Source organism: Eleutherodactylus coqui, chromosome 6 (assembly GCF_035609145.1).
Source record: "Eleutherodactylus coqui strain aEleCoq1 chromosome 6, aEleCoq1.hap1, whole genome shotgun sequence".
Classification (NCBI taxonomy): domain Eukaryota; kingdom Metazoa; phylum Chordata; class Amphibia; order Anura; family Eleutherodactylidae; genus Eleutherodactylus; species Eleutherodactylus coqui.
The window spans coordinates 192936453-193008541 of NC_089842.1; the positions used below are offsets into that span (position 1 = coordinate 192936453).

General features: G+C 46.6%; 1 protein-coding gene across 1 annotated transcript; it reads right to left on the bottom strand.

The window, feature by feature from the left end:
• Positions 1 to 7342: 7342 nt before the first annotated feature.
• Positions 7343 to 58992, bottom strand: BUB1B (BUB1 mitotic checkpoint serine/threonine kinase B). The gene is made up of 23 exons (XM_066608522.1): positions 58885 to 58992; positions 56791 to 56942; positions 55990 to 56049; positions 54540 to 54684; positions 52604 to 52800; positions 50624 to 50793; positions 50330 to 50529; positions 47835 to 47932; positions 47336 to 47553; positions 46584 to 46696; positions 43961 to 44100; positions 43229 to 43272; positions 42013 to 42085; positions 31042 to 31129; positions 29432 to 29688; positions 29198 to 29349; positions 26806 to 26946; positions 18515 to 18618; positions 17466 to 17627; positions 17055 to 17197; positions 15877 to 16045; positions 15209 to 15315; positions 7343 to 7727 (listed from the first exon to the last, which is right to left on the bottom strand). The coding sequence occupies exons 2-23, from the start codon at positions 56928 to 56930 to the stop codon at positions 7547 to 7549; spliced, it is 3102 nt and encodes a 1033-aa protein (XP_066464619.1). The 5' UTR covers positions 56931 to 56942; positions 58885 to 58992; the 3' UTR covers positions 7343 to 7546.
• Between the last annotated feature and the right edge of the window lie 13097 nt (positions 58993 to 72089).

The following is a 72089-nucleotide window of genomic DNA, read 5'->3' on the forward strand; positions in this document are numbered from 1 at the left end:
CAACAACTCCACAAATTTAATGTGTATGATTATGACATAGCTATGAGGAAAGTGAAATTGACAGGTTACTGGCAAGGTAATAAACTAGGAGCTCTTCTAGCGAAACAGGCAAAATCAAAAGCAAACAAATCTCGTATACCCTACATCTAGGACGCCAAGGAAAATAAAATCTTTAACCCCAAGAGCCTTGTCAATGGACTAGCAGATTACTATAAAGCCTTATATAATCTCAAACATGACTACTCCACCCCTCAACCCTCACATAGTGGCATATCCTCCTTTTTGGATATATAAATTTACCCTCATTGTCCCAAGTACTGTTTCTCCAACCCTCACAAGGTGGCTAGGGCTGTTCCTGCATAAAGAATTACCAATACGCTACACTTCTTGATCAACTGAGAAGTTGGTGGACAGATAACTCATCTAAACGCGGGGTCCAAATTGAATCCAGTGTTACTGGATATCCTAATGTGTCAAATCTTATGTGGGTCTCCAGATTACCTAGAACAGTTCCTACATTTACATCTACGACAGCTGCCACCCTATTTATATGGGAAAAAAACGTATCTAGCATTGAAGTTCTTTCCTGTACAGATCCCTAAAATACCTTTGGAAGCGATAGTTATAAAAACCCGACACAAATTTTGATGCCTGGCATGCCAGGGGTATCTCCAAACTAGAGGAATTACTTGAAGGTCAGAAACTAAAAAGTCTGTTATTGATCTACATAACTAAAGTCCCATTTACACACAACAATTATCGCTCAAATTTTGTTCAAACAATGGCTTTTGAGCAATAATCGTTGCGTGTAAAAGTTTCCATCTTTCACTCTTCGGCTGAATGATGTCTTTCAGGTGAGCATAAAATCCATCGTTCACCCAGAGAGAGATGATAGGGACAGCATGCTGTGTTCTCCAAGGGAGCAGCTGATTACATTGTATTCAGCTGATAGCTGCATTGTCTTCACAGGGCTGCCTGCGGACTGAGTGCAAAGTCCAGACCACATGCTGTGATTTGCAATCAGCTGCTGGAGGCTCATTTACATGCAAATAAAGCTGATAAAGAGCTAATGGGGCATTAGTATTTTACCCAAAATGATAGCTAGAACTGTCAATCTTTTGAAAAATTGTCTTTGCATGTAATTGAGCCTTCACTCCAAGTACCCCATAATGAATTCCATAGATACCTTCAATTGAGGCTCTTTATATCCTCACCGGGGCCCTTATGCTCCATTTACATGGGACGAATGTTGGGCAAACGATGCCCGACACTTGTCCCTGTGTGTTCTCGCTCCCGCGCTGTTGCATGGAAGCCATTAGCGCTGGCTCGCTTACACAGCGGCCAGCGGGAGGCTGCAGATTTCTCTCCTCAAGCTCCCCTCCATTGACTTAACATAGTGGCCGTTCAGTACTGACCAGCTGCCATTTACACCGAGCGATGGACGATGAGATCGCTGATCGCTCAGTGTAAATAGCAGCTGTACAGCACTGAACGACCATTATGTTATGGCAATGGAGAGGGGCAGGGGAGCCCGAGGAGAGAAATCTCCTTCAGCCTCCCCGCTGTGACCCAGCGATACCAGCTCCCATGCAGCAGCATGAGAGCTAGTATGTGCGGGGACGAGTGTCGGGCATCGTTGGCCCAATATTCGTCTTGTGCAAATGGGCCTTCAAACCACATCCCAGTACCAATTTTACCTTTCCAGTTGAGATGGGAGACTTTTAGTGAAGATCACTGGTTGAGGACATTCTAGCTTAATCTGAAGACCTCCCTCATTGCATAAATCTAGATCAAAGAGGAAGCTTCTACATAGCAGGGCGGTTAGGGGTCAAATACCATCTAAGATGTCAGCGCAAGACTCCAGTATCTGCTGGAGATGCCATAGACAAACTGGATCAATGATGCACATTTGGTCAGAAGCAATGCAAAATCCGTAACAGGCCCCCTAAGACTTCAGGGTGCAGTAGCAACTACTACCCCTGCATCCCCTATAGCTACGGCCCTACATCTGGTGGTCATATGATCTCATTAGGTTGGTGTGGGACCAAGTAAGGCAAGCATTATGCTCAATACTACAAGCTAATCTCATCTGAGGCATAGATATAGTGCTTTTATCATTGAGGATGGATGATTATAACACTGCTGATCTCATTATCTTGCATATCCTTATAGCAACCAGAACATCTATAGCTAAAAAATAGAGAACCTCTGTTTCCCCTTCTTTAACTGAGATATTCTTCATGGTTCAACATAATTGCTTGATGAAACATTTAATTGCAACCAGACTAGGCAATCTTGAAAAATTTCAACACCATTGGGCGAGATGGCTCAGATTTTCTGGCTACATGTGCTGATTTCAGTCTAATTGATAAGCATTAGGGATGTGAAGGGTTGAGCAGACTCTGATAGATGGTTCATAAACCATACGAATGAGCTAACAGCACAGCCGACCTGTGTTGGAATCTTCTCTTTTCTTCCTCTCTGGGAGGCTGGGGGAAAAAGCCCATTACTCACCAATATTCCTCTTCCACTTTATGTATTGTTTTGATGTTAGATTTTTTTTCTTTTCTCTCAGCAATTTTTTTTACACATACAAGTCTATACTTGTTGTGGATGACCGCAATACACACGTGGATTTCAACAACTAATTATCTCCAGCAACCTACTACAAGCTACATTGCAGATCGCAGTGGACATTTCTCTTAATTTTGGCTACCTGCATGACAGGACTATCAATATTAAATATTGATATAGCGGTCATCTGGTTTTCAATATATATCTATAGAGTGGGCTTAAATTTTCATGTCTATTGATACATTGATGCATGCATTTCTGTGCAAAGCCAGATAAAATATCGGTTAAAAGAAAAAAAAACGCTTCTGCCTTCTCCTCTGGGTCCTCAGCTATCGCTAAAAGCCAAGGACCCAACCTGCTCCATTGCAGGAGCTTTAGTCCCACGCCAATTTTTTTAAATTTACTATTGGCTGTGATTAAAGCCCAGGACCAAGTACTGTAAATTTACTGTGCTTGGTCCTAAATGGGTTAAAAGGTAGATACACATTAGATGATTTAAACCAAACCAAACAATGCAAACAGCATTTCATTAGCATTTACAATTAGACATAAAGCAAACAAAACAAGTATAGGCAAAATGTCATTTGTGTAATCTGTCGTCATGCCAGAGTCCTAGCATAATACTGATTGCAGCCTAATAATCCTGCGTAATTCATGAGTGCAGCAACCAACAATTCTATGTATCCTATCCACAGAGCATAGATGCCACAGGTAACACTTGTTGGTTACAGTATAGCAGACTTACCATTCTGTCAACCAGTGGTCTTCACCTGAATGGCCTGAAAGACAAGTGAAAGTTTCCCCAAGTACTCCAGAAAATAACACCAACTCTGATCAGAGTTCTGGCTCTATCAGATGGGTGTCTGCTGATTGTCTGGGTGTTTCTAGCTGTTTGGCATAACACAATGGAGCTGTAACCTTTTCCCTAATGTGCTTCCCAGCACAAATATTTAGTCTTACATGGTAACATCACATTTGTTCTGATAGAAGAAACCCAAAAGGTCAGAGGTTCTGAAAGCATTCCTAAAAACCATAATTGTCAGAACATTTAGAGGAACAGAAAGAAGGATCACATCCTGAGTGTCCCATATAACAAGGTGGCATCTCCCAGCCTAGCCCCTGGACGGGTCCTGGGAGTAGCAGATTTTAGAAAGCTCTCGGAATAAAATATCTTTAGTTGTAAGTGCTGGCGATGACCGTAGATTCTCTGGGATCACACAGCGCGTGTTTTGGGGTAATTTGGCTCCGATTCCACGACAATACACGCAAATGGAGATTTAACAAGCCCGATTCCCAAACTAAATCCCCAGTTGGATCCATCTAGACGCACAGAGGACTCATTGTAAAAAGTAGACGAGCCTGTTTATCACTTGAACAAGCAAGTGATGTCACCTTTAGCTCATTCGCTCAAGCCACCTGTTTAAATAGACATACATCGTTGCCTCGTTAAAATGAGAACCATTCAGTCTTTCACATTCTCTGTATGAGTAAATGAGAGGGAGTGAACGATTGCCTTTAAAAAGTGAATGATCGTTTACTACATGCATGCATAAAAACAGAGTACTAAAAGTTCAATTATCATTCACCGTTGGCTTGGGTTTAGACTAAACGATTTTCATTTCCGCTCATTTAAATGTTTTTTTTTAATCGTTAGACCTAAAAGCACCAAAAAGGAGCAGCAATCAGTTGAGGCCACTACCATAAATTGGCGCAGGGAATAGTTATATATATATATATGTTTTGTATACTGGCTCGGGTGTATCTAATGATACTACAGAGAGCAGAGATACCCTCCGAGTATCTAATATCTGTCCCCAATGTACTCAAATTTTCTGCATGGGATTGATACCAGTCTTATCCTTTGTACACTCTTGAGAAAGGGGGATTTTGAAAATGACCCCCAAGACACATTGCTTTTATCCTATGGTTATTTCACATATCTGAAAGCATTATTGTGCGGTTTTCTGAATCCAATAAAGCTGTGAAGGTAATCCCGGAAGAAACTGAAATCATTAACTCCCTTTCCCCAAGTCAGTGGATATGCATATATCTTAATTATTCCTATGATGGAGTATTATCATCACCCCACGTGTGTTCTGAAGATTTTCAGTTTGTGTTCACTATATACGTATACCTGTTTAGAAATCTTACGTTGGCCAACAGCGCCCTACTGTATAGGATTGGGACTGAGACGTTTAAGCATAACAATTGTCAAAGCTGTCCTGGCATGCATAAGGGGTTACCAACTTTTTATTTCCTTTGTGACACCAGGCCAGTGCAAGAATGATATACGCTTTTCTTTAGGAGATTCTATTTTTGTAGCCACATGAGATAAGCCGCTGCCAGAGGTTTATTCCCCTGTACCAATGAGACCACATGCACTCCCTGCCAAACTATGGATGAGTCGATAAGAATAGTTGTCAGACGAACACTCTTAAAGTACTATGGGCAGTGTAGAAAATATAGAACCAAAAAGGAAGTGAAAATATAACAAAAAAGTTAGGGAGATAATGCTGCAACCTGTAAAGGCTAAGAGCTGCTACTTTGCATCAGTTTCCTATTAGCAGGGTCCATTTTTCACATGGTCTACATTTCTCAACTCTACACATGTTGACAACAGTGTCATGGGTTTAGCAGAGAGTCCATATGACAAGTCTGTTTTGTAACAGATCCTAGTGGATTCCGTTGACTTTAAAGGGGTTGTCTCGCGCCGAAACGGTTTTTTTTTTTTTTCCATAGGCCCCCCGTTCGGCGCAGGACAACCCCAAAGGATGTGTTAAAAAAAAAAAAAAAAATTTATTACTTACCCGAATCCCCGCTCTGCGACGTCTTCCTTCTTCCTTCACCAAGATGGCCACCGGGATCTTCACCCACGATGCACCGCGGGTCTTCTCCCATGGTGCACCGTGGGCTCTGTGCGGTCCATTGCCGATTCCAGCCTCCTGATTGGAGGAGAACCACTGTGCCTCCACTCTTCTGACTGCTCCTTGGTTTCAGGGTCATACAAATAAATCCAGGTCTCATCCATAGTGACCAGTCGATCCAGGAAGTTCTTATCAGTCCAGAAACGCTGGCAAATGGACCGGGAAGTTTTCACTCGCATGCTTTTCTGATCTGCTGTCAAACATTTGTGGACCCACTTTGCAGATAGCTTCTTCGTGTTCAGATGTTCATGGAGAATGACACAAACCCGTTCACGAGAAATCCCCATGATGTCTGCTATTCCTTTAGCTGAAATTCACCAATTCTCCAGTATGAGGTTGTGCACAGCATCGATGATCTCAGGAACAACAACCTCTCTCGGTCATCCAGGACGTTCCTCATCATTGGTGCTGAAGTGGCCCGGTTTAAATTTGGCAATCCAGTTCTTAACTGTAGAATATGAAGGGCATTGATCCCCCAATGTCTGTGACATATCACCATGAATATCCTTTGCGGACTTTCCTTGCAGAAACAAGAATTTTATCACTCCTCTGCTCTCATTTGCTGTGAATATCGCCTTAGACTCAGCCATTTTGTTTTCCCGCGTGCCTAGATCACTGTTGCCATAAGCTACAAACACAAAATTTTGAAAACATTAGACACATAAGGCTTTCATTTGATGTAACATTCGTTACCATAGAAACAAAAAAAGAACACAGCGCCAAATACTTATCAGCACCCCCTCGTATTGCTGTGAATCTGCAGCAAAACCCACGTGTTCCAGTGCAAAAGATGAAATTGTTGAAATGTAGGGCACGTTGCAGATTTTAAAAATTGCACTCATGTCTTGAAATCTGTAGCGTTCATACACTTGGAAATAAAAAGACGTTTTTTTTTACATCGACAACCTGAATGCTGCCATCTTTACGCATCTGATGGAAAAGTCAAAATTTGGTGCAAGCAGCACGAATCGATGACTTCTTCCTTCTGCTGTTCAGGGCACGCCAGTACCTCCATCTAATTTGCAGTAACTACAAGAAACTTCCCGTCCGCATGGGACGATATTCCTGCAGAATGATTTCAACAACTAGTGGAATCTACGCTGCGGTTCTGAAGGCCAATGGAGGTTCAACGTGTTACTAGATGGGGGTCTAATAAAGTGGTGAGTGTGATAGTTGTGATACTAATTGCATCATATGATTACAATTGATGCTATTCCCCAATGGTTTCTCCAAAGCAGCTCCAAACTATACTTTTCCTTAAAATATCAACTCCAGAAGAACAGACTTAAAATGATTCACCTCTTCCAAACCTGTGTGCAAGTACATACTGCACTGTACTACAGGAATATACCGTGTTATCAAAGCCTCATTTACATGCAAAGATGATCGCTCAATATTTGTTCAAAAGATAGGATGATTGGCAGTTTGAGTGATCATTTTGCATAAGCTGCTAATGGGTACTAATGCCTATTAGTAGCTTATTAGCTTCATTTGCATGTAAATAAGCCTCCATTTGCTGTATGTAGAGAACAGTGGGTGGTCTGTTCTCTGCATACAGCTCCTTCGTTCTCCTGCGGGACTGCAGCTGAATACAACATTATCAGCGCTCCTGTGGAAAATTACAGTGCGCTATCCCTGCTATCAGCTCTCTGGCCAAACAATGGATTTTAAGCTCAACTAAAAATCATAGATCAGTCGAAAAGCAAAGGATGGGAGCATTTAACTACAACGATTATTGCTCAAAAGACATTGTTTAAGCGAATTTTGAGCGATAATAATTGCTTGTAAATGGGGCTTAAGTCATGAAAGAAAAGATAAAATTGAAGCAAATAAAATCAACGAGATGCGCAAAACAGTTTACTAGAAATACTTGTAGTAAATATACAGGGTCAATAACCACACAAGACAAAAACGTCTATTATTCTACAGAACATATAAACGTAGGACAGACAAATGCACAATGTTAATGAATATATCCGCGAATGGCCTGTACAGAAAAAGCAGGCGTAAGACGCTGGAACGTCCATGTGCCATGTTGATAACAAAAATTACAAAGAGTTGAGCTGCATTTCTAAGAGAAAAAAGTATTGACAAGCTTGATCCTCAAAATGGGCATCAAATAATTCAGCCATCTTGTTCTTCAGCTCCTTCAGTAGATCAGCAGTGGACCCACAACTTGAGTTCAGGATCTTTGAGAAGAACATGTTCCACAAACTTCCATCCCACAACCTGCAACCGAACAGAAAGCACTGACACCAGGAATAAAAGCATGTTTACAAACAGTCGTTTGGCCAGGGGGTTTCACAAAATCACAGACCCTACCCTAGCAAAAGACTCAGAATGAACCTCACTGAGGGCGCCGCCAAATGTAGTAAGTCACCACAGGCATATTTTGCTTTATTCACGAGGGGTCATTTTTTCATCTTGACGTGGTGCGACACGTTGGATTACCAATGTGTTGATGCAAGTTACATGCTGAAGTCCTTGCGAACGGATTTCATGACTGTCGGCAGCTTAGTGGCTATAAGCTGTATATAGTCTGTAACCGTGGTTATCATAGTGTCTGTGTTGGGACCAACATGATCATCTGTACCTTTGTTTGATCGGTGTATGAATGTGCTAGGGGGAGGGGTTGTTTAGGTGCGCTAGCTGACATTGCCCAATCTTGGTGGTGGGTCAAGTGTGAGCGTGCGTTTCTTCAGCCTTTTAGTCAATCGCTCCAATCCGTTCGGTACAGGTGGGTTGGGTTGGGTCTAGAATAGAGGCATGGTTATGAGCTATATAATTTGGCGTCCGGTGGGGCCTCGAGGAGTTACTATTGGACACCCGGATTACCATCAAGGCTCAGTGTGGTTATTTTATCTATCCTTAAATCTCCTCTCCATAGACTGATGTCCCTGAGTAGGAACTAGGGACAAGACTGTTAAAATGTGTAGGGGAATATTTTCTATGAGGATTTCTTTTTGCGAGCAAGGTTAGTTCAATAACTTCTAGTTTGATGGCTGGAATAGTGAAATATTTTAGGATCTTAGGAGGTCTGTACCTGCCTGGTGCAATGTGAGAGGAGGTCATTTTCAGCCTAGCAGAGAAGTTATTAGATATGTACTACTATTATGTCTTAAGGACGAGGTTAGACATCTAGGTGTTCCTCTCTCTCAATATGTGGCGACTCCATGCAATGAGCAATGGGGTCTCTTCATGTTAGGATCAAGCTAAAAACAAAGAGCAGATGAATATACTTGACAAATATGTAACAAGATATCCCAAAACTTCACTAATAGTCTAACTACAACTGTACTGTTCAGAACAGTGTAGTCTTAAGGCTTTTTATAGCTGAGCTGGGAAACCACCGCTTCAGTTACTGGCCACCTATCTGGTAACTACGAAAACAGCAGAGCGCTTTAGCACAGCGCTGTTTCCTTATCTCCCATTGAAGCGAATGGGAGCTATGGAAACAGCACAGTACAATATGCTTTTTCTTAACTTGGGAGTCACGCTGTGCTGCACCGTTTCCGTAGCTAAGTAAATGGCGCTGCGCTGAAGCACTCTGCTGTTTCTGACAAGTGTGGTGGATTTTCTCATCTCTGCCATGAAAACCTAAGATGTGAACACCCTTTTAAGCGCCGCTTACAACCCTTCCATCGCCGATCTACACATTCATTCTGCTGTGGTTTCCACAGGCTGCGCGAAGAGCGGCCATTTTATACCAATTCTGTACAACGCCACAGAATCTTTACCCCTTAACTCAACCCACCATACATGCACGGTGAATGGAGCGAGCTTCATAACCATTCAAATGCTGTTGTCAATGCTCCTTCGGTCTCCTGAATGGTCCCTGTGCAACGAGGTCATGGGGTACCATTTGTTTGCCTGAAACCTTGTGAAGGCTCCTATAGCTGACATGGATTTTTACCTATTAAGCCCAGTGGCAGGACTTAATAGGATGCTTGAAAAATACAATATACTGCATAGGTGAAGTATTGCCATATATTGTATTAATGATCACAAGTTCAAGTTTCCTGCTGCCACTAAGAGGCTAACAAACAGTTTGAGCTCATTAGTTCGTGTTTCAACAGCAGGAAAAGCATTGTCAAAGTTAATTAAACAGGAGCAAAAACATAAAAGAACAGGACTTTAACAATAAAACGAACAGTCATAAAACTCACAATGGTCGGGAGCTGTGTCCTCAACGAAGGCCAGGAGAAAGCTTTTATGGCAAATACAAACATTTTCTTTTCTCGGTTGCTTTATTAGGGGACAAAGTAACCATAAGACATCCTAAAACAGTTCCTGGGGTGGGAACCAGTGAGAACTTGAAGTCCGTAGCACCTTATGGCCGACACCAACATCTGCTGGAGCAAAGGTGTCCCTTATAAAATCTTAAAATAAAAAAAAAAAAAAGTGTGGCGCTGTAACTTCGAGAAGCGCAGAACTAATCCACAATTTACAGGGATATATTTGCCTTGAAGGCCAGCAACCCCTTGTGTCTGCTGATATTGAAGACAGAGTCCGAGTGCTTGAAGAAATGCGGTACCGAAGAGGGACAGGAGAATGGTCCTCACTACATCCAACTTGTGGAGGGCCTTCACCCTGAGGTACATTAGAGAGGGACAGAAGGAATGCAACACGACTCTTTAGAAGGTGGAACATGGAAACCACTGTTGGCAAAAAACGTGGTACCGGACATAGGGAAGCTATAGGAGGAAGCCCAAGAGACTCTACTGATGGAAGTCACCATGTCCAGGATAGCCTTCTTCCAGGAGATGAGGTGCAAAGATACATTCCTGAGAGGCTCGAAGTAAGGCAGGGAACAAGAGGTAACAAATAAGATAAATACAAAGCTAAAATACAAAAAGACCTATGCGGAGTGGATCTGAAGAGACCAGGGGGAGCAGGCAGTCAGCTGGGTGTCAGATAGAAGGAGGCGTAGAGGGAATAGATTCAGGGAGGCTGGTCCTGAACTGGCACAACCCAACATGTCTGCAACGTTGGCAGATGAGGGCAATGCCATTACAGAGCCAGCACCGCAGCAGCACGACACGCCCTCTGAACGCCAGGGGGATGACTGCTCCAGTGAGACGGGGAGTGCAGGGCAGGCTAGACAGGTTCTAGTGGTGGGGGACTCAATTATTAGGGGGACAGAGAGGGCAATCTGCCATAAAGACCGGGATCGTCGAACGGTGTGTTGTCTTCCTGGCGCTCGAGTTCGACACATCGCGGATCGGATTAACAGATTACTGGGAGGGGCTGGTGAGGATCCAGCAGTCATGGTGCACGTTGGCACCAATGAACAAGGTTAGAGGTCAATGGAGGGCCCTCAAAAATGATTTCAGGGACTTAGGGTCCAAGCTCAGGGCAAGGACCTCCAGGGTAGTTTTCTCGGAAATACTACCTGTACCTAAAGCCACACTAGAAAGGCAGCAGGATCTTAGGGAGGTAAACAAGTGGCTCCGGAGTTGGTGTAAGAAGGAGGGATTTGGGTTCCTGGAGAACTGGGCTGACTTTGCTGTCGGCTACAGGCTCTACCGTAGGGACGGGCTGCATCTTAATGGGGAGGGTGCAGCTGTGCTGGGGGAAAAGATGGCTAGAAGGCTGGAGGAGTGTTTAAACTAGGGACTGGGGGGGAGGGTAAAATGAGAAAATAGTGGGGTAGCCAGTGTAACTAGCGATCCGAGTCCAAGCAAAGGGAATGGGGGTCGAGCAGGGGGTGGGGTTAGTACAGTTAGAACTGATAGATCAGCCATAAGTACGAATAGCAACAAAACAAATTTAAAAAACAAAAAAAATGATATAAATTGTATGACCACGAATGCACGAAGTCTGATCAGTAAAGTAGGTGAGCTTGAAGCGAGAATGACTGATGAAAACTATGATATAGTCGGAATTACTGAAACATGGCTTGATGATAAGTGCGATTGGGCGGTGAATTTGCAGGGGTACAATCTCTTCAGAAGAGACCGAAGGAACCAGAAAGGGGGAGGGGTATGTCTGTACGTCAAATCAAACTTGAAGCCGAGGCTACGGGAGGATATAGGGGTAGGAGACGAACAGGTGGAATCTCTGTGGGTAGAAATACAGGGAGGAAAAAATAAAATCCTGATAGGGGTCTTCTATCGACCACCAAAAGCAACAGAAGAAACTGAAAACTTACTACTAAGGCAGATAGAAGAGGTGTCAAAGCGAAACGAAGTAATTATCATAGGGGACTTTAATTACCCAGATATAATATGGGAGAACGAAACCTGCAAATCTCACAGGGGTGATAAGTTCTTGAGAGTAATTAAAGACAATTACCTGAACCAACTTGTGCAGGAACCAACAAGAGGGAGGGCCATTCTGGACCTAGTACTAACCAACAAACCGGAACGTATAAAGGGGGTGCAGGTTGAGAGGCACTTGGGGAACAGCGACCACAATATAATCAACGTCCAGCTGTCAATCAATAGGAAGCCTTATCAGGGAGTGGCAAAGAAACTAAACTTTAGTAAAGCAAAATTTGATGAGCTTAGAACTACTATCGGTAACATTAATTGGGACAACATCCTCAAAAATATCAGTACGGAGGAAAAATGGGAAAGTTCAAAAGGATCCTAATCACCTCATGTGAGCAGTTCATTCCCTTTAAAATTAAAAGAAACTCAGCTAAAAGGAAACCAATGTGGTTCGACAAGACGGTACGAGGGGCAATAAACGAAAAGAAGAAAGCGTTCAAACTACTAAAGCAACAAGGCAGCGAAGAAGCGCTAAAAGCATACAGGGAAAAAAACAAAATATGCAAAGATACGATCAAAACTGCCAAGGAGGAAGCAGAAAGACGGATCGCAAAAGAGAGCAAAAACAACCCGAAGCTATTTTTCAACTACATTAACAGCAAAAGGCTTTGCAGGGAGAGCGCTGGCCCTTTAAAAAACAATGCAGGAGAAATCATTGATGATGACGAAGGGAAAGCAAATCTACTAAACAGTTTGTTCTCAAGTGTATTCACCAAAGAAAAGGAAATGCCACACGAGATGCAGGGGAATAAAACAAACCCCTCACAAAATATCTCATACCTAACGCAGGAGGAGGTGCGGAAGAGTCTAAAGAAAACTAAAATTGATAAATCGCCGGGCCCAGATGGATTACACCCAAGGATACTAAGGGAACTAAGTGACGAGATAGCTAGGCCGCTATACCTAATATTTCTAGACACTATCAAGACCGGAGTAGTACCATTGGACTGGCCGCATTGCCAACGTGGTTCCAATTTACAAAAAAGGGAGCAAAAGTGAGCCTGGTAACTACAGGCCAGTAAGTCTCACTTCAGTAACGGGAAAAATTTTCGAGGGGATTCTGAGAGACGCCATCGATGAGTACCTCAAGGAGATTAAGGGAATAACTCCTCACCAGCACGGATTCATGAAGGGTCGCTCATGTCAAACAAATCTGATCAGTTTCTACGATGAAGTAAGCTCTAAGCTGGACCAGGGAGAATCTATTGATCTCGTATATCTGGACTTCTCTAAAGCCTTTGACACCGTGCCACATAATAGGCTAATATTCAAAATGAGGCAGCTCGGACTGGGCGAAAACGTGTGTAAGTGGGTAAAAAATTGGCTCAATGATAGAAAGCAGAGGGTGGTAATAAATGGCTCCTACTCTGATTGGACCACAGTCGCTAGCGGGGTGCCACAGGGTTCAGTATTAGGCCCCACTCTGTTCAACATATTTATCAATGACCTGATAGAGGGGCTGCACAGCAAAATATCAATATTTGCAGATGACACAAAATTATACAATATAATTAATGCAACGGAGGACAATGTGCGGCTACAAACAGACCTGGATAAGCTGGGGGCTTGGGCAGGAAAATGGCAAATGAAGTTCAATGTTGAAAAATGTAAGACTATGCACATGGGCAGGAGGAACGGATGTCACAAATATTCACTTAATGGGGTACAACTAGGGAATAGTGATATGGAAAAGGATCTGGGGGTATTGGTGGATAATAGACTAAACTGGAGTAACCAATGCCAGTCAGCTGCTGCAAAGGCAAATAAAGTCTTGGGGTGCATTAAAAGAGGTATAGGGGCGAAGGACGAGAACGTTATCCTTCCATTATATAAGGCACTTGTCAGGCCTCACATGGAATACTGTGTACAATTCTGGACACCGGTGCTCAGGAAAGATGTCACAGTGCTTGAAGGGGTTCAAAGAAGGGCAACTAAACTAATACATGGAATGACGGGACTGGAATACCCAGAGAGGCTATCCAAATTGGAACTATTTACTCTAGAAAAAAGAAGGTTAAGAGGCGACCAAATAACCATGTATAAGTACATGAGGGGACAACACATGGATCTCTCCCGCGATCTGTTTACACCCAGGACCATGACGGTAACAAGAGCACATCCGCTACGATTAGAGGAAAGTAGGTTTCATCACCAACATAGAAGGGGATTCTTTACTGTAAGAGCAGTTAGACTGTGGAACTCTCTACTGGAGGAAGTGGTGATGGCAAAATCCATAGAGGAGTTTAAAAGGGGGACTTGATGTCTGTCTGGAGAAGAAGGATATTACAGGATATAAATCTTAGGTTAAGTGTCAATCCTGGTATATAGGCAGGTAGGAACTATTAGGGGTTGATCCAGGGAACAGTCTGATTGCCATTAGGGAGTCGGGAAGGAATTTTTCCCCCAAAAGGGCTAATTGGCTTCTGGCCTTGGGGTTTTTTGCCTTCCTCTGGATCAACACAGTAGGATAGACAGGCTGGACTAGATGGACATTGTCTTCATTCAGCCTTACATACTATGTTACTATATAGTGTCTGCCCCTTACTAGCATTGCTCAGTACCTGTATACTGAGTATAACCTCTACATAGGAGGAACCAACCTTTTGTGACTCTGCGTGTCAAAAGCCTACATCCATGGTTTCTATGTCCCTCAATGAAGCAACCAAGAAAGTCCGATTTGCGCACTTCTTACTTCTATGGCCGCTCTCACACAGGCGATAGTAGAAATGCAGTGTTTTTACGAGGGCAGAGCTACTTTGTACAGCGTTCAGTGTGAGCGCTTGCCTGCTTTTAATGCAGTAACAACGCAGGCAGAGAAAGCAGATGACGTCAGCACTTTAACTTTCCCTTCCGGTGGCATAAAGTGCTGCGTTCAAAAACGCGGTACACCGCATTCTACGGCATTTTTTACAGCGTTCAAAACGGTCTCCACTGACATCAATGGGGAACGCAACGCGTTTAAACATCTTTAAATGCTGAAAATAGAACAGAACAGACAGTGCTTGAAAAACGCGGCGTTTGAATGCTAGCCGGAGAAAGCCCATTGTAGAAAGCATTGTGTGCGAGAGTGGCCTAAATCTGGTGGCCGGGATCTCAGGCGCGCTTACGCAATACAATAGCTTTTGGCCCGGCCACGCGATACCGTTGTGCTCGGCTATTTCTTTCTATAGAAGAGGAGTAAACAAATCAGAGGAATCAACATCTGCAATATCTGGAGAACGGAGCATTTTGGATAACAGCATCTTCTGGGTGAGTGCATTGTTTTGTGATTTCAAAACACACTGAAATAGGAATCCCGAGATGTAGGCCCTAAAAACAACCACCCCCAAAAAATGGTGTAATTGGAGTAATTTCCACTACTGATGAGCAAGTTGGAAGGAACTGAAAATCACACACGCACACACCCTTTCCTATAAAAGAAAAATAATATAAATTCACCTTGGCACCTCCTCTGTGATTTTCCATGAAGAATCATGTTGCTGAATGTGAAGGGATTTCTTGAAGATCATCCAATGAACCACATTTGCAATACCAAGAAGATCCACCTGAGGGCAGCAAAACCAAATTGTACACTATGCTGCAAGTTCACAACACACACAAAAAAGTACATCAGCACCAGCAAAGCGTGCACACCAAAAAAAAAAAATAAAGTTATAGGGTACGTCTTTGTATGGACATGCACCAAAATTGCAAATTTGGGAGTTTTCCACTGGACCAGTCTCTTTTTAAATATGGGCAGGACCCAGGGTTAAGGGGCAGAAACTGGAATAAAGTTATAGCAGAAATCTACGCCAGCTCAGAGTTGGTGCAAGTTTCCATCCGGTCCATGCAGGTGCATGCGCCTCTTAAGCAATTTATTGCAGAAATGCTGCTGCACACTCAGTAAATGTGCTCCTGCGTGGCAGATTTACCAAAACTGTCTAAAAGACAAATTGACAATTTCTCTTCTATGAAAGAATCTAATAGACCGTAGGTGCGACCCTTAAAATATTATGCAAATGGAGTGTCTGCAAACCAACAGCATTGCTTCAACCGAACATTCAGCCTGAATCCACGAGACACCTTCTTTAGTATAAAAAAAGTGGAAATGGTTCTCTCCCGTTTACCTGGTAGGGAGAGGCTTGGGGACTTAAAACCTGCTGTCCAAATTTGGTGTGTGCTGTAGGAAAAGCTTTTGTGGTCAATGTCTGGCATAGCTGCATGTCCATGCTATGAGAGAAGTCCGTCAACTTGAAACAATTATTCATCTCTATGCAAGAGCAGATGCAAAACTGTCTGTGGAGAGAATGAACAGGACATATGATTAAGGCTGGGCTCACACGAACGGGTCTACGGTGGAAGACCTGTGGTCTTTTATGGAATATAACTGCAAATGCGTGTGGTTTCCCGCACGGATGTACGCGTATACACAGCATACCGTCCGCGTAGAAGAAAGCGCGCCCTCTCTCTCCTCCAGCCGGCATTTCTATCTATTCTCAAATCAAGTTGCGATCGTTTCCAACGCCCATGCGCAATATTAATTGCGTATGGGCTGCGAACCACTTGCATCCATAGACATCTATTGAGGCCATTCAGATTTAAAGAGCATGCTGCAATTTTTCTTCCGCTTGCGGAATCCGCAATTCGTACCAGTGGGTTTGAAGGTAAATTCTGAGGGGGCTGGCAGACAACAGAAGGATCACTCTACTTCTTTTTGCCCTCCTCGGTTGGGTTAAAAGGGAGAGTTAAACCACCCGTTAGCCCTGGCGCATCTGGAGAATTTTTTCAGCCCTTGCGGGCGAAACCATCCGCCTTCTATCGATACCAAGCTAAAACTGATCAGCCAGGTGTCGGCAGGGAGGAATATAGCCAGTGTGCGGAGGTAACACTTTGTGCTTAGTGTCGCCTCCTAGTGGCAGTAGCTATATCCCATGGTCTTCGCTGTGTCCCCCAATGACACGAGCGAGAAAAGTCATACGTTCAAGCGACTGCTGCAGCCAATCATTGGCCTTAGCAGTGACAATATGATGTACGCGACAAGACAGCTGAGCAGCAGTCTGGTGGATGTACAGCATATCATCTCTGCTGAAAAATCAAGACCAACAGGGACAACTGGAGCGTCGGAGGTTTAACATGAGTAATGGCTGGTTTTACTTGGTCACATTCCCTGCAGTTAGGTTTATAGCTTGAACTCCCAGACAAGCCTTACGCAGATGCTTCAGCAAAAAATTACTACTAAAAAGTGCAAATCTGTATGTTGTATCTCAGACACCCTGGGTATTGTGGGAAATTAAGGAATACTGACCCAATATCCAGTAGTAGAATCTCTGGCCTCAAGTCTCCGTGCACGATCTCTGCTGAGTGCAGTTTCTCCACAAGATCCAACAAGTGGTAGACAAGCAGGACAGCAGCTCTCTCCGCTGAAATTTCAGTAACCTGAAGTACATCCTAAGTGGGGAAGAAAGGTTCAAGATTATCATACAGTAAACGACTGCTCAAGAGTTGTGCAAGTGTTCTATCATTTTGAGAAGATAACCCAACATCCTCCTAATGACCCTCCATCATCTCTTACATTGAGCCAACTCTGAAATGACTGTTTTGCACACCAGGACTACAAAAGGGATTTAAGTCAAAATTTTTGCAACCGTTTTGTATCCACGATTATTTTGCAGCAGTCACCGAGAAGAGGTAGAAGAATGCCATGGCACCTACTCACTAGAACACTCAAGAAGCAGACATCTCTGTAGAGTGCAACGCTTCCATCCTGAAAGACATAGCAGTCACTCGGTTCAAAACAGTTGGTCCTAAAGGCTTCACCAAGTCGCTTTTTCAGCTGCTGTGTAACGTACAACTGCCATGGAAGAGGCGTCACATCCACCTGCCAGAAGACCACCAAGAGATCATGGGATAATTAGTCATCGGTAATAGTTTGACTCTGGTGCCCCCATCTCCGTTGTGACATTATGAAGGCCGCTTCACTTTTGCGGAGTCAAAGCACCGAATCAGAGGGCATGTACATTTTAAATTTACTATTTGTCGTATATCTTGCAGATTGAAGGGGAAAACATTTTTTTTTTTTAAATAAATAAATAAAAAAATCAGCAATTGTGGACTTAAAGGGGTTGTCCCGTGAAATCAAGTGGGGTTATACACTTCTGTATGGCCATATTAATGCACTTTGTAATATACATCTTGCATTAAATATGAGCCATACAGAAGTTATACACTTACCCATTCCGTTGCTGGCGTCCCCGTCTCCATGGCTCCGACTAATTTCTGCATCTTCTGGCTTCTTTAGACGCGCTTGCGCTGTCAGGTCTTCTGCTCTGTTGAATGGGGCCGCTCCGGCGTGCTCGCGCCGGAGAGCTGGTCTTCTCCGCGTCATCGTAGCTCCGCCTCCGTCACGTGGTGCCGATCAGCCAATTAGGTGGCTGTAATCGGCAGTGGAACGCAAGACATCCACGGTGCACCATGGGAGAAGACCCGCGGTGCACCATGGGAGAAAACCGCGGTGCACCATTGGGAAAGGACCGACGGCTATCTTTAAAAGAAGAAACTGCCTGAACGGGGATGCAGGTAAGCGATTTTTTTTTTTAAATAACAAAGGGATTGTTTTTAAACAGGGCACAATGTGGGGGTAAGTAGAAAAAAAAAATTTTTGATTTTGCCACAGGACAACCCCTTTAAACCTAATTTCAAATACAAAAACATATTACCGAGATCCAGAAATCACGGCAAAAATATTAAGCCAGAACAATCACAAACCTTTAATGCGACTCCTTTCAGATTTCCCAAACCACAATCCGCCATATAAAGTCTGCTGTTCTCCCCAATAATAATTTCACCTTTCAGATTGTAAGACTCACTGCCTGCAAGGTAGAATGGAGGAGGAGTACGCTGAGCAACTGAACTTGGACTTTTGGCGATTTTTCAATTAAGATTTCTAGATCTTACATTTTTTACATGTTTTACCACCAAAGCAAATAAGGAAGATGGAACGATACCTCTGCAGCGCCACCTATTGGATGGCAGCAGTCCTGCAAATCAATGTCAGACCATTTAAACAAGTCATTAAAACAATGATTGGGAATTGAAAACCAAGCCAGTCAATTCCCAATCATTGTTTTAAAGACTTGTTCAAAGAGTCTGACATTAATTTGAAGGAATGCTGCTATCCAATAGGTGACACTGCAGAGATATTGTTCTATCTTCCTTATCTGCATATATTACCCGGAGGAGCAGGAAGTCTCCTCACTCACCTTCTAGGTGCTCTCTTCAAGGAGAGATGACACACACACACACACACACACACTAATGTTATTAGTATTTTCTAGATAAGTTCCAGATACTTCTGAAATCAGGGCAAGGCTGCAGGAAAAACTCACGTGCGGAACACGCTATACCAACAAGGTTGTGTAAGCCTGGCCTTAGTGGTTCTCAGCTGGATCTCGGCTGCCCAGCAGCCACTCAGTATGGCCTTTTCCTTTGGTGTATTAGAACATAACTAGAGATGAGCGAACACCAAAATGTTCGGGTGTTCGTTATTCGTAACGAACTTCCCGTGATGCTCGAGGGTTCGTTTCGAACAACGAACCCCATTGAAGTCAATGGGCGACCAGAACATTTTTGTATTTCGCCGATGCTCGCTAAGGTTTTCATGTGTGAAAATCTGGGCAATTCAGGAAAGTGATGGGAATGACACAGTGACGGATAGGGCAGGCGAGGGGCTACATGTTGGGCTGCATCCTAAGTTCACAGGTCCCACTATTAAGCCACAATAGCGGCAAGAGTGGGCCCCCCCCCCTCCCAACAACTTTTACTTCTGAAAAGCGCTCATTAGCATGGCATACCTTTGCTAAGCACCACACTACCTCCAACAAAGCACAATCACTGCCTGCATGACACTCCACTGACACTTCTCCTGGGTTACATGCTGACCAACCGCCCCCCCTCCCCCCCACAGCGCACACCAAAGTGTCCCTGGGCAGCCTTCAGCTGCCCTCATGCCACACCACGCTCATGTCTATTTAGAATTGCGTCTGCCATGACGAGGGACCGCAGGCACACACTGCAGAGGTTGGCACGGCTAGGCAGCGACCCTCTTTAAAAGTGGCGGAGCGATAGCCCACAATGCTGTACAGAAGCAATGAGAAATATAATCCTGTGCCACCGCCATCAGGAGCTGCACACGTGGGCATAGCAATGGGGAACCTATGTGCCACACACTATTCATTCTGTCAAGGTGTCTGCATGCCCCAGTCAGACCGGGCTTTTTAATTCATAGACACAGGCAGGTACAACTCCCTATTGTGAAGTCCCTGTCGACCCACAGCATGGGTGGCTCCCTGGAACCCACCGGTGGTACACAGAAATATCCCATTGCATTGCCCAACACAGCTGAGGTAGTAATGTCGTGCTTAATGCAGGTGGGCTTCGGCCCACACTGCATGCCCCAGTCTGACTGGGGTTCTTTATAAGTGTACAGATGTAGTAAAAACTCCGTGTGCACCTACAGCATGGGTGGGTGCCAGGAAGCCACCGGCGGTACATAGAAATATCCCATTGCATTGCCCAACACAGCTGAGGTAGTAATGTTGTGCTTAACCCTTTCCAATCCAATTTGTATATGGTTTTCCTAGGGGGCTTACTCTTTTTCTGCCGTTATACAACGGCGCTATATGCTGGCTAAAGCCAGTACTGCATGAGCTGACACGTAGGATAGGCTCCGACAGCAGAGAGGCTGGCAATATACAGTAAGAGAACCCCGACGGACGTCTACCAACAACGGAGCTGTACAGCCTTAAACCCTAATGTCTTCACAGGTCACACAGTGGACTGGAAAGGGTTAATGCAGGTGGGTTTCGGCCCACACTGCATGCCCCAGTCAGACTGGGTTTCTTTATAAGTGGAAACAGATGCATTTATAATTCCCTGTGGACCCACTGCCTGGGTGGGTGCCAGGAAGCCACCGGCGGTACATAGAAATATCCCATTGCATTGCCCAACACAGCTGAGGTAGTAATGTTGTGCGTAATACAGGTGGGCTTCGGCCCACACTGCATGCCCCAGTCAGACTGGGGTTCTTTAGAAGTGTACAGATGTATTAAAAACTCCGTGTGCACCTACAGCATGGGTGGCTCCCTGGAACCCACCGGCGGTACACAAAAATATCCCATTGCATTGCCCAACACAGCTGAGGTTACGTCAGCTGTAATGCAGGTGGGCTAAAAATTAATTTGATTACACTGTAGGCGAGGGCCCACAAAAATTGCTGTATCAACAGTACTAATGTACATCCCAAAAATTGGCCATGGCCAGCCAAGAGGGCAGGTGAAACACATTAATCGCTTTGGTTAATGTGGCTTAAGTGGTAACTAGGCCTGGAGGCAGCCCAGTGTAACGAAAAATTGGTTCAAGTTAAAGTTCCAATGCTTTTAAGCGCATTGAAACTTATAAAAATTGTTCTGAAAAATTATTTGAGTGAGCCTTGTGGCCCTAAGAAAAATTGCCCGTTCAGCGTGATTACGTGAGGTTTCAGGAGGAGGAGCAGGAGGAGGAGGAGGAGGAATATTAGACACAGATTGATGAAGCAGAAATGTCCCCGTTTTGGATGGTGAGAGAGAACGTAGCTTCCATCCGCGGGTGCAGCCTACGTATTGCTTACGTATCGCTGCTGTCCGCTGGTGGAGAACAGAAGTCTGGGGAAATCCAGCCTTTGTTCATCTTGATGAGTGTTAGCCTGTCGGCACTGTCGGTTGACAAGCGGCTACGCTTATCTGTGATGATTCCCCCAGCCGCACTAAACACCCTTTCCGACAAGACGCTAGCCGCAGGACAAGCAAGCACCTCCAGGGCATACAGCGCGAGTTCAGGCCACGTGTCCAGCTTCGACACCCAGTAGTTGTAGGGGGCAGAGGCGTCACCAAGGATGGTCGTGCGATCCGCTACGTACTCCCTCACCATCCTTTTACAGTGCTCCCGCCGACTCAGCCGTGACTGGGGAGCGGTGACACAGTCTTGGTGGGGAGCCATAAAGCTGGCCAGGCCCTTAAAGACTGTTGCACTGCCTGGGATGTACATGCTGCTCGATCTACGCACATCCCCTGCTACCTTGCCCTCGGTACTGCGCCTTCTGCCACTAGCGCTGTCGGCTGGGAATTTTACCATCAGCTTGTCCGCAAGGGTCCTGTGGTATAGCAACACTCTCGAACCCCTTTCCTCTTCAGGAATCAGAGTGGGCAGGTTCTCCTTATACCGTGGATCGAGCAGTGTGTACACCCAGTAATCCGTCGTGGCCAGAATGCGTGCAACGCGAGGGTCACGAGAAAGGCATCCTAACATGAAGTCAGCCATGTGTGCCAGGGTACCAGTACGCAACACATGGCTGTCCTCACTAGGAAGATCACTTTCAGGATCCTCCTCCTCCTCCTCAGGCCATACACGCTGAAAGGATGACAGGCAATCAGCCGGTGTACCGTCAGCAGCAGCCCAAGCTGTCTCTTCCCCCTCCTCCTCATCCTCCTCATGCTCCTCCTCCTCCTCCTGTACGCGCTGAGAAATAGACAGGAGGGTGCCCTGACTATCCAGCGGCATACTGTCTTCCCCCGCCCCCGTTTCCGAGCGCAAAGCAGCTGCCTTTATGGTTTGCAGGGAATTTCTCAAGATGCATAGCAGAGGAATGGTGACGCTAATGATTGTAGCATCGCCGCTCACCACCTGGGTAGACTCCTCAAAATTACCAAGGACATGGCAGATGTCTGCCAACCAGGCCCACTCTTCTGAAAGGAATTGAGGAGGCTGACTCCCACTGCGCCGCCCAAGTTGGAGTTGGTATTCGACTATAGCTCTCCGTTGTTCATAGAGCCTGGCCAACATGTGGAGCGTAGAGTTCCACCGTGTGGGCACGTCGCACAGCAGTCGGTGCACTGGCAGCTTAAAGTGATGTTGCAGGGTGCGCAGGGTGGCAGCGTCCGTGTGGGACTTGCGGAAATGTGCGCAGAGCCGGCGCGCCTTTACGAGCAGGTCTGACAAGCGTGGGTAGCTTTTCAGAAAGCGCTGAACCACCAAATTAAAGACGTGGGCCAGGCATGGCACGTGCGTGAGGCTGCCGAGCTGCAGAGCCGCCACCAGGTTACGGCCGTTGTCACACACGACCATGCCCGGTTGGAGGCTCAGCGGCGCAAGCCAGCGGTCGGTCTGCTGTGTCAGACCCTGCAGCAGTTCGTGGGCCGTGTGCCTCTTATCGCCTAAGCTGAGTAGTTTCAGCACGGCCTGCTGACGCTTGCCCACCGCTGTGCTGCCACACCGCGCGACACCGACTGCTGGCGACATGCTGCTGCTAACACATCTTGATTGCGAGACAGAGGAGGAGGAGGAGGAGGAGGAGGAGGAGGAGGAGGAGGAGGAGGAGGGTGCTTTAGTGGAGGAAGCATACACCTCCGCAGATACCAGCACCGAGCTGGGGCCCGCAATTCTGGGGGTGGGTAGGACGTGAGCGGTCCCAGGCTCTGACTCTGTCCCAGCCTCCACTAAATTCACCCAATGTGCCGTCAGGGAGATGTAGTGGCCCTGCCCGCCTGTGCTTGTCCACGTGTCCGTAGTTAAGTGGACCGTGGCAGTAACCGCGTTGGTGAGGGCGCGCACAATGTTGCGGGAGACGTGGTCGTGCAGGGCTGGGACGGCACATCGGGAAAAGTAGTGGCGACTGGGAACTGAGTAGCGCGGGGCCGCCGCCTCCATGATACTTTTGAAGGACTCCGTTTCCACAACCCTATACGGCAGCATCTCAAGGCTGATGAATTTTGCGATGCGGACGGTTAACGTTTGAGCGTGCGGGTGCGTGGCGGCGTACTTGCGCTTGCGCTCGAACACTTGCGCAAGCGACGGCTGAACGGTGCGCTGAACTACACTGCTGGATGGGGCCGAGGACAGCGGAGATGAGGGTGTGGGTGCAGGCCATGAGGCGGTAGTGCCTGTGTCCTGAGAGGGGGGTTGCATCTCAGTGGCAGGTTGGGGCACAGGGGGAGAGGCAGGGGTGCAAACCGGAGGCGGTGAACGGCCTTTGTCCCACCTTGCGGGGTGCTTGGCCATCATATGTCTGCGCATGGTGGTGGTGGTGAGGCTGTTGGTGTTGGCTCCCCGGCTGAGCTTTGCGCGACAAAGGTTGCACACCACTGTTCGTCGGTCGTCAGGCGTCTCTGTGAAAAACTGCCAGACCTTAGAGCACCTCGGCCTCCGCAGGGTGGCATGGCGCGAGGGGGCGCTTTGGGAAACACTTGGTGGATTATTCGGTCTGGCCCTGCCTCTACCCCTGGCCACTGCACTGCCTCTTGCAACCTGCCCTGCTGATGCCCTTGACTCCCCCTCTGAAGACCTGTCCTCCTGAGTAAGCGTTGCACACCAGGTGGGGTCAGTCACCTCATCGTCCTGCTGCTCTTCCTCCGAATCCTCTGTGCGCTGCTCCCTGGGACTTACTGCCCTTACTACTACCTCACTGCAAGACAACTGTGTCTGATCGTCATCGTCCTCCTCACCCACAGAAAGTTGTTGAGACAGTTGGCGGAAGTCCCCAGCCTCTTCCCCCGGACCCCGGGAACTTTCGAATGGTTGGGCATCAGTGACGATAAACTCCTCTGGTGGGAGAGGAACCGCTGCTGCCCAATCTAAGCAGGGGCCCGAGAACAGTTCCTGGGAGTGCTCCCGCTCCTGAGCAGGTGTTATTGTAGTGGAGTGAGGAGGCTGGGAGGAAGGAGGAGCAGCAGACAGAGGATTCGGATTGGCAGCAGTGGACGGCGCAGAACTGCGGGTAGACGATAGGTTGCTCGAAGCACTTTCTGCCATCCAGGACAGGACCTGCTCACACTGCTCATTTTCTAATAACCGTCTCCCGCGTGGACCCATTAATTGGGCGATGAATGTGGGGACGCCAGAAACGTGCCTCTCTCCTAATCGCGCAGCAGTCGGCTGCGACACACCTGGATCAGGAGCTTGGCCTGTGCCCACACCCTGACTTGGCCCTCCGCGTCCTCGGCCGCGTCCACGTCCTCTAGGCCTACCCCTACCCCTCAGCATGCTGTATTACCAGTGATTTGATTTCACAGGCAGGAAATAAATTGGCGCAAGACTGCAGGCCAAATATAATTTTTGCCCTTTTTGGAAAACGAAAGGCCCCACTGCCTCTAGTGAATGAATTATCTAAGTTTAATAACTGTGCTGTGTCCCTGCTTATGTGTCACAGAACGTGAGGGTAGCAGAGTTATTATAACTCTGGCAGAGCAGGTATTTTTTTTCCCAATTAAGGAAAGCAAATGGCGAAGCCAGCAGTAAAGCGTAGCTGGGTGCGTATGATTTAGCACTGTTCTTCACGCAGCTCACACGTCTCCACCGCCCGTAAGGACGGACAGAGGCTGGACAAATAGATTTGTTTTCAGTTTTTTCCCACCAAAAGGCAGCACTGCGTATATTCTATGAACATGAGAAGTTTAATAACTGTGCTGTGTCCCTGCTTATGTGTCACAGAACGTGAGGGTAGCAGAGTTATTATAACTCTGGCAGAGCAGGTATTTTTTTTCCCAATTAAGGAAAGCAAATGGCGAAGCCAGCAGTAAAGCGTAGCTGGGTGCGTATGATTTAGCACTGTTCTTCACGCAGCTCACACGTCTCCACCGCCCGTAAGGACGGACAGAGGCTGGACAAATAGATTTGTTTTCAGTTTTTTCCCACCAAAAGGCAGCACTGCGTATATTCTATGAACATGAGAAGTTTAATAACTGTGCTGTGTCCCTGCTTATGTGTCACAGAACGTGAGGGTAGCAGAGTTATTATAACTCTGGCAGAGCAGGTATTTTTTTTCCCAATTAAGGAAAGCAAATGGCGAAGCCAGCAGTAAAGCGTAGCTGGGTGCGTATGATTTAGCACTGTTCTTCACGCAGCTCACACGTCTCCACCGCCCGTAAGGACGGACAGAGGCTGGACAAATAGATTTGTTTTCAGTTTTTTCCCACCAAAAGGCAGCACTGCGTATATTCTATGAACATGAGAAGTTTAATAACTGTGCTGTGTCCCTGCTTATGTGTCACAGAACGTGAGGGTAGCAGAGTTATTATAACTCTGGCAGAGCAGGTATTTTTTTTCCCAATTAAGGAAAGCAAATGGCGAAGCCAGCAGTAAAGCGTAGCTGGGTGCGTATGATTTAGCACTGTTCTTCACGCAGCTCACACGTCTCCACCGCCCGTAAGGACGGACAGAGGCTGGACAAATAGATTTGTTTTCAGTTTTTTCCCACCAAAAGGCAGCACTGCATATATTCAATGAATAATAACTGTGTTGTGGCCCTGCCTATACAATTCTTTCCCTGCAGTATCAATGGAGGGTGGAATGCTCTGCAGAGGCGATTTTGAGAAGCCCAAAAAAAATGCAGCACAGCTAACAGCAGCCTGGACAGTACTGCACACGGATAAATATGGCCCTAGAAAGGACCGTTGAGGTTCTTGAAGGCTACACTCACTCCTAACACTCTCCCTGCCTATGCAGCACTTCTGTCCCTAATGCCAGGTGCAACGGTCTGCAGAGGCGATTTTGAGAAAAAAAAAAATCCCACTGCTAACAGCAGCCAACACACAGCTATCAGTGGCCCTAATAAGGACCTTTGGGGGGTCTTGAAGCCTACACTAACTACCAATTCTTTCCCTACAGCAGCTCCGGTATAAACAGCACTGTCCCTCATCTAACTCACACGGCATCTGAGGCGAACCGCGGGAGGGGCCGACTTTTATATTAGGCGAACACCTGATCTCGCCAGCCACTCACAGCAGGGGGGTGGTATAGGGCTTAAACGTTGCAGGGGGAAGTTGTAATGCCTTCCCTGTCTTTCAATTGGCCAGAAAAGCGCGCTAACGTCTCAGGGAAGGAAGTGAAAGTAACCAGAACACCGCATGGTGTTCATTACGAATAACGAACATCCCGAACACCCTAATATTCGCACGAATATCAAGCTCGGACGAACGCGTTCGCTCATCTCTAAACATAACCCAACACACGTATGTCTTCTAGCTTACCAAGCAGCACCTCCCCATGTTCCTTCATAGCAGGGATCTTCCCAGCTTCCTGAATGATTGCTTCCGATGCCAATATTTCAGGCATAGACTCCAGTATGTTCCTCTGCAGTTCTGTACTTGGTATAAATAAAGAGCCCTCTTCTGAAATATGAGAATATACAGACATGAGAGCATGATGAAACCTTTGGCAAAATCTGTTCACAATTCATGGCTTGTGAAGAATACTTTCCATTTGGCAAAGACCTTGAAATTAGCAAATCGGTAAAGGTGCTTCTAAAATCCAGAAGCAGCACATATGAAATTAGTGGAAACGCTCTTAGATGCAATGACAGCCATCAGGTTTATCACCCAGCCATGATCCTTTAAGATCTATTACAAATTGATTAAAACAATAGCCACAATGTCATTGTGGAGGCCTTTACTGCGCTTAGGCTTAATGATTCTAGTTAAAAAAATAAATCGTTCAATGAGCAAATGTGAATGATAAACGTTTCCTTTAAATGTGAGCAAACAACCAAATGACTAACGAGAATTGTGCACTTTTCATTCAGTAGGACTAAAAATAATCATTGGCTCATTCCCTTATCAATGCGTTTAAACACTTTCCGCTCAGTGTATACATAGCTATGTAAAACAGTGAATGAGAAGTAAACGATTTGCAACGACGATCTGTCTGCCTAAACAGGCTGCACAAGCACGAACGTGTTAGCGCTGACATCACTCGTTCAAATGAGAATCGGCACGCCTAAAAGGAGCATTAGGCTGCGTCACCGCATGACATGCTGACTGCACATCAAAGCAGAGGCATCATGCACTTAATCTGTAAAGCAGATTAGCTGAAAACCGTCTTTTGCAGTAAAACATGTGGTTTTCAGTAGCAGTTTTGAAGTGCAATAAACATGCACATCAGAAATGCCCTAGGAATGTTGGGACGCAGCCCTAGGCTAGAGGCACACGGTTGTAATATGAGTTGCAGCCAGGAAACGCGGCTACAACTCATGTAAGACAGCATATAGACTCCAGTCCATGTGCTGCTTGATATGCATGTGCACGGCGTATTCATGGATATGCCACGATTATTTTTACACAGACCCTTGGTCCACGTGAAAAATCATGCATGCGTATAGCCTTATGGCCATGTGCGGTCCATTTAATAAGAGAACACACAGCTTGAAAATACAGCCATGTGCCCTTAGTCTTAAGCCCCATTTACACAACATTTCGTTTGAACGGATGTAACTTTTTTTTTTTTTGCATAGAAATGCTGAGCATTGTACAGATCCTCTTATTTCCCTCATTAGCTAAAGTAAACACTGTATATGTTGTTTGCTCAGGTGGGCGTGTGTTTATGCGAGGAATCTCTGGTCTGCAGGGTTTTAATTAGTGTGAGGCATTGTCTTCTGCTGGCATGAGTTAACAAGTAGCAATTGTGTTTTGGAAAGCAATTTCAAAGGCTGAAAGAATGCCATTTAAACTAAGGGAAAAGCAAAGGAACTAATGACCATTTTTATGCAGGCTGAAACTCTGTGATCAATAAATGAACAGTGCATGATGGCTTTGCATTTACATGTAACAATTATCATGCAAATTCGTTCATTTGAACTAATTTTGAGCGATCATTGCGTGTAAATGGGCCTTAACAGAGAATTATTGTCATGTTCGTCCTGGACTGCCAACACGAACAGGGTACAGGGAGCAGCCAAGAAGGAAGTTGAAAAGCGCTGGTACAGGTGGCTAGATGCAGAACAGACAGAGCACCACTGCAGGAGGGTAAAGGCCTGTATATTTCGACCGTGCAACGAAAATGCAAAATAAACTAAGGAAAATCCTTTCCCTGCAAACCCCTAACCCGGGAGGGAGCCCTGCCTGATCGGCGGGCCGATCGCTTCCGACAGGTGCAAGCCCACACTCATACCTAGGCCACTACAAATCCCAGGGAGCCCTGAACATACGAGGTACAGTGCAGGGAAATAAACAGAACAAGTACAGACAAACAGACACAAACAGGGACCAAACCAAAGTACCAGAGCCAGACACACAGCAGCTCCGAGCAGGCTGACTGCTCAGGGATTACTGGTAATTACTCGGCAACACCCAAGCAGCAAGGGCTGGATCTTATAGGGAGGAGGGAGAAGCCAATTGGCTGATAGACATGTCAATCACCAGCCACACCTCTCAGACTAAATAACCTAGACTAGAAAGCACATGAGCTGTTAACCCTGGCTAGTTTGGATAGAACCTACAGAAACTAGGTGTGCTGGCAAATAATTAAATAATTAACCATGTGCTGACAGAGACATGACAATTATCCAGTTAAGTCATTCTTCTATTTATACAGATTGCCAGAAATATCCGAACGTTATATATGACAAAGCATAATTTTTAGGCTTACCCAAAGCTTGTTCATATACTCCAGACACCAGATCAAACTTCTCTTGGATTATCAATGTCTTGGAGGTTAACAAGCTTGCAGACCCGACAGAGACTGAAGACGTGGAGGAGACAGAGGAACGGGTGTCTTCTTGACTGGTTTCTAAGATAGGGCTGTTAGATGGAAAGAGACAGTCACCCTTTGACAATAGACTACATTATACCTGAAATCTAATTCCGATTATAAATCATGTACCTTAGCTTCTTGGGGCACACCACTTGATGATAGGACTCTTCACACACAGGCGTCTTCTCACTAGGTGGCACTCTCCCCAGGTCTGAGGCCCCACTTTGCTCCAGCTCATCTTTAGTCTTCTGGAAAGGAGTCGATGCCAACTGTGCTGCTCTCATAAAGTCACATGTGTCCTCTGGGTCTGCAAATAAAGTTTTGTTTCTGTCTGAACCAGTCACAATGGTGTCCTCATTTAGGCGTTCAATATCATCCAAGGTGTCCTTCGAGAGACAAGCAAATCAACTTTTAGGTTAGGTTCACACAGTTCAGATTTTGCATGGGAATCTAAAGCGCTAAATCCACATCAAGTCATGCAGATTTTGAAGAGAACAAAAAAAAATAATCCAAGAGTAACCCGCAGCAAAACATTTCCTTTCAAATATATTGTGGATTTCGACTTCATTAGACTGGGTTCACACGGGGCGGAATTGCAGCGGAATTTCCACACAGCTATTGCGCCCATGGCTCCTAATTCCAGGATTAGACAGCAAAGTGGACGAGATTTTGCAAAAATCTCGTCCACACGCTGTGGCCAAGCCGTGTGGAAATAGCCATGTGGCGTGGAAAATAAAGACGCAGCATGTCAATTATTTTTTCATTTCCGCAGCGGCCTGTCTATGGGGAGAAATGGCCGCAGAGGAAATGCAGGCGACGAAACTGCTCCAAAACCCGCAGCTGAAGGCCACGGGTTTTGAAGCTGCGGAAATCTTGCAGTTTTTTGGTACGGCCATGCCATGAGATTTCTGTCCCGTGTGACCCCAGCCTTACAAAACAAATTTGCAATATAAACTGACCTGTACGCACTTACTCAGAATTCTAATTCAGATAATCTGACAAAGATCTCATTACTTTAGGGCTTCTTAAAATTAATATACCCCCAGTGCTGCATTTAAAGAGGTAGCACAGCCGAATTCTCATTGTTTAAGATATTGCAGTCCTATCTATACAACGGATATTGTAAAATGATTTCACGTTGAGGCCTCCTGCACACAAGCAGATTTACATTGCGAAATCCAAGGTCGGCATCTACACCCCAAATCCGCAGCAAATGCCATTCGTTACATGCGAAGTAAAAGCGATTCTTTCTGCACACTCGCAGAATCGAATTGCGATTTCCACAAGCAGAGAGAAAATTGCAACATGCTCCATTTTCGTGTGGATTGCGCACGGATGGCTTCCTTTAAAGTCAATGGAAGGGGTTTGACTCACGGTCCTTCCACTGACATTGTGGGAAGGTCGCGGAATCCGCATCATCGCCCAACCATGGTGCGGGCGGGGGGGAATATATTGAAAAATAAATCTGTACTGCGCATGTCTAACAGCAAACTGTCCGGACCATCCGCAGTACAGATTATTCATCCGAAATACAGGTACGCGTGGTCGCCGACTGGGCACAGGGTCGGATTCCGCTGTGGAATCCAACCCATTCATGTGCAGGCGACCTGAGTTGTGCCAAATTCAGCTGTGCGAAACCTATGAGTACAATCCACACCTGTGCATGAACCACTGGACAATTCTAAGAGATAAGAAGAACATACAGTGACGTGCTATGAGCAACAAGCAATAAGACTTACAGTAAGTGGGGCATGTGGTTTAGCAAGGGCTCTTGAAATAGGTGCCAGTGGGCGACGTTTGGGTGGGGGCATGCTATTCCGAGAGTCACTAGAAAAAGAAAGACAATGCATTAAAATACAGAAATGTAGTTATTTATAAAATTCAAATTACATCTTAGAATTCAAAATTCACTTCTACAATTCTGCCTCCTGATCAGCTAAAGATGACCATAAGCAGTCATTGAACGTCAGCCGAACCCATGGACCGTCTAATGTGTTCTGGCTCCCCTCTAGTGACAGCTCTAGGAAAGAAGAAGGGTTAAACATGTTGGAAATTTTCCTTTTTTCCTCCCCCGCTTTAAAAAAAAATGATGACTTCTTTATCTATCGACGTCGCTGTAGGAGGGCTTGTTTTTTGCGGGATGAATTGTATTTTTCAATTGTACTATTTAATGTACTGAAGAACTTTTTAAAAATTAAAAGTGGAGAGAACTGGGGGGGAAAAAAAAACAAAAAAAAACATTCCGCCATCTTTTGTTGTACTGCAACAAAAATGACAAGATAACTTTATTCTATGGGTCAGTGTGATTACTACGATACCAAACTCCATTTTCTGCGTTCAGTAGCTTTTTTATTTTTCCGTCGACATAGTTGTGCAAGGGCTCATTTTGTATGGTATCTCCAGTCATTTCTGTTGGTACCATTTTTGAATACATACGACTTTTTGATCGCTTTTTATTACATTTTTTCTTGTAGACAGGGTGACCAAAAAAAAAAATGCGTATTTCTAGCGTTCTTTATTTTTTTTTTTGGGGGGGGGGGGGGGCGAGGTTCACCATGCAAGATAAATAATGTGTTACTTTGATAAATCAGACTATTACGGATGCAGAGATACCAAATACATATTTTTTGCTTTATTATTTAGATTCTTTTATTGTAAATATTGAAAAAGGGGCGTTTTTTGAACTTTTATTTCTTTTTTAAATACTTAGTAAAACTTTGTTTTTATTTTTACATTTTCTTTTAGTCCCCAGGGGGGACCACAACTAGTGATACTTTGATCGCTCCTGCAGTAGGATATAATGCTATAGCATCACATCACACTGCATTCTGACAGGCAGTCTATCAAGCCACCCCACAGGAATGGCTTGAAAGGCGTACTGCCAAGACAGCACTGCGGCCTTTCAGAAGGCCCCCGGCTGTCATGACACATGGACGGCTCTCCTGATCTCACTGCGGGTTGGCCGTACGGGACCCCGAACATCGTTCGGGGGATTTAAAGGGGTTCTGACATGGATAATGTTTTTATGCTTTAACAGCCATTGTTCCCTGGTCTGTTTCCTGGGGGGGGGGGGGGGGTCATCTCCTGGCAGGCGCTGTTCTTCCTCTTCTTCCTCCACGAGCCACGCCGCTCCGGGATCGCGCGCATGCACAGTGGAGAGGTGCCCTCTGACAGGAGTCAGGACGGGCCGCGTCTCCACTGCGCACGCACAGAATCTTGGAGTTCAGCCAGGATGGACGAGCCGCTCATTTTGACCGCTCCTGCTCTGCTTCTACAAGCCACAGAAGAAGATGCCGGCTGGAAGGGACATGCCTGGCGACCGGTCCTGGCCAGGCAAGGTGAGTAATTTTTTTTTTTTTTTTAAGTGTCAGAACCCCTTTAAATGCCGCTGTCAGAATTGACAGCGGCATTTAAAGGGTTAACAGCGCCCCCCCCATAGGGGATATGGCCTAATATGGATCCCAGGAAATGGGAAACATAAAAACACGGGACTTTCCCCATTTATAGAAGAGTTGCTGACAGCATGGGTGGGACACGCGACCAAGGCAGGTTGGATAAAGAGGCCAGGACCACTGACCCCACTGGTGGGAAATATAGACATTCCAACATTTTACAACGGCTCTCCGCTGGTAAACCTTCTGGCAAGTGACTGGACAGAGGAAATCCCTAGAATTAAAAACATGCTTGAGGGAAGCAACAGTAAAACGCTAGGAGAGATCCTAGAAGGCAGGGACGCACCAGCTGGAGCATGGTTCCAATACCTCCAAATATGCCACTACATTGGGACATTAGGGGGACCAGCATCAATAGGAACAGACACGACACCCTTTGAAAACAAATTCATACTCAACAAAACTGTAAAGGGTAGGGTGTCAGAACTATATCAATTCTTGCTAGCAGAGAATAGCCAAGGAAATAGTGCTGTGCTGGAAAGAGTGGGAAAAGGAACTCGGGTGTTTCTCCCCCCCCCCCCCCCCCCCAAGGAGTCATGGAGGAGAGCCTACATTCTAACACACAAAACCACCATCTCGAGTAAATTACAGGAACTAAACTAGAAGATCCTGACAAGGTGGTACAGAACCCCCCGCGGGCTTGCCAGAGCCTTCCCACAATATCCAGATGTCTGCTGGAGATGCTTAAAAGAGAAAGGTACTTTCATCCATATTTGGTGGTCGTGCCCGATGATCTGCCTCCTTTGGCAAGAGGTCGGCGAGCTTTACTCATGGGTGAGTAGACAAAATATAAAACGGACCCCAGAAATAGCACTGTTGTTGATGTTCCCTGGTCCTTTGACACAAATCAAAAAAAAATCACTACTACGATTTTTTGTCATAGCTGTACGCCAAATAATTCCCAGGAAATGGAAATCCCCATCACCCCCCCACAAGAGTGATGTGGATCGAAGTACTAGATTACATCCAACATATGGAAGAAATATGTGCAAAGGACGAGAGAAGGCACAGCAATTACGTGACAACCTGGTCCATGTGGATCATGCTCCGTAACACACCAGAGCTGTCAACCTGGGTTACAAGTGGCACCATTCCCCGCAGACAAACTCAATCAGCCCGCCAAAATTAAGTCTTAAAACACCGGATGGTTACTTCAATGGTTAATAGGTTGGACCCCTGCCCCCCCCCCCCCCCACTCCCGTCACCCTTTCTTCTTATCCTTTCTTTTTTTCCCTCTTTCCTATCACTCCCCTTTCTCCAATTCTAAATAACAACTGCTGTTCTTTTCATAGATAGTTAAAACCAAGAAAACAATACAAAGACAAGTTTGTTCATTTATTCGGTTTAAGCTCTTGGCACATAAAGTGGACATAAAATAGTAATGCGATATCATCTGGCAATATTTGATGACATTTAATGTCAAATGCATGATTTTCTATAAAAATAAAAACACATTTTGAACCATAAAGGGTTAACAGCCCCAATCAGCTGCGCTGCTTGTCGGTACTGTTGCCCGCAGGTGTCAGTTGTAATAAACAGCTAATACCCGCGATGTATGGAGAGAGATAGCAGCTCTATCTCCCTCCATACACGTCCTGCAATGGCAGGACGTAAAAACACTATGGGGCCGTCAGTAAGAGGTTAAGGACGCGGCCCTTCTTTTTTTCCCTCCCCACTTAAAAAAAAATAATAAAAAAATCATAATTCTTATTTATCCTTCGACATAGTTGTGCGAGGGCGTGTTTTTTCTGGGACGTCCTTTAGTTTCTATAGGCACCATTTTGGAGAACATATGACTTTAAGAAAAAATGTCATAAAAAGCCATCATAGAGATAGAGGTGACCAAAAAAAGAGCAATTGTGACGTTTTGTTTTTTTTCTGCTGACAATGTTCACAGTGTGGGATAAATAATGTGTTTCTTTGTTAGATTGGACTTTTTTGGACTCAGTGATAAAAGAAATGTTTTTGGTGTTTTTATTCAGATTTTTTTATTAGAAATATGGGAAGAGGGTGGATTTTAAACTTTAATTACCTATTTATAAACAAAATAAAAACTTTTTAAAACTGATCTTTTCTTTGTAGTTCCCATAGAGACAAGAAACTGCTATATGATGTAATACCAAAGTTAAACTAGATAAACTGGGAACTTGGGTAGAAAAATAGCAAATGAAGTTCAATATTGATAAATGTAAGGTTATGCACATGGGCAGGAGAAACAGATGTCACAAATATACACTAAATGAGTTACTGCTTGGGAAAAGGGTTATGGAAAAAGACCTGGGGTTGCTAGTGGACTGCAGATTTAACTGGAGCAATCAATGCCAGTCAGCTGCTGCAAAAGCAAGTAAAGTCTTGGGGTGCATTAAAAACTGAATTTTTGGTATAGCTTAACGTAAAATCACTTTCTCGTCACGTTCATTGGGGAACACAACAACACCTTGGGTATAGCTTCTGCCACTAGGAGGCGACACTAAGCATTAAAGTGTTAACTCCTCTCACTAGTTATACCTCTCCTGGAGGCATGAGCTAGCTCAGTTTGTATGCAAGCAGTAGGAGCAGCCAGTAGGATACGAGAAAAATAGTTAATAAATAACAATGCTTAAAAACTATAACTCATTCTACCACCGTGTGCGACCGCACTGAGTCACTCCAACCAAGGAGGAGTCCATGTTCTAGTCCTGATACCATACTGGGTGGGTGCTGTGTCCCCCAATGAACGTGACGAGAAAGTGATTTTACGGTAGGTTATACCAAAAATCCTGTTTTCTCGTCCGTATCATTGGTGGGAAAATATAAGAAGCTGCAGGTGTAAGAAGCTCAATACGCTTTTCAACTGCAATGGCGTAAACAGATGGCTCGACATCCAGCATACTCAGAGATGGAGCAGGAAGAGCCTGGTAAAGCGGTGCCATCTAGCGGGAGAGAAACACCTTATGAGGAGCTCCCGATGAGGCACACGCTATCCGAGTAATATGTGCCGTAACACGGCCCTGTAACCCTGTACTGCTGCAGAGCAGAGTTGGTACGAGGAGACCACCTTGGAGTCCAAGGATATGACTTGTGTTGTCAGGAGGACCAGCAGAGAGCTAGGGCGACTGAAGAATGCTACTAGAGGTAAACCTGTGCAGTCAGACAGAGCCACCGGTGATCGGCACGTCTCTAAAACGAGCCGCCATAAATAAAAGTGTTCACCGAAGTCTTCATTGAAGTGGATCCAGAGACCACTTGCTGTGAGGGAATATGCAACAAGTGGATAACGATCTAGTCCTGATGACACAACGACCGTAGAAAAGTACACCTGATAGAGCCTCCTGCTCGGAAGGTAGACTGATAGCCAAGGCAAGCTGTATGTGATCTTAGGGCGCGAAACAAATTTGTCCGTAACACCTTCTGTACAAATAAGCAACCAGAAAAGAGCTGTGGTGTCATCAGCGGCAATGGAGCTGAAAACTTTAGAGCACTGGGGCCTTCTAGCAGTCGATCTGGTTGGACGGCAGCCACCACCGAAATCCAGACTGTAAACACCGCCTTCCTAGTCCCGTCATGAGGAAGAAAACTGAGCAATTCCAAATGCCAAAGCAAAAAACACCCGTTGCGGTTCCCAATCGTGTCTGGTCAGAGCCACATGATGACCATGGCCGGAAAGCTGGTGAGGAGGCTCACATTTTCCCCGGGTCGACTGTCTTGTAGCAGTCGTACGGACAGGTGACTCCCGTCAGAATGTGGGGTACCCAGAACCCTGACACCGCTGTTTGGCCCAAGGCCACCCACCTGAAGAGCGGCATGGCCCAGATGCTGCGTATCCCGACAACCCCCACACGCGATGTTGGTTGTCTTGGTAGCTGTAGGGTGAAAAGGACTTGTACCAAGAGGATCTTCGGCCCGTCCCATCCAGACATCCTGTCGTTAAATGACCGTACCGCTGTAGAACGGTAAGAAACTGTGACACTGTCCACAGTGGCCACCTCCTGCTGAAGCCTATGGATTTTCAAAGAAGTCCAGCCTTGGGAATGGCGACTTTTTGGGTAGTCAATGAGGGTTGGCCGTTTACAAGATGTCGGAGCAAGCGCGTGACTATCAGGCACTAGAAAGGTTGACGTTACGGCAATATTGCACAATACGTGAATCTTGCTGGCCGCCCTGTAGAAACATCGGGAGTAGGGAGATTTAAGAATAGAAGGCAGTATAAGTGTATACTGTTCCACAGCTTTCTACAAGCAACAATGAAGGAGGAAATAGCGCAGGAGGATCGCTGCATGATTCCAGATCCATCTGGTTGAAAAGCTCTGGTTATCGGACAGCGCTGCATAAGGCGAACTCCAAAACTCAACCAGACCTGTGCGGAGCCAAAAACTCACAGCACTGGTGTCTCCACACCATACTGGTTGTAGAGAGCCTGTGTCAAATGAGAGGACCGTGACAAATGGCATCTGCGTCCAGAGATGATAAAACCCAGGACCAGTAACTCCAGAGACATAGCCCACGGGTGTCAGACACGGCCAAACTAAAAACTCACCGTAGATGGAAAGCTTAGTTGCTAACTTCCCACACGATTCGTCCCGCCAGAAATAAAAATGACCCGGTTGGAGCAAAGTTGTTGAAGAATCGTAGCAAATGTTCTGCTGATGCAAATGCACCCACCTAAAGGAAGGTGCGTCAGCCATAGAGCGAATTGACTGACGTCAAAAGAGACACGAGAGGATGCATTACATTCCAACTCCTCGGCTTAGTGAAGCAGTTGTTGGACAGGTTCCAAGTTGGACCAGAACCCTACACAGTGTACCTGCATAGGAAAAAAATCTGTGGAGAATGCTCAAGGAGTGTAGGTGAAGACCACTCTTAATTATAGAGTACTGCTTACGGCAACAGCACGGCCATCCATAATTGAGGAGAATTCGTGACCCGTTATGCAGCCAAATTCGGTTTCACATGGGATTCCGTCCCAACAGATCACATTCCCGCATCCCAGACACCATAAATGACCCACAGCCACCAGGCCATGGCTGATGGAACTAGCTGTTTTGGTTCGAACCGAACACGGTTATTCGTAGGACAAGATATTCTCTATCTGAATATAATCTCATACTGTAGCGAGAGTGCAATAGTATGTGGCTCTGGCTGACCCCTGTCCACATCATCCTGGACTCAGACACTGTGCTAAGCTGCCTGCAGGGAACTGCTGGAGGATGCGGAGCGAAGTCTCTGCTGAACACCTGTGCACAGTACTATTTTATATGGAAGGTACCACAAGTCTCAGCAAGCCCGGAGCCATGCTGACAACCAGTTTGAACAATGTTGACCGTAAGACGAGATATTCTCAGCTGGATGTAGATCTCGTACTGTAGTCAGAGCACACATAGTATGTGGATCTGGCCAGCCCTGTCCGTGTGTCATCCTGGATACAGACACTGCATCCAGATTCACGCTGATTAAGATTTCCTGTGACATGGGAACACCGGCCGTCTTGCAAATCACAACAGGGACTGTTTTCGCGGCAGCTGCACGATGCATGATGACATTGACAGCGACAACTGCGCACTAGGCCCAAGGTGCATGGCCAACATAAACAGAGTCCGCACGGGGCAAAATGCATAAGGAATGCATTTCTGCGTAAAGTGGCTGCAGACGGGTTAGACAGACCGGAGACCGCTGCAGCAAGGGAACGTGCCCATTTGGGTTGGACCACCTGGCAATTGGAGCGGTAGGGGGAACTGAAGGGTCGCTAAGGAAACCTGCCGATGATGGGAAGCAGTCTGTTCACACTGACTGCATGCAATTTTGTGTTACAGCAAGCACAGGCGAAACGCGTGGCTCTGGCTGTAGTCTATCCCGGAAACTCCCAGTCTAGGGTCGGACATGGCGTTCACACAATACCGCTGGGGGGGGGGGGGGGGGGGGGGGTAATCGCTGCGAGGGGCTGCAAGAGAGGCACAGCGCAGGGGGAAGATGCCTCAGGCAGGGCTTACCCAATCCACAGGGACACGGATCACAGCTGGAGCCTCTAGATTGTATAAGCGCTCTGCCAGTGCAGTTGCAGCCTTGGTGTCTGAGACGACGAGGGTCGGGAACGCCATCTGTGCTCCATAGGTAGAGCACCCAGACGGTGAAAAGCCCTTAATGCTCCTTTTGGTAACATGCAATCAGGGAGATGGGATAATAACTCCACAGTGCCACCTATGGGGGCAGCATTCCCTAAATAACAGGCAGAAGAAAGGGGGAGGAGAGTGAGCTGGCACAGCCAGCACCAGAAGATGGGAGGCCTTGGTTTCCAGGGTCCTACTTCAAAGTTCCCGCGCTCACAGACTGGGCGTGGTCTAAGCAGGCCCAAGCCGGGACCTCAATTTGAAACTACCTCCCTGCACTTAGGCCGCCTTCACACGAGCGTGACGGGCTCCGCCGCGGAATATTCTGCAGTGAAGCCCGTCACGGCGCCCCCCAGAGACCCCATACTTACCAGCGGAAGATAGCGTGAAGACGCTTCCCCGCCCACCGCCGTCGCGTCATGTGACACGCCCACCGCATCACATGACGCGGCCGGCCGCGTCATATGACGCGGCGGCGGTAGGCGGGAAAGCGTTTTCACGCTATCTTCCGCTGTGTTACAGCGGGAGATAGCGTGAACGGACGGCTTCCATTGACTGCAATGGAAGCCGTCAGCGCGTACACCCGCGGCAAATAGAGCATGCTGCGGGTGAGGACGGGAGATTTCACGGTGCGAAATTCCGCAGTGGAATTCCGCATCGTGAGCATTGAGCTATTAGGTTCAATAGAACCTAATAGCAGGGGGCAACGCAGCGGATTTTTGCCGCGAATTTACGCGGCATAAATCCGTTCGTGGGAAGGAGGCCTTACTGTCCAGGGGGGAGCCGCTGCTGCCTCCGCAGTGACGCCTCGCCCTGGCTTCCTTCAGGAAGCCATAGCAGGCCCGCCAGGGGCCTACCAGGCCGCCTACAGGGCCATAGTTAAGTGGGTCCTGGTAGACCCGAAAGCCGGGGCCTAAATTTAGCAGCGGCCTGCCTAGCGAGGCGCGACCGCTGGACAGAACGCCCGCGGGGACTCCTGCCCTAAGCAGCAATTAAAGCAGGCCTAGAAGGCCCAAAAGGCGGTGGCCTAGAGTAACAGCCCTGGTAACACGGCACTTGCCGCGCCACCACTGGTCGTAGGAGGGAGTTGCCAGGAGGAAAAAAGTGGGGGAGACAATCTCCTCACCACGCCTGACCTGAACAGGTCCCCCTTCCAGAGAAGTGCCTGCCGACATGAAGATGGGGAAGAAATGGCTTCTGCCCCTGCCGGCAGTGTGCTACACTCCGAGGGGGAAGGAGGATGGGAGAGAAGAGGGGACAAAGGGAGAGGATGATACTTACCTCCTGTATACTCACCCCTTTAACACTTTTATGCTTAGTGTCGCCTCCTAGTGGCAGAAGCTATACCCAAGGTCATGCTGTGTCCCTCATGATATGGACGAGAAAGAGGTATAGGGGGTGAGGGACGAAAACTATATTCTTCCACTATACAAGGCATTTGTCAGGCCTCACATGGAATACTGTGTACAGTTCTGGACACGGGTGCTCAGGAAAGATGCAACTAAACTAATAAACGGAATGTGAGGACTGGAATACCCAGAGAGGCTATCAAAATTGGGATTATTTACCCTGGAAAGTAGACGGTTAAGGGTCGATCAAATAACTATGTATAAATACATTAGGGGACAATACAAGGATCTCTCCCATGATCTGTTTATACCCAGGGGGAGGAGAGGTGGAAACAGGCTGACCTGGATGGACATTTGTCTTTTTTTCAGCCTAGTCTACTATATTACCATAGTATTACATTATACTGTAATCTGACAGACAATCTGCCATAGCAGCCCTGGGGGCTGTAAAAAGGCCATAGCAACTGCAGTGGTGCCCTTTAAATGCCGCTGTCAGAATTGACAGCGGCATTTAAAGTGTTAATAGCTGTGAACAGTGGGAGCGCTGATTACAGCTATTGCAGGTGGGTGTCAGCTATGAGAAACAGCCAGCACCCGCATTGTATGCAGCAGGTATCAACCCCAATCCCCCTCCATACAAAGCCCGAACCTCCATGACGTAACTGTCCGTCGTGAAGGGAGATAAACCGCTGCTAGAGATGTCCGATAACGGTATATTCACCTTCCCTATTAAGAACAAATGCATGTCCATGTCTAGGGAAAGGGGGATGGAATAGCTGTCAGTCAAACAGACATTAGGTCGACAGCTGTTTAAAGATGTATGGCCACCTTAAGCATCATGCTCACTAGTTTCAATCCCTAGTGTATCAGATGGCCTTTGAGGATCTGAATATACGTACTTTGCACGCACAAGCATAAATATTACACAAATAAGTGTCCAGTTACATTCTATTGCAGATTTAGCAGTAGACGCGACAATATTACTAGCTAGTCTTCAAATTCTCCTATGCAATGCAAATACATATACAGTTGTATCAACCAAAATCTTCCAATGAAAGGTCATTCTTAGATTTTCTATGGCAAAGACAGGTATAAAAATGGGGGTAACATTTAATATTAAATGTCATGATCCTAAGTCAACCAGTGCCAGTATAAATTATTGGCATACTATACGCACATCGTAAAGAAGTGTTCCAGGAAAAATATTACCTCAGGATAGGTCATCAATATTTAATTTGCCGGGATGCCAAGTGGCGGACCCTGACCAATCAGCTGAGCGGGCGCCCACTTTTAGTGTGGTCACACACTGCTTTGACCCCTGTGTAGGGACTGGCACAGCTCTCATTGAAATCAGTGGGAACCCAGGATGCAGTTTCAAGCTCCGGCCAGTACACTTTGATCAGAGCAGCAGCTTCCGGTCTGAGCCCTGTGAGTAGCAGCCCTGACAGCAAGTGCCCAGGATGCTGAGAGGTGCATGCCAGTCAGTCAATAAAATATTGATGACCTATCCTGAGAATGAATCATCAAAAGTATTTTGCCCTTAAAAATGGGTTGTTCTATTTGGACCACCCCTATCCATATGCCATACAAGAACGCCCCACACTACCCCTGCTTTGGTTGCTTCCCCAACAATATCAACTGCAAGCCCCAATGGCAATTACCAAGCTGTTATTTATGTAAACCAATGATAAAGTCACAAATCACTTGTCGCTAATTTAAGGAAAGTGGAAACCCAACCTTCGACTACTGAAACTATCTCACTGCAATCCTATAAAAAGAAATACAGATTAAAATAATAAAGTGAATTAATGGTGATTTCCACTTACATGTCAGGCTCCGTTTCACAGGTCTCATCAAATATAGCGAATGGCACACTAGAGGACTGCGCCGGAGAAGATTCTGTGGCAGAATGGACAGACTATACACAGTTAAGCCAGTTGCCATACACCAAGCATCAATATTAGGAAGTCTATGAGATGCCGAAACTTTATAGCATATTGAAATGTTAGATATAATTCTGTATTTTAAGAGACTGTCACGACAAAGACAATACGTATATGTTTTATACTCTCCAATCATCTTTTAACCCCTTGAGTGGCGGGTTTCCAACCACCCTGTCGTGCCCACCAGGGCAGGTTTTTTTTAAAATAGTCTAATCATTGAATTTCAACTAATTTTGCAGTTGCGTCTCAAGAGCCATAACTTTTTCATTTTTCCATTGACATGGCCATATAAGGGCTTGTTTTTTGCGGGACAAGTTGTGATTTTTTTTAAACAGGGGGGAGGAAAAAAAGAAATGAGGAAAAAAAGGGGCCATGTTATTAAGGGGTTAAATAATGTATTAACTTCCTTCTCTGGGTCATTACGACGCACGGATACCACATGTGTGATTGTATTTTTGATTTTTTACAAAGTAAAGGGAGACAAGTGTTTTTATTTATTTTTTTTTGTCCCTTTAGGGACCCATCAGGACCCCCAGATCCCATTCCGGGGGTCCGATGTTGACAGCCCTTTACATGCTGCAGTGACAGCCCTTTACATGCTGCAGTCGCATAGACTGCCGCATGTAAAGGGTTAACACAGCAGAGATCGGATGTTTTCTCTGATCTCTGCTGTAAGAGCTGGTACCTAGCTGTCCTCTCACAGCCAAGCACCAAGCTCTCCCTGCCACAGAGACCATCGGCTTGCTTCTGACAAGCCGATTGTCTCTATGGCAACCTGTAAACAAAGCAGGAGATTGCCGGCATATCGGCAATATCTTCTGCTGGTTTTTCAAAGCCCTTGCTTTGTTCTCTGTGGGACTGTGCAGGCAGAGCACACTGCTACAGCTTGTGGCATTGTGCTCTGCAGCTCCCATAGTGATACATAGCCCGGAAATCTTCCGGGCTATGTCGCTATGAGCAGTGGAGCTCGTCCCGGAAAATTTCCGGGCGTGCCACTCAAGGGGTTAATACTGTATTTTCACATGGATACATTATATTTAGATGGTGATTGTATACTTTCAGACTGACAATGAACGCCTTAAAGAAGCCTTTTACTCACCTACACAGCCAAGTTTGTTTTCAGCCACCAATAGGATTTCAGTGCTTGACATGTAAGGGAATAACTCAAATCATTAATAGTTCCAAATGACTAAGTATTACTAATAATACTAACAGGGACTTAGTATGACAGTAAAGCAAAACACAATAGTAATATATCACAAGGTAATGGTGCTTGGGTATGTAAACTTGGTGGTGATCCTAGTTACTTGGTAGCATCATTTAGCCTCATAGTCACCTGGGTCATCAATATCTGGAAGGCTGCTGCTCAGGACTACCCATCAGCTGTCTGAAGAGGCTGTGGCACTAAGAAGAGCATCACAGCCTCTTCAGTACCTACCAGTCAGTGCACAGTATGTAGTGGCTGTGCTTGGAATAGCAGCTCAGTCCCATTCATGTGAATGCTCAGAGGCCACAAGATCAATTATTATGACATCACTGGCTTGAGAAGAAGCCGTGGTCCTCACTCGACTGCCACGGCCTCTTCAAACTGCTCATAGGTGAGGGTCCCAAGCAGCGGATCCCCACCAATCTGATATTGATGACCTATGCTAAGGATAGGTTATCAATATTAGAGTTTTAACTATATAAACTAAAGCAATGAAGTTTAGAACTGTTACATTTTATGAATATAATGAGGTTAATAAAGTAGGTATCACAAAAACAATGTCTGAGTTAATGCTAACCTTCTGTAGTGACTAAACAGTCATATTACATGTTTATAAACACTTGCCTCGTTACCGTAGAAGCAGTAACATTACGTTCCACAGATGCTGCATCAACTTCTGTGTTTTGGGGAGACTGATCTATGGACATCGCTTCTTGCTCAGATTTGATTTCATCATCACAATATATTTTAAAGGACACCTCAGACTGCAAGGAAGAGATAAGTCATCATCATAGATGCCTAAGACACAACCAGCTTGGTAAGCATCGAATATCTATTCTGTAAAATGTGGGGTCATCAAAGGAGAACCTTCTCTAAAAAGGTTCGCTCTGTACCACATAAATTTCTTACCTGCCGTGTGAAAAGAAAAATCCTACCTTGTATATAGAATTGATCTTAAAGGAAGTTTTCCAGGCCTTTTGTATTGATGACCTATCCTTAGAATAGGCAATATCAGAATGGAGAAGGCCCGATTCCAAGCACTCCCACCAATCAGGGGGCCATGGTACTCTGTCAAGCACCACATTCCCTTCACGGCTTATCAAGCACGTTGTCATATATTTCGTAGATGGTTCAAGTGAACGGGGACAAGCTGCAATATCAGCTGCTACAAAAATGTACAGGGCTGTACATGGTAATCAACAAAAGAGGACACTAGACTTTTGGTCAGCCAATTGCAGAAGCTCAGAGTTGGACCTCCACAGATTTGACAATGATGGCTTATCCTAAGGATAGATCTTCAATATTAAAAAGTCTTGGAAAACCCTTTTAAATACAAACCTCAAGTCTGTCAGAAATACAGGATGGCACCAGATCACCCTGTTCCACCACTAAGGAAGGAGAACAGAGCAGCCCTAATTTCTAGTGCCAGTCCTACCTTCAGAAGAAAAGGAGGATCAGATGAGCTGCAACTCCTCTGTGATCCACCAGCTAGAGGGTTCCCTCCGTAACAGCAAGATCCTAATCGGAGCACTCCCTCTCCCACCAAATGGAAGCATGCTCAGGGGGAGAATACTGCTGGAACCCCATAGCTTTACTAGAGAGAGGAGTATGATAAATCCTGGATTAGGCAATTTTCCCCTCTCACCTACTTCACACTCTCTAGTGTGGTCTTTAGTCCCAATGATCGGATCAACCTGTTCTGCACACATGTTCAGCTTTTTGGGGACTGCGGAGCTCTGTGGAGGGAGAGACCCGAATATCTGGTTCGGGCTCTGGAGTTTTGCTTTTTTTAACCTCCCCTCTCCCACAAATGCACTCCTGTTCTTCCAGGGGACCCAACTCTCCTTCTCACACTTTCCTTTTTCAATAGCAGTACAGTCAAACCTCTAGTTTTGTTGGTAGTCCGTCCCAAAGCAATCGGCCAAACTGGAAACCAATGAAACTCGAGGCAATTATTTTTTTATAGGAATCAATGTAAATCCAATTATTTTGTTCTAGTCATTCCAAAAAAAAAAACAAAAAAACTAAAAAAAAAAAAAACACACCAAACCACAGTTAATAGAGAATAAATATGGTTTTTAGTACCAAAAACAATAAAAACATAAAAGACTACTGTAAAGAATAAATGAACATTTAAACATGTTACGGTGTTTGATCTGTGCTGTTACATAGGACTGCAGGTCACATCAACTACATCATCTATCCTTAGCATTATCACTGTGTTCTCTGTGCTGTTACATAGGACTGCAGGTGACATCATTATCGGTCCTCCGCATTGTCACTGTGTGTTCTCTATGTGGTTACATAGAACTGCAGGTGACATCATTATCTGTCCTCAGGGTTATCACTGTGTGTTATCTGTGGTGTTACATAGGACTGCAGTTGAAAACACTGCGTTATCTGTCCTACGTTATCACTGTGTTATCTAGGTAAACATGGCCACTTACACTACTCTACAGTATTGTTTTACTAGCACCCACAGCAATGTTGGAGAAGGGTGGGTAGTGTTTCAGCATCAGGATGGGAGACGCTGAGCAGGAGATCACGTGGGCCATGTCAACAGCGAGGCTGCTGACTAGAGGCGAATTCTGGCTTGAAAAATCAGTAAGGCCGGCTGCACACGGCCGTGACGGGCTCCGCCGCGTGAATTCCGCGGCGGAGCCCGTCACGACGCCCCCCCAGAGACCCCAAACTTACCTGCGGATCCGGCGTCCTCGCTCCTGCGCCGCAGCGACATGTGACATTCCGGCCACGTCACATGACACGCCCACCATATGACGCGGCGGCGGTATTTCACGCTATCTTCCGCTGTGCTACAGCGGAAGATAGCGTAAACGGACGGCTTCCATTGACTGCAATGGAAGCCGTCCGCGCGTACACCCGCGGCAAATACCCGCGGCATGCTCTGAGGATGGGAGATTTTACAGTGCGGAATTCCGCACCGTAAGCATTGAGGTTCAATAGAACCAAATAGCTGCGGGCAACGCGGCAGAAATCCGTCCGTGGGAAGGAGGCCTAAAACTGGAAACCAGCTAAACTAGAAGACAATGAAACTAGAGTTTTGACTGTATACAAAATGAAAGCCAAGCTGTGATCGCTTACTATGAGCAGTTAAGACAGTTTCTTTTGGACAGTTTCATAAGTCTACCCCATAGTTATAAATAAAGCAATTGCTGTAATTTAGCTATCGAATGTTTTACGTGAAATCGGAAAAATCCCTTTAACTTAGAACACAAGGTGACTTTACCTGGCCGGCCACCGTTTCTTTACTTGTAACACAACTTCCTTTTAGCCGTTTCTCCATTTCTTCAATCTGCCGCTCCATCTCTTGTCTACGAAGAGCACTGGCTTGGAGCTCTTCTGTAAAAGGAGAGTAGAATGGCCACTTATTGTATGTTTGTCGTTACTTGGAGATTAAGAGTTACAAAACTTTTATGGACATATGGTAGAAAAGTGATTTTTTTTTTTTTTTTCAAACATCTGGTCACCATTTTTCACAAGTTTTCCCCATAGCCAACAGTTTTTAATGTGTGGGAGGATTTGCACATTCTGTAAGCTCTTAGTCAACAGAAAACTGTAGGGAAAGTTACAGGTAGGGCAGACAACAGAATAGTTAAGTCTGTTCTGTTCGTCATAGTGGGGTAACAGGGGAGAGTCCTGCCTTCCTGTTAATTCCGAACTCCAGAAGGTGTTTGAAGACCGGCAAAAAAAATAGGTCTGCCTTCTACGGACACCTGCAGGAGGAATATAGCTAGGGGCTAACACTATTTTCTGCTTAGCGTCTGCCTCCTAGAGGCAGAAGCTATACCCATACAGATCAGAAAGCAAAGCTTTCAAGTACCATAACACTTTTGCTAGATCTCCTTTATGACCACCTCCCTTTCTAGACAGTATAATTCCAAATTCCCATTCCGATCAGTGGAAAAAACATGAACACAAAATGCATCCCCTCCTTTCCATAACCCTCCCTCCTATTAACCAGTACTGTAAGAGGCAAACCTTCTCTTTTTTTACGGATTTTTGCCATGTAAATTTCTGCCCGAATCTCCTCTAAAGAGAATTCCTCCACGCCGGCATAGATTTTGCTTTTGCAGTACATGACCATCTCTTCATTGCCTTGTGAATTGCTCTGCAGCCGTTGTAGGGGATCCTCTTCCTTACCAGGCTTACGAGAGCTCAGGACGCTGCTGACTGCAGAGTTAATTTTACAAGGGGTCCTAAAAAGGAAAAGCAACAACAAAACATTTAGACTGCATATCTGCCAGGAATGAGGATGCTCATCTAATTTATTATTAATGATCATTTTAAACAACCCCACTCCATATGACCTATTAGGACATATGATCAACATAGAGAGTGAAGAGACCATAGAGAGTGGTTGCAAAGAGTGGCTCCCTTAGGATATAGGACTAGGATAAAAAAGTGCCTCGTTGGTAATTCAACATTTCAAAGAAAGGCAGAAATCTTCAATTTATAAGCTAGCTGGAAGGAGTCTTACACAGTTTGGTGCTCAGCCAATTCATCCACGTAAGGAGTGAAGCTGGGAAGGCTCTGAAAAGGCTCGCTGGTAGCGGACTGATGAATGTGTCGGGTTGGCTGAAAATTCACAAAAAATGAAAATTATTTAGTAAAAAACAAAAACTTACAAATTAACAACGCCATGGATGGGATTCTTTTAATCAAAATATTAGTGGCCTCTTAGAGCCGAATGTACAAGTATACAAAAAAAAGAAGAAGGTTTACTAATGCAAGCATTGAAGGTGGCCATAAACTATAGACTGAAGTAGGGGGTGATGGCTGAACAACTGTTGAATGAAGGATCATTTCACAGACACAAACATACACATTTTACTTCATAGTGGCTGTTATAATTGTTCAAATTTTGTCATACATGTTCAATAACCCCGAGTGACAGATGAAAAAGTTGATCATCCGCCTATCGGACTTCTTTCCATGCAATGGCGGTCTGCTAAAACGATTATTTATTAAGTTTCACCTGACGATCATTTTGGTCGTCCAATTGCATCAACTTTAGTGTAATGTGTATGGGGACCTAAAAGGGAACTTGTCACCAGGCTCATGCTCCCCAAACCACAAGCAGCATGAACCCAGAACAGATGTGCCTATGTATGCTTTGTTCTGAAACACGCTTCAGAAAAAACACATTAAAAAGTTTGGCTCAGAGCTCAGCTAAAAGGGGCTCCAAGTCAAATAGGTGGGCCACACTGGGCTCTCCCCACCTGCATCCTCAAAAGTGATAGCTGCTCTCCCTGCTTATGTACAAGGAGAGGAGCAGTCAGTCTTGATGACGCCGAGGGAAGAGCCCAGCACGGCCTGCCTCTGATTCAGAACTCTGTTCCAGCAGAACTCAGAGTCAAAGATTCTAAGGATATTTTTTCAGAAATGCAGCAGCATTTCAGAATAAAAGATACAAGTGCCAAATGGACATATTTGTTCAGGCAGCATGAACCCGGTGACAGGTTTACTTTAAGTGCTATAAATGCATGTGATGATGTACCTAGAAGGTAAAGTACGTCAACAGACAAAGAATGTATGGTCCTTAATTGTTGCATTTATTCACACAGGCAATATATAAGGTCTTTCATGGAGTTCTCCTTAAAAATGCAGAATGTTAGCAGAGATGGTTGCAAGGCTCTGCAGCTGCAGCCCCAATGACTATCCCCAATTCTGTTTCATATTCTCCTTCTTTCACGAAGATGGGCTCTTCTTAGCGCTCAAAACCGTTAAGGTTTCCATATGACAATCCCACCCTTCAACGTCAATGGTCAACGTCAGACTTGATAGAAAACATTGACAATGCCGAAAAATCGAGAATGGGGTGAGAACAGTTAGCGAGACTATGTTTGCAGAGCCACGCAGCCAGCCGCAGTCACAAGTCCTCCTTAAATGACTGCGCATTGCTAAATTCCAAGTGATATATAGAATAAATGGCTACAGACCAATCTGAAAGAGATAGTCCATTGTATATCTTTTGCCCTAATGAACCATCAAAATCCCTAGGTCCATGTATAAAGTTTGCTCACATACTATTGGAAATCCAATCCTAGAGGAAAAAGTATCCACAAAGTGGAATGCTATCGGCGGTGTTTAAAAAACAAACAAAAAATAAGATTGGAACGAACCAACGATCCCTCGTCTATCGCGGGGGTTACGTTCCAGACACCACCGTGATACGTGAAAATCTGCGAAGTAGCGGCGTTATATTTACACAAGTCAATCTGTCGGGTGAGCTGCCAAACATCTGCAAAAGTGAATGAATCATGCACTACGATCAATGAGTCAATCAGTGCCCAGGATACAGAATGCATTCCATCAGCCAAAAAGATGCCGTATACAATCTCACGTTGGCAAGCGCTAGTGGCGTACTGCATTTTCTGTATGTGCCGCAAAATTCCGCTATATAGCGAAAAACTCAGCGAAAACAGAATTATGTTTGGTCTAGCTAAAATCCGCAACGCACTGAAGCAGCAATCATTGAACTGCAATATAGCGAGGGATCACTGTACTGCATATTATAAAGGCCCCTTTTACAGAGCCAATTACAGGTCTTAAATGTTCATGGACTAACAATCAGCTGAAGAGCGAGCAATCTTTTGTCGGCTGATCTCTGTAAGCATAAAACGCTCTCTGATCGGCAGTACAGAATGTGAAAATGAGATGTGCAGTCAGTCTGTGGGGACAAACGGGTGTAGTAGCGATAGTTTGTCCCCATAGACTTACATTCGGTGTAAAAGAAAGTGAAGTGAGCGCCGATCAGCACTTGTTACATCAGGCTGAGAACTTGTCTAAAAGAGACCTTAAGATAAAATCCACAATTTTGTAATTACAGCAATCATCAAAATCAGGGATGTCCATATATTTCAGCGAGTCCCTGCCCTGTCTACTTTTTCTCTACAAATGACCTCAGGATTGATACCCCTGTTGACAGGGGTATTCTCAGCATAGAGAGATTGTCCAAACTATCCAACTTACCCTCCCAGAGTTCCAGGGTCCCGCTTTCTGTTCATTCTCTTTTGATCGAGCTGGTGGTAGTGCTGCCCATGGTTGAACACTCGCTGAGGGCATGCCTCCTGACACTGGAGCACCCAAATTTTCATCAAATACAACAAAACAAGAACGACTTGGAATTTGCTGTGCAGGAGCATTCAGTGCACTTAACCCTTGGCTACGAGCTAGAAAATAAAAAAAATAAAAAACACTAAATTTCCACCCTTACACTGCCATATTGAATATGAAGAGTGGAAAAAAAAAATTTCGATCACCTACATTTAACGTTGTCTCCCACTCTGTTTACTGGAGCTCTCACTTTATTCTTTCCCTTCGCTTTTAAGTCAACCAGCGAATTGCGCTGTGGTTCGCCAACTTCACAATCCCGTGTATCGCCCTCTTCACCAATTCCTTGTAATGCTTGGCGGGAGACTCGGGCTTGGAATTGTCTAAAAAAAGTATTATAAGACGCTATAGCACAAGAAGAGTTATGGATGAAGAGCAGCAAGATAAATTATTTGAACTTGGATAAATACAATAAATCACACCAATGCAGGCCTTAAAGGGGTTTTCCAGGGAGAATAGTATTGATGACCTATCATCAGGATAGGTTATCGATAGTTGATCGGCTGGTGTCCGTCACGCGACACCACTACCGATCAGCTAATTGTATGCCTGCTGACAGCGCCGCAATTCCACAGTGGTTGGAGCGAAAGTTTCTGCTACGACCTTTGTGTAGTGGTCGGCACTTCTAACTGAAGGCACGGCTCTCATTGAAATCAATGCGCTGGCCACTACACAGAGGTCAGATGAGAGACATCTGCTCTGACCTCTGTGTAATTTCGGTGCTGTCAGTGGTAGTTGTCCCGTGCGACGGACCCCAGACGATCAACTATTTATGACCCATCTATTCTCCCTGGAAAACCCCTTTAACAAGAAGTGTGCTAACCATATCTAACAGAAGACTTCACATGACACACATATACAAAAAACAGTAATAGTGTCAATGGTGACGACAACAACCGTCTTGATTTAGTAGAAGAAAAGGATGTTACAGACCGTTCCCTCAAGACTCAATATTAATACCATCTGTTTTTCCACCCTTCGAAGACCATCTGCATTAGTAAAGTCAATGTGCTGCTTGCTACAACAGGGAAGGCAAATTACGTGATTGGCAATTCCCTAGTAGGGGTCAGAGACGCTTGCTCTTCGTTAGACCCAGATCAGCTCTATAATGTGGAAAGAGAAGATGCATTTCCTTCCATGAACAAGGTGTCTCAAATGTCTGGGCAACACAACAGCTATGCAGGAAAAAACAGTATCAGTAAGGCCATCTGTGGTGAAACCTCCATTCGGAAGTTCTATTGCAGATCCGGCACAAGATACCGGAAGAAATAGCGCTGCATTCAGCACTTTTTCCTCTGATAAAATGCCGGGCAGCTGAGGGGACACAAAACGGACCCATTTATAGCTGTGGGCCATTTGGCACTGTTCGGTTCCATTATAAGACTGATTCATTCGACCAGGGTAGTCCTCTTTCCTGCTCCCCGAACGGGGGCGATACCTATAATCAGAGGTTGGTGCAGCTTGGCCCCATGACTCGAAGCTCCACTTGGACAGCATCGTCAAATTATGTTTATTCTGAAACGCTGCAGAGTTCCAGAATCACACATAAGTGGAGGCACTGTACATACATGTCCCGGATGGGTTCAAGCTACCAGAGGTTCAAGCAGTATGAACCTGGCAAAAGGTTCCCTTCACGAAAGGAAAATTCCCTGAAACTGAAATGGTTAAAGGGGCTGCCCCATAAAAGACTGCGCCTTTCCATACGCAAGCCCCCTGGGTCTCGCCCTGGTCCCGACAAACAGCTGAAAGACAATTTTGTTGAGGGAAGCTGTGGCTTGCCAGATATTTCCCCTAGACTGGTGACCACAGGGGAAGATTAGCATTACATGGCGGTCACTCACATGAATTTCTGTCAAGAGTGGCTGATACAAAGCGGCTGTTTGTTGTGGTTTATAGAAGGTGGTCTCGAGTAGGAAACACTTTAGTCTATAAGGGAATGTTCAAATGCACATCATTTGAAGAAAGTTCTGCAACTCAAAAGAAGTTCTATACATGTTATGGGGAGGTTTCTGCAGGTTATGCATGGATTTCTGTACACTCATTCAAATGAATGGAACAGTCATAGTTATTCCTTGCTTGCAAAAAATAAATATAGTCCAATAGACAAATAAGCTTAAAAATGGGATTTCTTACTTGTGATGGATCTCAAGCTTCTCTAAAGGTTCAGCCTTGCATTGGATGCCATCCTGGAATATGGAATCTGCCTTCTTATAATTGCCCCTAGCTTCATATTCTTCTGCCCACATGATATAAAGTTGTGCATGTAGAATCCCAATACCTTGGCTGTGTAAATAGCTGTACAAGTCTACAGGCTCTGTGCAGAAATGTGCCTAGGACAGAAGAATAAATGGTCCCACGGTTATAAAAACGTAAAAACCTTTACATTGACAGTACAATTCCTACCCCATCATCTCCAGTCCAAAAATATGGGATAATTTTGTTAGCCAGTAGTTTTAAAATTGATTCTAATAGCCATGCATCTAAAGCATAAGTTCTTACCGGAGACTGAAATGCTGATACTTAGTGTTTGGTCATATAGTGGATTTTTCTTGAGAATTTTGTATTTTAGTAGGGTCAGCTTGGCATACACACACGCGAACTGGGGCTAATCTGCAGGCAGCTACCTGCTGCTGAAATCACAACAAAATTGCAATCCGTGTGAAATTTCCACCATATGAACAAAGCATTGCGAGTCTCATGAAAATAAACGATCAATGTGAAATTTGCAATATGGCCCTTGTTTCCAGCACAGAGCGGCATAATAATCTTACATTTCACAAGAACAGAACCAGATGACTGAACAGAGAACCAGTTATAAGATTACTCCGATTGAAAACTAACTAAGACTGAGTTACGAAAGTGCTAGATTTTATTGGTGCATTATTTTGAACGGTCTTCCTATCCTTACGAGTACTTTTCATATATTTTTTCTATTATGTAATAAGAATGTAATAATCCAAAAGATATTATAAACTGCCACCCATGAGCGCCCATTAAAGGCACTGTGCCAACATGCACAACCCCTCCTTGAATGCAGGGCTGCAGGCGAACAGCTGATTGCTAGGAGTGCAAAGAACAGGACTCGGGCAGTCAGTCAACTTTTCCAGGGAAAGCTGCGGCTGTCCAAGCATTGGGAAAATGCATTTTTACATTTTCCCAGGACGACAACGCTCCAATGGTGCGGCTCTCCTTTCTGGATCATTGACAATGTCTATATGCCACGATAGAACATATGAACAGCAGTTCTCTTGGCACAACCCCTTTAACCCCTTCATGACATGGCCTATTTTGGACTAAAGGACGCAAGGATTTTTGGCGGATTTTCTTCTCCATTTATCAAAAGTCATAATTTTTTTTATTTTTATTGTTGACGCGGCCGTGTAAGGGCTTATTTTTTGCGTGGCGAACTGTAGTTTTGATCGGCGTCATTTTTGGGTACATTTACTATATTTTAAAACTTTTTTTTTATAATAGCAGGGAGAGAAAACGCATCAATTCTGTCATAGATTTTTTTTTTTTTTTTACAGCGTTAATCGTGCAGCATAAATAAGACAATCCATTTTTTCTGCGGGTCGGTACGGTTAAAACGATACCAAAATTCTTCCTTTTTTTAGGTTTTTCCACTTTTCTGCAATAAAAACCCTTTTTTTGGAAATTTTTTTTTTTTTTTTTTCTAAATCGCTGCATTCAAAGTCCTGTAACTTTTATTTTTTGATGTATGAAGCTCTATGAGGGCTTATTTTTTGCGAGACGAGCTGTAGTTTTTATTGGTACCATTTTGGGGTACATACGGCTTTTTTGATCACTTTTATTGTGTTTTTAGTGAGGCAAAATACTAAAAATTAAACTTACGCCCTGGAGCGGAAAGGGGTTAATGCTGGATTTTGACTATGTGAACTTATCAAAAAAGAAATCCTAATTTAATTCATATTCTATATATAATATGAAGTCACCTGTTCCCCCAACTTCAAATCGTTCCCCCCAAGTGAGAAAATTGGATGAGGTGGCGTTACATTAAGTACGTGATAGAAGTCACAGAGAAAGCAAGAAATTATTCTGCTGAACTTACAAACTTGAGGCAAATGTTGAGATAGCGCAGATCACCATAATATTTCTGATCTTGGTGGAATACTTTGACCGCTCTCTCGAGCAGCGGAGACAGGATGCTTTCTTTACCACCCTGAGGAAATGCTTGTTCTGCCCATTTTATATATCTACAACATAGGAAAAAGTTCCAATCTGCATTTTTTTAACGTACAGATGATTAGCACAGAAAGAGAAATTAGCATGGAAAATCATTACAGACCCGTAAACATAAAAATGTCACTACGATACCCTAACAGAGTTGTACAAGTGAATACAATTACCCCCACGTAGTCGTCTATTCATGCGCTGCCACTGATAAAACGCAAGTCTCTCCAAAAGTACTGCACAGATCCACATAGCAGAAATATCACTGTGTCTGTCAGTATATTGTGCTGCCCTCAGATAGGCCTTATGTCCACGGGCGGATCAAATGCCACATGCAGATTTCCGCAGCAGGAGACTTGTGGAAACCATTTGCGGGAGATCACAGATGTGATGTGTTTTCCACGCGGATGTACTGCGGATCATCCTCGTGGAAAAAAACTGCAACCCCACCACCCAGCCGTTTTGCCAACTCCCAAATTGATTTTAACCTTTAAATCCACAATTGTACTTGCAGATGCACTGTGGATCGTCTGCACCCATTGACTGCTATTGAGCCCGTTCGCATGGAATCCGCACTGAAATGGAGCATGCTGCAATTTATTTTCCGCACCAAACTGTCCGCAAATCAAATCTGTATACTTAGATTCAGTTGGGGACGCCAATGCTTCCCTATGGCCACTTTGAATTGCGGACCTTCTGCGTGGGTGACCCGTGCGGATTCCGCAAATCAAATCTGCCCGTGGCCATTGGGACATAGGGGGACAAAACAATGGTGATAGAGTGCCTTTAACAATGCCCTGAAATGCCAAACATAGTGTGCTGTCACGGTGACATTTTCTGTCTCTGCGACACCCCATGATGCATCACATGGACCTTCTCAGTCAGTGAGCACTTCTGAAAGCAACATCACAACATCATACATTGGTGTCCCCCACTCTATGTCCAAGACCAAAGAACCACTCCATAATGGCAGCTCCCATCCTGGTAGACTTTCTGTTGTCCTGTAATACTATATTTCCCCAGCAAAATATCTGACAGGCTGCAGCAACCCTGCCAAAGTCAGTAGTTTGCCAGGAGTGCCAAGAGTGGGACTTGGAACAATCAGATGATCACCCCCACTTCCACATACTCAAAAGTGTTGAGCATCTTGGCACAACACCTTTAAGTGTCGGAAAAAAAGGTTTAACAAGATGAAAACTTCTTTGCATACAAGTTGTCTTTGTATACCATTTGCTTGGGCAAAGCACCAACTAAACCAGACTGAGCCAACCTAAATGGCATTACTGGCACTAGATGGGAATTAAAGACTCTATGGGCAAACTACATACCTGTCCCAAACATCCAGAGGGTCATCTCCAGTGTTGAAGCGAAGTTCCAATTCAAAGGCCCTTAAACAAATGAGTGAAGAATTAAAATATTTTCTTTCCAGAAATTCAAATATTGGTTGAAAATCTGAGCTTTCATTTTCTAAAATAAAAAACAAACAAAAAGGTCTGTAACTGACTGGGAGCCACCTAGATAATGTCCACCACCTTGACTCTAGAGTCATAGCTCGCATTTTGCAACAGATACTGATGAATCCAATTGACTCCTAATGGATCTGTCAGGTTTCTTTTCACTGAATGGCATAAAGCAGCAAAGTAGGCTGTTCCGGCTGCAAGAGCACTGGAGAAGAGATGATGGAAGTGTGAAAAGCCCCATGAAAAGCTTCAAAACGGGATATTTATTGCAATTGGGGCAGTTTGCAACAGGTTCATGTAACTGTGGTTTCACATCTGCGTGGTGATTACGCTTTCTTGCTCCATTTGGGGAGCAGGAAAGGGGAATCCCCACGGCCAAACAGTTCCGTTCAGGACAGCGCCGAACGTACCTATAACTATAATGGGTCCTCCTATTTTCCGGCTTTTGGGCGGAAGAAAAAGTGCTGGATACACCCCTTTTTCTTCTGGTATTTTCAGCCAGATCTATGACGGAACCTCCGACCGGAGGATCCAACGCAGATATGAAACCGACCCGATATAGATTATATACATTAGCGCGTGTGTATATTATACCCACAGAGTAATAACTCAGTGACTCCCCTGGTGTAGTACATAAAGTACACAGAGTAGGCTTGTTGAATCACTCACTGTTTCTTCTGCTGAATGGCATTATGGTGGGCACTGTCTTGCTGGGAGAGAACTTCCTGCAGAGTGGACATGGCCCTCCCTTGGCGCAGAGGTTGAACATTTTCCTTACTGAGTTCCCACTCGTCTCCAGTCTGTGCCATCCTGGCTGGCAGCTGTGCAAAGAGAAAAGTGCACATTGGTATACAAGAGAAATATACTACAATGCTCAAAAAAAAATACGGGAACACTTAAATCACACGTCGGATCTTGATCTTCATTGTCTCCAGACTTTTGTATCCGTCACACCAGCTCAGAGGGGTGAACCTGCGCTCATCTGTGAGGTGCAACAATTGCAGACCTACTAGTTCTGGTGCTCTCTAGCAAATGCCAACTGAGCTGCACAGTGCTGGGCTGTGGGCACGGGTCCCACTACAGGACATCCAACCCACATGGAGACAGTTTGGTCAGAAGCATGCAGACTAGTAGACCACTGGAGGTCATTTTGTAGGGTCTGGCAGTGCTCCTCCGGTCATGATGCTGGGTTGATGCCCTGTCCAGCTCTTCTCATGCAATGGCCAGTGTCCTGGTACCTTCTCCATGCTCTTGAGACTGTGCCGGGAGACATCGCAAACCCTCTTGGTGACACCACGTGTAGATGTGCCATCCTGCAGAAAGTAAGTGTATCTGGGCAACCGAGAAGTTGAAATGGATTCACAATCGCTTCCGCTTCCTAATTGGTCCATGACGTTTAAAGGGATTTTCCAGTACTCGAATATTGATGATCTACCCTCAGGATAAGTCATCCATATATGGTTGATGAGGGTCCGTTGCTTTGGACCCCTGCTGATTGTGGAGCTCACTACATTCCGTTGAGTTGCCACAGCCCGTTCTCAGCGCTATAATGTCATGTTCGTTGGTCACACAACCTTAGAGTAGCTCATACCCACTCAAGGCAATGGGAGTGCACTGCAATAGCAGGTAGCGGAGCTATTAAATGTAAGGCGCTGATATGTAGGGAGGTAATAGTGGCACTCCCCAAAGTGCAATGACCACTTCAATCGGCTGATCGGAGGGGCCTCAGTGGCAGACCCCTATCGATCTGGCCTGAGAATACATCATTGATATGTTAGCGCCGGAAAACCCCTTTTAAGCGACTTGGGGTTGTACTGTGATGCTTACAAAAGGGGTTTTCCAGCCAAATAAAATCGATGACCTATCCTGAGGATAAGTCATCAACAGTAGATCCCCAGCGATCAGCTGATGGTCCTGCCTGCATCATTATCGGGGTCGGAACAGGAAGTCTCAAAATGTGGCTTTGATGGAATCTGACAGTGGGCCGGCCAATCAGCTGATTGCTGGGAATCCTAAGCGGCGGCAGACCGCTAGCGATCAACCACTGATGACCTATCCCGAGGAAAGTTCGTTAAGGGCTTGTTCACACAGGTGCAAGGGCATTCGCCATGAAAACACAACGCGTATTATGCCCGCTTTGGCGTGTATTTGTGTGCGCAAATTCACCACGTGCTTCCTCACACAAAGAAATCTGCACAAAATCCCATTGATTTTGTGCGCAGCAAATGTGCAGGTTTTCTGCGTCCGTCAGAGAACAGAAACCAAGACCCTTGGGTTGGGATCACTTTAACCCCTTAGATGGCGCAGTAAATAAGAGTATTTGCAGAACGGATGTTTTTTGCGCACGCATCGGCGTATTTTACTGTACTTTTTGCACCTACAATGTATGGTCATTTGCGCGCGGAAAACAAACACAGTGGTTGTAATGGTTAATTAGTTCAAAATGCGTTTCCATGGCAATTATGCATCTCCTAGCGAGCACGTTTGCGCACCCTATTAACTTCTATGGGGACCTTTGATGCAAAAATGCACAGAAGAATAAAACATTGTACTTTTTTTGCGTGACAAAAATGGAAATATTAACAAACGTAATGAAATCAATGTGCACAATCAGTGGGAAGAAGGGGTGTGTGAGTGCATACATATATATGATCTTTGGTGCTGCTGTGGAACTACAAGCTCTAGCATCTCCTACTAGAGGAGAGACACTGGGCTCTACAGTAAGGAGTACCGCCATCTTCCCACACACTGTGCGCCACTTACCGCCCGATCAGTTATTTCCGCCGCTCAGAGTCACCGCCGCACACAACACTTTCAAACTAAAGTAGCCGCCCGTTGATTGGTCCGCTGCCCTCCAACCCTACGTTGCATCGCTATGCTAAAACATACCACGTGAACTTAAAGGAAGCACCAGGGGATTCTGGGAGCTGTAGTTTTCAAGCGTTGCTGTAGAGTCCCGGCATTCCAGCAACCTGATTGGTTGTTTGGGTTGGCTGATTCAACCTGATTGGTTGTTTGGGTTGGCTGATTCAACCTGATTGGCTGTTTGGGCAGATGTGCTGCAGAAAATGATAATATGCGTCCCGGCACTCGGCGGTGATTTGTACGTTTCAGCTCGGGTCCTGTGTTTGAGCTATAAAGCGCCATAAGCAGGGCCCATATTGTGACTACAGACAGCACCTGCTACACTGGGAGCGTGAGACCTGCACGATATATCACCGGCAGTGAGAGATAGAAGCCGCGCGTCCAGCATTAAGTTCTATTGAAGTTCTGCTTATCCACCTCAGAGTCTATGGGGAGAGAGGGGGGGCACAAGAGTTTACAATCTGAGGTAATGGGGGGGACACAAGAGCCTACAGTCTATGAGGAGAGAGGTGGGGCACAAGAGCCTACAGTCTATGGGGAGAGAGGGGGCACAAGAGCTTACAATCTACGAGGAGAGAGGGGGAGGGCACAAGAGCTTACAGTCTATGAGGAGAGAGGGGGGACACGAGCTTACAGTCTGAGGTAATAGGGGGACACGAGCTTACAGTCTATGAGGAGAGGGGGAACACAAGAGCTTACAATCTATGAGGAGAGAGGGGGAACACAAAAGCTTACAGTCTAAGGAGATAGGGGGGACACGAGCTGTAATGGGGGGGGACACAAAAGCTTACAATCTATGAGGAGAGAGGTGGGGCACAAGAGCTTACAATCTATGAGGAGAGAGGTGGGGCACAAGAGCTTACAGTCTATGAGGAGAGAGGTGGGGCACAAGAGCTTACAGTCTATGAGGAGAGAGGTGGGGCACAAGAGCTTACAGTCTACGAGGAGAGAGGGGGACACGAGCTTACAGTCTGAGGTAATGGGGCACACGAGCTTACAATCTATGAGGAGAGAGGGGGGACACAAAAGCTTACAGTCTGAGGGGAGAGGGGGGACACGAGCTGTAATGGGGGGGACACAAAAGCTTACAATCTATGAGGAGAGAGGTGGGGCACAAGAGCTTACAGTCTATGAGGAGAGAGGTGGGGCACAAGAGCTTACAGTCTATGAGGAGAGAGGTGGGGCACAAGAGTTTACAGTCTATGAGGAGAGAGGTGGGGCACAAGAGTTTACAGTCTATGAGGAGAGAGGTGGGGCACAAGAGCTTACAGTCTATGAGGAGAGAGGTGGGGCACAAGAGCTTACAGTCTATGAGGAGAGAGGTGGGGCACAAGAGTTTACAGTCTATGAGGAGAGAGGTGGGGCACAAGAGTTTACAGTCTATGAGGAGAGAGGTGGGGCACAAGAGTTTACAGTCTATAAGGAGAGAGGTGGGGAACACGAGCGCACAGTCTGAGGTTATAGGGGTACACACAAGAGCTTACAGTCTATGGGTAGAGAGGTGGGGCACAAGAGCTTACAGTCTATAAGGTAATGGGGGGGGGGGCACGAGCGTACAGTCTATGAGGTAATAGGGGTACACACAAGAGCTTACAATCTATGAGGAGAGAGGTGGGGCACAAGAGCTTACAGTCTTTGAGGAGAGAGGGGGGACACAAGAGCTTACAGTCTATGAGGAGAGAGGGGGGACACAAGAGTTTACAGTCTATGAGGAGACAGGGGGAGACAGAAGAGCTTACAGTCTGAGGTAATGGGGGACACAAAAGCTTACAATCTATGAGGAAAGAGGGGGACGCAAGAGCTTACGGTCTATGAGGAGAGAGGTGGGGCACAAGAGCTTACAGTCTATGAGGAGAGAGGTGGGGCACAAGAGCTTACAGTCTATGGGGAGAGAGGTGGGGCACAAGAGCTTACAGTCTATGGGGAGAGAGGTGGGGCACAAGAGCTTACAGTCTATGAGGAGAGAGGTGGGGCACAAGAGCTTACGGTCTATGAGGAGAGGTGGGGCACGAGCTTACAGTCTATGAGGAGGGAGGTGGGGCACAAGAGCTCACAATCTATGAGGAGAGGGGGGGACACAAGAGCTTACAGTCTATGAGGAGAGAGGTGGGGCACAAGAGCTTACAGTCTATGGGGAGAGAGGTGGGGCACAAGAGCTTACAGTCTATGGGGAGAGAGGTGGGGCACAAGAGCTTACAGTCTATGAGGAGAGAGGTGGGGCACAAGAGCTTACGGTCTATGAGGAGAGGTGGGGCACAAGAGCTTACAGTCTATGAGGAGGGAGGTGGGGCACAAGAGCTTACAATCTATGAGGAGAGGGGGGGACACAAGAGCTTACAGTCTATGAGGAGAGAGGTGGGACACAAGAGCTTACAGTCTATGAGGAGAGGGGAGGACACAAGAGCTTACAGTCTATGAGGAGAGAGGTGGGGCACAAGAGCTTACAGTCTATGAGGAGGGATGGGGGACACAAGAGCTTACAGTCTATGAGGAGAGAGGTGGGGCACAAGAGCTTACAGTCTATGAGGAGAGAGGTGGGGCACAAGAGCTTACAGTCTGAGGAGAGAGGTGGGGCACAAGAGCTTACAGCCTGAGGAGAGAGGTGGGGCACAAGAGTTTACAGTCTGAGGAGAGAGGTGGGGCACAAGAGCTTACAGTCTGAGGGGAGAGGTGGGGCACAAGAGCTTACAGTCTGAGGACAGAGGTGGGGCACAAGAGCTTACAGTCTGAGGACAGAGGTGGGGCACAAGAGTTTACAGTCTGAGGAGAGAGGTGGGGCACAAGAGCTTACAGTCTGAGGAGAGAGGTGGGGCACAAGAGCTTACAGTCTGAGGAGAGAGGTGGGGCACAAGAGCTTACAGTCTGAGGAGAGGTGGGGCACAAGAGCTTACAGTCTGAGGAGAGGTGGGGCACAAGAGTTTACAGTCTATGAGGAGAGAGGTGGGGCACAAAAGTTTACAGTCTATGAGGAGAGAGGTGGGGCACAAAAGTTTACAGTCTATGAGGAGAGAGGTGGGGCACAAGAGTTTACAGTCTATGAGGAGAGGTGGGGCACAAGAGCTTACAGTCTATGAGGAGAGAGGTGGGGCACAAGAGTTTACAGTCTATGAGGAGAGAGGTGGGGCACAAGAGTTTACAGTCTATGAGGAGAGAGGTTGGGCATAAGAGCTTACAGTCTGAGGAGAGAGGTGGGGCACAAGAGCTTACAGTCTATGAGGAGAGAGGTGGGGCACAAAAGCTTACAGTCAATGAGGACAGAGGTGGGGCACAAGAGTTTACAGTCTATGAGGAGAGAGGTGGGGCACAAGAGCTTACAGTCTGAGGAGAGAGGTGGGGCACAAGAGCTTACAATCTATGAGGAGAGAGGTGAGGCACAAGAGCTTACAGTCTGAGGAGAGAGGTGGGGCACAAGAGCTTACAGTCTGAGGAGAGAGGTGGGGCACAAGAGCTTACAGTCTGAGGAGAGAGGTGGGGCACAAGAGCTTACAGTCTATGAGGAGAGAGGTGGGGCACAAGAGCTTACAGTCTATGAGGAGAGAGGTGGGGCACAAGAGCTTACAGTCTATGAGGAGAGAGGTGGGGCACAAGAGCTTACAGTCTATGAGGAGGGAGGTGGGGCACAAGAGCTTACAGTCTATGAGGAGGGAGGTGGGGCACAAGAGCTTACAATCTATGAGGAGAGGGGGGGACACGAGCTTACAGTCTATGAGGAGAGAGGTGGGGCACAAGAGCTTACAGTCTATGAGGAGAGAGGTGGGGCACAAGAGCTTACAGTCTATGGGGAGAGAGGTGGGGCACAAGAGCTTACAGTCTATGGGGAGAGAGGTGGTGCACAAGAGCTTACAGTCTATGAGGAGAGAGGTGGGGCACAAGAGCTTACGGTCTATGAGGAGAGGTGGGGCACAAGAGCTTACAGTCTATGAGGAGGGAGGTGGGGCACAAGAGCTTACAATCTATGAGGAGAGGGGGGGACACAAGAGCTTACAGTCTATGAGGAGAGAGGTGGGACACAAGAGCTTACAGTCTATGAGGAGAGAGGTGGGGCACAAGAGCTTACAGTCTATGAGGAGGGATGGGGGACACAAGAGTTTACAGTCTATGAGGAGAGAGGTGGGGCACAAGAGTTTACAGTCTATGAGGAGAGAGGTGGGGCACAAGAGCTTACAGTCTGAGGAGAGAGGTGGGGCACAAGAGTTTACAGTCTATGAGGAGAGAGGTGGGGCACAAGAGCTTACAGTCTATGAGGAGGGATGGGGGACACAAGAGTTTACAGTCTATGAGGAGAGAGGTGGGGCACAAAAGCTTACAGTCTATGAGGAGAGAGGTGGGGCACAAGAGTTTACAGTCTATGAGGAGAGAGGTGGGGCACAAGAGCTTACAGTCTGAGGAGAGAGGTGGGGCACAAGAGCTTACAATCTATGAGGAGAGAGGTGGGGCACAAGAGTTTACAATCTATGAGGAGAGAGGTGAGGCACAAGAGCTTACAGTCTGAGGAGAGAGGTGGGGCACAAGAGCTTACAGTCTGAGGAGAGAGGTGGGGCACAAGAGCTTACAGTCTGAGGAGAGAGGTGGGGCACAAGAGCTTACAGTCTGAGGAGAGAGGTGGGGCACAAGAGCTTACAGTCTGAGGGGAGAGGTGGGGCACAAGAGCTTACAGTCTGAGGACAGAGGTGGGGCGCAAGAGTTTACAGTCTGAGGAGAGAGGTGGGGCACAAGAGCTTACAGTCTGAGGAGAGAGGTGGGGCACAAGAGCTTACAGTCTGAGGAGAGGTGGGGCACAAGAGCTTACAGTCTGAGGAGAGGTGGGGCACAAGAGTTTACAGTCTATGAGGAGAGAGGTGGGGCAGAAAAGTTTACAGTCTATGAGGAGAGAGGTGGGGCACAAAAGTTTACAGTCTATGAGGAGAGAGGTGGGGCACAAAAGTTTACAGTCTATGAGGAGAGAGGTGGGGCACAAAAGTTTACAGTCTATGAGGAGAGAGGTGGGGCACAAGAGTTTACAGTCTATGAGGAGAGAGGTGGGGCACAAGAGCTTACAGTCTATGAGGAGAGAGGTGGGGCACAAGAGCTTACAGTCTATGAGGAGAGAGGTGGGGCACAAGAGTTTACAGTCTATGAGGAGGGATGGGGGACACAAGAGTTTACAGTCTATGAGGAGAGAGGTGGGGCACAAGAGTTTACAGTCTATGAGGAGAGAGGTGGGGCACAAGAGCTTACAGTCTGAGGAGAGAGGTGGGGCACAAGAGCTTACAGTCTATGAGGAGAGAGGTGGGGCACAAAAGCTTACAGTCTATGAGGAGAGAGGTGGGGCACAAGAGTTTACAGTCTATGAGGAGAGAGGTGGGGCACAAGAGCTTACAGTCTGAGGAGAGAGGTGGGGCACAAGAGCTTACAATCTGAGGAGAGAGGTGGGGCACAACAGCTTACAGTCTGAGGAGAGAGGGGGGACACGAGCTGTAATGGGGGGGACACAAAAGCTTACAATCTATGAGGAGAGAGGTGGGGCACAAGAGCTTACAGTCTATGAGGAGAGAGGTGGGGCACAAGAGCTTACAGTCTATGAGGAGAGAGGTGGGGCACAAGAGCTTACAGTCTATGAGGAGAGAGGTGGGGCACAAGAGCTTACAGTCTATGAGGAGAGAGGTGGGGCACAAGAGCTTACAGTCTATGAGGAGAGAGGTGGGGCACAAGAGCTTACAGTCTATGAGGAGAGAGGTGGGGCACAAGAGTTTACAGTCTATGAGGAGAGAGGTGGGGCACAAGAGTTTACAGTCTATGAGGAGAGAGGTGGGGCACAAGAGTTTACAGTCTATGAGGAGAGAGGTGGGGCACAAGAGTTTACAGTCTATGAGGAGAGAGGTGGGGCACAAGAGTTTACAGTCTATAAGGAGAGAGGTGGGGAACACGACCGTACAGTCTGAGGTTATAGGGGTACACACAAGAGCTTACAGTCTATGGGTAGAGAGGTGGGGCACAAGAGCTTACAGTCTATAAGGTAATGGGGGGGGCACGAGCGTACAGTCTATGAGGTAATAGGGGTACACACAAGAGCTTACAATCTATGAGGAGAGAGGTGGGGCACAAGAGCTTACAGTCTTTGAGGAGAGAGGGGGGACACAAGAGCTAACAGTCTATGAGGAGAGAGGGGGGACACAAGAGTTTACAGTCTATGAGGAGACAGGGGGAGACACAAGAGCTTACAGTCTGAGGTAATGGGGGACACAAAAGCTTACAATCTATGAGGAAAGAGGGGGGACGCAAGAGCTTACGGTCTATGAGGAGAGAGGTGGGGCACAAGAGCTTACAGTCTATGAGGAGGGAGGTGGGGCACAAGAGCTTACAATCTATAAGGAGAGGGGGGGACACGAGCTTACAGTCTATGAGGAGAGAGGTGGGGCACAAGAGCTTACAGTCTATGAGGAGAGAGGTGGGGCACAAGAGCTTACAGTCTATGGGGAGAGAGGTGGGGCACAAGAGCTTACAGTCTATGGGGAGAGAGGTGGTGCACAAGAGCTTACAGTCTATGAGGAGAGAGGTGGGGCACAAGAGCTTACGGTCTATGAGGAGAGGTGGGGCACAAGAGCTTACAGTCTATGAGGAGGGAGGTGGGGCACAAGAGCTTACAATCTATGAGGAGAGGGGGGGACACAAGAGCTTACAGTCTATGAGGAGAGAGGTGGGACACAAGAGCTTACAGTCTATGAGGAGAGAGGTGGGGCACAAGAGTTTACAGTCTATGAGGAGAGAGGTGGGGCACAAGAGCTTACAGTCTGAGGAGAGAGGTGGGGCACAAGAGCTTACAATCTATGAGGAGAGAGGTGGGGCACAAGAGTTTACAATCTATGAGGAGAGAGGTGAGGCACAAGAGCTTACAGTTTGAGGAGAGAGGTGGGGCACAAGAGCTTACAGTCTGAGGAGAGAGGTGGGGCACAAGAGCTTACAGTCTGAGGAGAGAGGTGGGGCACAAGAGCTTACAGTCTGAGGACAGAGGTGGGGCACAAGAGTTTACAGTCTGAGGAGAGAGGTGGGGCACAAGAGTTTACAGTCTGAGGAGAGAGGTGGGGCACAAGAGTTTACAGTCTGAGGAGAGAGGTGGGGCACAAGAGCTTACAGTCTGAGGAGAGAGGTGGGGCACAAGAGTTTACAGTCTGAGAAGAGGTGGGGCACAAGAGCTTACAGTCTGAGGAGAGGTGGGGCACAAGAGTTTACAGTCTATGAGGAGAGAGGTGGGGCACAAAAGTTTACAGTCTATGAGGAGAGAGGTGGGGCACAAAAGTTTACAGTCTATGAGGAGAGAGGTGGGGCACAAAAGTTTACAGTCTATGAGGAGAGAGGTGGGGCACAAGAGTTTACAGTCTATGAGGAGAGAGGTGGGGCACAAGAGCTTACAGTCTATGAGGAGAGAGGTGGGGCACAAGAGTTTACAGTCTATGAGGAGAGAGGTGGGGCACAAGAGCTTACAGTCTATGAGGAAAGAGGTGGGGCACAAGAGCTTACAGTCTATGAGGAGAGAGGTGGGGCACAAGACCTTACAGTCTATGAGGAGAGAGGTGGGGCACAAGAGCTTACAGTCTATGAGAAGAGAGGTGGGGCACAAGAGCTTACAGTCTATCAGGAGAGAGGTGGGGCACAAGAGCTTACAGTCTATGAGGAGAGAGGTGGGGCACAAGAGCTTACAGTCTATGAGGAGAGAGGTGGGGCACAAGAGCTTACAGTCTATGAGGAGAGAGGTGGGGCACAAGAGCTTACAGTCTATGAGGAGAGAGGTGGGGCACAAGAGCTTAGAGTCTATGAGGAGAGAGGTGGGGCACAAGAGCTTACAGTCTATGAGGAGAGAGGTGGGGCACAAGAGTTTACAGTCTATGAGGAGAGAGATGGGGCACAAGAGTTTACAGTCTATGAGGAGAGAGGTGGGGCACAAGAGTTTACAGTCTATGAGGAGAGAGGTGGGGCACAAGAGTTTACAGTCTATGAGGAGAGAGGTGGGGCACAAGAGTTTACAGTCTATAAGGAGAGAGGTGGGGAACACGAGCGTACAGTCTGAGGTTATAGGGGTACACACAAGAGCTTACAGTCTATGGGTAGAGAGGTGGGGCACAAGAGCTTACAGTCTATAAGGTAATGGGGGGGGCACGAGCGTACAGTCTATGAGGTAATAGGGGTACACACAAGAGCTTACAATCTATGAGGAGAGAGGTGGGGCACAAGAGCTTACAGTCTATGAGGAGAGAGGTGGGGCACAAGACCTTACAGTCTATGAGGAGAGAGGTGGGGCACAAGAGCTTACAGTCTATGAGGAGAGAGGTGGGGCACAAGAGCTTACAGTCTATGAGGAGAGAGGTGGGGCACAAGAGCTTACAGTCTATGAGGAGAGAGGTGGGGCACAAGAGCTTACAGTCTATGGGGAGAGAGGTGGGGCACAAGAGCTTACAGTCTATGGGGAGAGAGGTGGTGCACAAGAGCTTACGGTCTATGAGGAGAGGTGGGGCACAAGAGCTTACAATCTATGAGGAGAGGGGGGGACACAAGAGCTTACAGTCTATGAGGAGAGAGGTGGGACACAAGAGCTTACAGTCTATGAGGAGAGAGGTGGGGCACAAGAGCTTACAGTCTATGAGGAGGGATGGGGGACACAAGAGTTTACAGTCTATGAGGAGAGAGGTGGGGCACAAGAGTTTACAGTCTATGAGGAGAGAGGTGGGGCACAAGAGCTTACAGTCTGAGGAGAGAGGTGGGGCACAAGAGCTTACAATCTATGAGGAGAGAGGTGGGGCACAAGAGTTTACAATCTATGAGGAGAGAGGTGAGGCACAAGAGCTTACAGTCTGAGGAGAGAGGTGGGGCACAAGAGCTTACAGTCTGAGGAGAGAGGTGGGGCACAAGAGCTTACAGTCTGAGGAGAGAGGTGGGGCACAAGAGCTTACAGTCTGAGGAGAGAGGTGGGGCACAAGAGCTTACAGTCTGAGGAGAGAGGTGGGGCACAAGAGCTTACAGTCTGAGGAGAGAGGTGGGGCACAAGAGCTTACAGTCTGAGGAGAGAGGTGGGGCACAAGAGCTTACAGTCTGAGGAGAGGTGGGGCACAAGAGCTTACAGTCTGAGGAGAGGTGGGGCACAAGAGTTTACAGTCTATGAGGAGAGAGGTGGGGCACAAAAGTTTACAGTCTATGAGGAGAGAGGTGGGGCACAAAAGTTTACAGTCTATGAGGAGAGAGGTGGGGCACAAAAGTTTACAGTCTATGAGGAGAGAGGTGGGGCACAAAAGTTTACAGTCTATGAGGAGAGAGGTGGGGCACAAGAGTTTACAGTCTATGAGGAGAGGTGGGGCACAAGAGCTTACAGTCTATGAGGAGAGAGGTGGGGCACAAGAGTTTACAGTCTATGAGGAGGGATGGGGGACACAAGAGTTTACAGTCTATGAGGAGAGAGGTGGGGCACAAGAGTTTACAGTCTATGAGGAGAGAGGTGGGGCACAAGAGCTTACAGTCTGAGGAGAGAGGTGGGGCACAAGAGCTTACAGTCTATGAGGAGAGAGGTGGGGCACAAAAGCTTACAGTCTATGAGGAGAGAGGTGGGGCACAAGAGTTTACAGTCTATGAGGAGAGAGGTGGGGCACAAGAGCTTACAGTCTGAGGAGAGAGGTGGGGCACAAGAGCTTACAGTCTGAGGAGAGAGGTGGGGCACAAGAGCTTACAGTCTATGAGGAGAGAGGTGGGGCACAAGAGCTTACAGTCTATGAGGAGAGAGGTGGGGCACAAGAGCTTACAGTCTATGAGGAGAGAGGTGGGGCACAAGAGCTTACAATCTATGAGGAGAGAGGTGGGGCACAAGAGTTTACAATCTATGAGGAGAGAGGTGAGGCACAAGAGTTTACAGTCTGAGGAGAGAGGTGGGGCACAAGAGCTTACAGTCTGAGGAGAGAGGTGGGGCACAAGAGCTTACAGTCTGAGGAGAGAGGTGGGGCACAAGAGCTTACAGTCTGAGGAGAGAGGTGGGGCACAAGAGTTTACAGTCTATGAGGAGAGAGGTGGGGCACAAGAGTTTACAGTCTGAGGAGAGAGGTGGGGCACAAGAGCTTACAGTCTGAGGAGAGAGGTGGGGCACAAGAGTTTACAGTCTGAGGAGAGGTGGGGCACAAGAGTTTACAGTCTATGAGGAGAGAGGTGGGGCACAAGAGTTTACAGTCTATGAGGAGAGAGGTGGGGCACAAGAGCTTACAGTCTATGAGGAGAGAGGTGGGGCACAAGAGCTTACAGTCTATGAGGAGAGAGGTGGGGCACAAGAGCTTACAGTCTATGAGGAGAGAGGTGGGGCACAAGAGCTTACAGTCTATGAGGAGAGAGGTGGGGCACAAGAGCTTACAGTCTATGAGGAGAGAGGTGGGGCACAAGAGCTTAGAGTCTATGAGGAGAGAGGTGGGGCACAAGAGCTTACAGTCTATGAGGAGAGAGGTGGGGCACAAGAGTTTACAGTCTATGAGAAGAGAGGTGGGGCACAAGAGTTTACAGTCTATGAGGAGAGAGGTGGGGCACAAGAGTTTACAGTCTATGAGGAGAGAGGTGGGGCACAAGAGTTTACAGTCTATAAGGTAATGGGGGGGGCACGAGCGTACAGTCTATGAGGTAATAGGGGTACACACAAGAGCTTACAATCTATGAGGAGAGAAGTGGGGCACAAGAGCTTACAGTCTATGAGGAGAGAGGTGGGGCACAAGAGCTTACAGTCTATGAGGAGAGAGGTGGGGCACAAGAGCTTACAGTCTATGAGGAGAGAGGTGGGGCACAAGAGCTTACAGTCTATGAGGAGAGAGGTGGGGCACAAGAGCTTACAGTCTATGAGGAGAGAGGTGGGGCACAAGAGCTTACAGTCTGAGGAGAGAGGTGGGGCACAAGAGCTTACAGTCTGAGGAGAGAGGTGGGGCACAAGAGCTTACAGTCTGAGGAGAGAGGGGGGACACGAGCTGTAATGGGGGGGACACAAAAGCTTACAATCTATGAGGAGAGAGGTGGGGCACAAGAGCTTACAGTCTATGAGGAGAGAGGTGGGGCACAAGAGCTTACAGTCTATGAGGAGAGAGGTGGGGCACAAGAGCTTACAGTCTATGAGGAGAGAGGTGGGGCACAAGAGCTTACAGTCTATGAGGAGAGAGGTGGGGCACAAGAGCTTACAGTCTATGAGGAGAGAGGTGGGGCACAAGAGCTTACAGTCTATGAGGAGAGAGGTGGGGCACAAGAGCTTACAGTCTATGAGGAGAGAGGTGGGGCACAAGAGTTTACAGTCTGAGGAGAGAGGTGGGGCACAAGAGTTTACAGTCTATGAGGAGAGAGGTGGGGCACAAGAGTTTACAGTCTATGAGGAGAGAGGTGGGGCACAAGAGTTTACAGTCTATGAGGAGAGAGGTGGGGCACAAGAGTTTACAGTCTATGAGGAGAGAGGTGGGGCACAAGAGTTTACAGTCTATAAGGAGAGAGGTGGGGAACACGAGCGTACAGTCTGAGGTTATAGGGGTACACACAAGAGCTTACAGTCTATGGGTAGAGAAGTGGGGCACAAGAGCTTACAGTCTATAAGGTAATGGGGGGTGGGCACGAGCGTACAGTCTATGAGGTAATAGGGGTACACACAAGAGCTTACAATCTATGAGGAGAGAGGTGGGGCACAAGAGCTTAGTCTATGAGGAGAGAGGTGGGGCACAAGACCTTACAGTCTATGAGGAGAGAGGTGGGGCACAAGAGCTTACAGTCTATGAGTAGAGAGGTGGGGCACAAGAGTTTACAGTCTATGAGGAGAGAGGTGGGGCACAAGAGCTTACAGTCTATGAGGAGAGAGGGGGAGACACAAGAGCTTACAGTCTGAGGTAATGGGGGACACAAAAGCTTACAATCTATGAGGAAAGAGGGGGGACGCAAGAGCTTACGGTCTATGAGGAGAGAGGTGGGGCACAAGAGCTTACAGTCTGAGGAGAGAGGTGGGGCACAAGAGCTTACAGTCTATGAGGAGAGAGGTGGGGCACAAGAGCTTACAGTCTATGAGGAGAGAGGTGGGGCACAAGAGCTTACAGTCTGAGGAGAGAGGTGGGGCACAAGAGTTTACAGTCTATGAGGAGAGAGGTGGGGCACAAGAGTTTACAGTCTATGAGGAGAGAGGTGGGGCACAAGAGCTTACAGTCTGAGGAGAGAGGTGGGGCACAAGAGCTTACAGTCTGAGGAGAGAGGTGGGGCACAAGAGCTTACAGTCTGAGGAGAGAGGTGGGGCACAAGAGCTTACAGTCTGAGGAGAGAGGTGGGGCACAAGAGCTTACAGTCTGAGGAGAGAGGTGGGGCACAAGAGCTTACAGTCTGAGGAGAGGTGGGGCACAAGAGCTTACAGTCTGAGGAGAGGTGGGGCACAAGAGTTTACAGTCTATGAGGAGAGAGGTGGGGCACAAAAGTTTACAGTCTATGAGGAGAGAGGTGGGGCACAAAAGTTTACAGTCTATGAGGAGAGAGGTGGGGCACAAAAGCTTACAGTCTATGAGGAGAGAGGTGGGGCACAAGAGTTTACAGTCTATGAGGAGAGAGGTGGGGCACAAGAGCTTACAGTCTGAGGAGAGAGGTGGGGCACAAGAGCTTACAGTCTTTGAGGAGAGAGGTGGGGCACAAGAGCTTACAATCTATGAGGAGAGAGGTGGGGCACAAGAGTTTACAATCTATGAGGAGAGAGGTGAGGCACAAGAGTTTACAGTCTGAGGAGAGAGGTGGGGCACAAGAGCTTACAGTCTGAGGAGAGAGGTGGGGCACAAGAGCTTACAGTCTGAGGAGAGAGGTGGGGCACAAGAGCTTACAGTCTGAGGAGAGAGGTGGGGCACAAGAGCTTACAGTCTGAGGAGAGAGGTGGGGCACAAGAGCTTACAGTCTGAGGAGAGAGGTGGGGCACAAGAGTTTACAGTCTGAGGAGAGAGGTGGGGCACAAGAGTTTACAGTCTGAGGAGAGAGGTGGGGCACAAGAGCTTACAGTCTGAGGAGAGAGGTGGGGCACAAGAGTTTACAGTCTGAGGAGAGGTGGGGCACAAGAGCTTACAGTCTGAGGAGAGGTGGGGCACAAGAGTTTACAGTCTATGAGGAGA

Bases quoted from the DNA above. Each gene is read 5' to 3' on its own strand.
- BUB1B (XM_066608522.1), bottom strand. From the start codon at position 56,930: ATGGCACAGACTGGAGACGAGTGGGAACTCAGTAAGGAAAATGTTCAA. The intron at 54,685-55,989 runs GTATGTAGTTTG...CCTATGTTGTAG, and splicing joins CCTCTGGATGTTTGGGACAG to ATATATAAAATGGGCAGAAC. The intron at 44,101-46,583 runs GTAAAGTCACCT...TCTTCCTTGCAG, and splicing joins AAGAAACGGTGGCCGGCCAG to TCTGAGGTGTCCTTTAAAAT.